This window comes from Sciurus vulgaris, assembly GCF_902686455.1.
Source record: "Sciurus vulgaris genome assembly, chromosome: 3".
In the NCBI taxonomy this organism is placed as follows: domain Eukaryota; kingdom Metazoa; phylum Chordata; class Mammalia; order Rodentia; family Sciuridae; genus Sciurus; species Sciurus vulgaris.
Genome location: NC_136463.1, coordinates 41,191,691 through 41,263,779, shown reverse-complemented (window position 1 = coordinate 41,263,779; position 72,089 = coordinate 41,191,691).

Sequence of the window (72,089 nt, the reverse complement as noted above, 5' to 3'; positions counted from 1 at the left end):
ATGAAGTGTTATATAGATATTTGGAATCTAGTCCACAGTTACCTAATCTTTTCACTTGATATTCTCTTGGTATATATTATTACTGAATGTTAAATATACTCATGGTGACTTATATCCCTGAATTATCATGTCATACCTCAAGATATTTCCTTTATAAAATTATCATATTTTTTTGTAAAAAGATATACCATTCAGTGTTACCAAATATATGCATAATAATTATACACATTTTGTCTTAAATTTTGTGGATTGGTTTTATTGCCTTTGTTGCTGCAGAAACAAATTTGCATTATTCTTCTTATAAAATCATCAGTAATTTTAATTTAGAAAATTACCATCAATGAATTAACCATAATCATTTTAACCCTCTGTCACCTACAAATAGTTTTTGTTTTACTCTAAAACTTGCCTGAAGACTCCACAATCAGCAATAGACATGTTTGTGTCTTCAATGAATGAGGACTGTCTCAGAGCTTTGTGGAAATGGATGCCACACAAAGGCAGGTTGACATATTTGGTCACTAAAGAAACAAAATCTTCTTTTGGATTCAGAGAGTGCATTACTTTTATAGACATTAAAAGGATAAGTAGACAGGGTTGAAGATGTAGCTCAGTGGTAGGGTGCTTGCCTAGCATGTAAAAGACCCTGGGTTCAATCCCAAGTACTGTCATAAAAATACAAAAATAGAAATAAAAATAAAAGGATAACTAGCTGAAGGTAATAAATGATACCCTTTAGCTCAAATGCTAAATACTCTTGTCCCTTTCATTGGGCAAAACAAAACAGGCCAAATAACAGCAACATGGATGATAGTATATTCTGTTTTGGATGACTCTAATTTGTCCCACACTAAAAGAGTTTTATAGTTTGGCTGCAGGCAGCCTCTGGGACCAGGGCAGGGCAGCCAGAGACTTCTCCAGGCAGCCCTGCTCCCTCCAGCCACAGGCTCTTTCCACGGGGTGATCCAAATTGGCAGACTAGAGGGTGACTGCATCTCCTGTCACTCCAGAACCAAGGATTCAAGAAGGGGAGGCATTGAGAGACTCGGACTAAAATAGAGCCATGGGGTGAGTCTCCCCAACTGGGTGAAGCTTGGCCCAGGTGACAGGCCCAGATAGGGGCAGCGTCTCAGAGCAGGGCAAGGCAGCTACAGTCTTCCCTGGGTAGCCCTGCTCCCTCTGGCAGTGGGCTCCTCCTACACGGCCAGCTTCTTGGAGCAGGCCCCCCAGTGAGAGCCTTTCTGCACAGAACCAGCTCCAAGTCCCAGAGCCAGCGGTGAGCTCTGGCCTGCAGGCAGCTTCAGGGACCAGAACAGGGCAGCCAGGAACTTCCCCAAGCAGCCCTACTTCCTCCAGGAACTGGAGCCTTTCAAGGCTAGATTCTGAGAGCATACCGCCCAGTGAGAGCCTTTCTACACAGAGCCAGCCACAAGTCCCGGAGCCAGTGGTGAGCTCTGGCCCATGGGCAGCTACAGGGACCAGGAAATGGCAGCCAGGGACTTCCCCAAGCAGCCCTACTCCCTCCAGCAGCAGGCTCCTTTCACAGCCAGCTTCTTGGAGCAGACCACCCAGTGAGAGCCTTTCTGCACAGAGCTAGCTCCAAGCCCTGGATCCAGTAATGGGCTAGGGGCAGCTTTCTTCAGAAGCACTGCATTATCAAGTTCCTCCAGGACTTCAGGCTACTGAAGGCTGGAAGGTGACATACTGGAAATCTACAGGGACACTATAAGCCAATAGAGGAAATCTGCAATATCTCAGATCCCACTGATATCTGACCAATATGAGAAAACGAGGGAAGAAAATGTCCCAAAAAAACCTAGATACTATATCAATAAAACCCAATGACAGCACAGCAGAAGAAATGTCAGAAAGGGAGTTGAGAATGTACATACTTAAAACAATCAGGGAAGCAAACGAGGAGATGAAAGAGCAAATGCAGGCGTTAAATGATCACACCAATCAACAGTTAAAAGAGCAAATACAGGAAGCAAGAGATCATTTCAATAAAGAGTTAGAGATACTGAAAAAAAAAGAAAAAATCCTTGAAATGAAGGAAACAGTAAACCAAGTTAAAAACTCCCTAGAAAGCATAACCAATAGGATAGAACACCTGGAAGACAGAACCTCAAACACTGAAGACAAAATATTTAATCTTGAAAACAAAGTTGACCAAACAGAGAAGATGATAAGAAATCATGAACAGAATCTACAAGAATTATGGGATATCATGAAAAGGTCAAATTTAAGAATTATTGGGATTGAGGAAGGCTTAGAGAAACAAACCAAAGGAATGAACAATCTATTCAATGAAATAATATCAGAAAATTTCCCAAATCTGAAGTATTAAATGGAAAATCAAGTTCAAGAGGCTTATAGGACTCCAAATACACAAAATTACAGCAGACCCACACCAAGGCACATTATAATGAAAATACCTAACATACTAAATAAAGACAGAATTTTAAAGGCTGTGAGAGAAAAGAATCAAATTATATTCAGAGGGAAACCAGTAAGAATATCAGCAGATTTTTCAATCCAGACCCTAAAAGCTAGCAGGGCCTGGAACAACATTTACCAAGTCCTGAAAGAAAACAGATGCCAACCAAGAATCTTATACCCAGCTAAACTTACTTTCAGATTGAATGACAAAATAAGATTCTTCCATGATAAACAAAAGCTAAAGGAATGTACAAGAAGAAAGCTGGCATTACAGAGCATTCTCAGAAAAATATTCCATGAGGAAGAGATGGAAAACAATGATGCAAATCAGCAATGGGAGGAACTAGCCTAAAGGAATAGCCAAATAAAGGAGAAACCAAATGATGTCAAAAAACAAAAATGAAACAAAACAAAACAAAAATGAGTCAAATGACTGGGAATACAAATCATATCACAACAGTAACCTTGAATGTTAATGGCCTGAACTCATCAATCAAAAGACATAGACTGGCAGATTGAATTAAAAAGAAAAATCCAACAATATGCTGCCTGCAAGAGACTCATCTCATAGAAAGAGATATCCATAGACTAAAGGTGAAAGGATGGGAAAAAACATACCATGCACATGGACACAGCAAAAAAACTGGAGTATCCATCCTCATTTCAGATAATGTGGACTTCAAGCCAAAGTTAGTCAGAAGGGATAAAGAAGGACATTTCATACTGCTTAAAGGAAGCATAAATGAGCAAGATATAACAATCATAAATATCTATGCCCCGAACATTGGCTCATCCATGTGCATCAAACAAATCCTTCTTAATTCCAGAAATCAAATAGACCACAACACAATAATACTAGGCGATTTTAACACACCTCTCTCACCACTGGACAGATCCTTCAAACAAAAATTGAATAAAGAAATCATAGATCTCAATAACACAATCAACAATTTAGACTTAACAGACATTTATAGAATATACCATCCAACAAAGAACGAATACACGTTGTACTCAGCAACACATGGATCCTTCTCTAAAATAGACCATATTATATGCCACAAAGCTACTGTTAGCAAATCCAAGAAGATAGAGATACTACCTTGTATTCTATCAGATCATAATGAATTGAAGTTAGAAATAAATAACAGAATAAAAAACAGAAACTTCTCCAATACCTGGAGATTAAATAATATGCTATTATATGATGAATGGATAACAGAAGACATCAGGAGGGAAATAAAAAAATTCTTAGAAGAAAATGAGAACAAAGACACATCATATCAAAATCTCTGGGACACTATGAAAGCAGTACTTAGAGGAAGATGTATTTCATGGGGCACATTCAACAAAAGAAGTAGAAATCAACAAATAAAGGACTTAACACTACAGCTCAAAGCCCTAGAAAAAGAAGAGCAGACCAACACCAAAAGTAGTAGAAGACAGGAAATAGTTAAAATCAAAGCCAAAATCAACGAAATTATAACAAAAGAAACAATCAGAAAAATTAACAAAATAAAGAATTGGTTCTTTGAAAAAATAAACAAAATTGATAAACCCTTAGCCACACTAACAGAGGGAGAAAACTCAAATTACTAAAATTTGGAATGAACAAGGAAGTATCACAACAGACACGAGTGAAATACAAAACATAATTAGAAGCTATTTTGAAAACCTATACTCCAACAAAACAGAAAACCTCGAAGACATCAACAAGTTTCTAGAGACATATGAATTACCTAAACTGAACAAGAAGGATATACACAACTTAAATAAATCAATTTCAACCAATGAAATAGAAGAGGTCATCAAAAGCCTACCAACAAATAAAAGCCCAGGACCAGATGGGTTCTTCAGACGAGTTCTACAAAACCTTTAAAAAAGAGCTCATTCCAATACTCCTCAAAGTATTCCATGAAATAGAAGAGGAGGGAACCCTCCCAAACTCATTCTATGAAGCCAATATCACACTGATACCTAAACCAGACAGACACACATCGAGGAAAGAAAATTTCAGACCAATATCCTTAATGAACATCGATGCAAAAATTCTCAACAAAATTTTAGCCAATCACACACAAAAATATATTAAAAAGATAGTGCACCACAATCAAGTGGGTTTTATCCCAGGGATGCAAGGTTAGTTCAACATCCAGAAATCAATAAATGTCATTCACCATATCAATAGACTTAAAGTCAAGAAACACATGATTATTTCAATAGATGCAGAAAAAGCATTCGATAATATACAGCATCCCTTCATGCTCAAAACACTAGAAAAAATAGGGGTAGTGGGAACATTCCTTAACATTGTTAAGGCCATCTATGCTAAGCCCATGGCTAATATCATTCTAAATGGTGAAAAACTGAAAGCATTCCCCCTAAAAACTGGAACAAGGCAGGGATGCCCTCTTTCACTCACTTCTATTCAATATCGTCCTTGAAACTTTAGCCAGAGTAATTAGACAAACCAAAGAAATTAAAGGGATATGAATAGGAAAAGAAAACTCAAACTATCCCTGTTGGCTGATGACATGATTGTATGTTTAGAGGAACCTTGAAATTCCACCAGAAAACTTTTAGAACTCATAAGTGAATTCAGTAAGGTAGCAGGTTACAAGATCAATGCTCATAAATACAATGCCTTTTTATACATAAGTGATGAATCTTCAGGAAGAGAAATTAGGAAAACTACCCCATTCACAATAGCCTCGAAAAAAATAAAATACATCGAAATCAATCTCACAAAAGAGGTGAAAGACCTCTACAATGAGAACTACAGAACACTAAAGAAAGAAATGAAAGAAAACCTTAGAAGATGGAAAGATTTCCCATGTTCTTGGATAGGAAGAATTAATATTGTCAAAATGGCCATACTACCTAAAGTGCTATACAGATTCAATGCAATTCCAATTGAAATCCCAATGATGTACCTTGCAGAAATAGAGCAAGCAATTATGAAATTCATCTGGAAGAATAAAAAACCCAGAATAGCTAAAGCAATCCTCAGTAGGAAGAGTGAAGCAGAGGCATCACAATACCAGATCTTCAACTCTATTACAAAGCTATAGTAACAAAAATGGCATGGTATTGGGACCAAAATAGACAGTAGATCAATGGTACAGAATAGACAACATGGACACAAACCCAAATAAATACAATTTTCTCACACTAGACAAAGGGGCCAAAAATATGCAATGGAGAAAAGATGGCCTCCTCAACAAATGGTGCTGGGAAAACTGGAAAACCATATGCAACAGAATGAAATTAAAACCCTATCTCTCACTCTGCACAAAACTCAAAATGGATCAAGGACCTTGGAATATGACCAGAGACCCTTCATCTTATAGAAAAAAAAGTAGGTCCAAATCTTCAACATGTCGGCTTAGGATTAGACTTCCTTAACAGGACTCCCATTGCACAAGAAATAAAAGCAAGAATCAACAACTGGGATAGATTCAAACTAAAAATCTTTCTCTCAGCACACAAAGCTATCAGTAATGTGAAGAGAGAGCCTAGAGAGTGGGAGAATATCTTTGCTACTCATACTTCAGATAGAGTGCTAATTTCCAGAATATATAAAGAACTCAAAAAATTCTACACCAAGAATACAAATAATCCAATCAACAAATGGACTAAGGAAATGAACAGACACTTCACAGAAGAAGATGTACAAGCAATCAACGGATATATAAAAAAATGTTCAACATCTCTAGTAATAAGAGAAATGCAAATCAAAACTACACAAGGATTCCATCTCACCCCAATTAGAATGGCGATTATCAAGAACACAAGCAACAATAGGTGTTGGTGAGGATGTGGGGAAAAAGGTACACTCATACATTGCTGGTGGGGTTGCAAATTAGTGCAGCCACTCTGGAAAGCAGTATGGAGATTCCTTAGAAAACTTGGAATGGAACCACCATTTGACCCAGCTATCCCACTCCTTGGCCTGTACCCAAAGGACTTAAAATCAGCATACTACAGAGATACAGCCACATCAATGTTCATAGCTGCTCAATTCACCATAGCCAGATTGTGGAACCAACCTAGATGTCCTTCAATTGATGAATAGATAAAGAAACGGTGGCATATATATATACAATGGAATATTACTACCATAAAGAATGATAAAATTATGGCATTTGCAGGCAAATGGATGAAATTGGAGAATATCATGCTAAGTGAGATAAGTCAATCTCAAAAAACTAAAGGACAAATGATTCACTGATAAGCGGATGGTGACATATAATGGGGGGTGGGAGGGGTTAGCGTTAGGGTTAGGGTTAGGGTTAGGTTTAGGGTTAGGGATAAGGAGGGTGGTAAGAATGGAGGAAGGAAGGACTGTATAGAGGGTAAGAGGGGTGGGAGGGGTGGGGGGAAGGGAAAATAAAAGAAAAAAAAAAGAGTTTTATAGTTTGAAGTTGGACCCAACAGGAGTGAGGCAGAAAGAATCACACCTCATCATAACACAGAAGGCAATTGGAAACTCTCATGAGTGAAGCAAGTGGAAAACACTGTGGTGATAGCTGCACAGAAGACTGCCATGCTTTCATGCTCTAGAAGGACTAAGAGGCATTCTACCAAGATCTGAATGAGCAGTGGTTCAAGCTTTGCCTGCATGGCCTATACTGATACATGTGAAGTTGTTAGAATGCTGAAAAGCAGATGTTTCCCCCAAAGGAACTATGCTCTGTATTTCAGGCCACAGACACTTGAAAGTATACATTCATGGACACTGGTTTCTGAAGTCACTAATGGACTACAGATTTATAAAATTCTATTAGTTCAGAAGTAGATGCACTTGTGAAACTACCAATCCCAAATCTAGCAAAGCAAGAGTGAACTACACAGAACTGAATAACTTGATGGTGTTTGAGGAATATTGTTGATGTTTTAATGTTCTATAATGCATTTAATGGATATTAAATGCAGCCCTGTCTTTCTTATACTATATTGAGCCCATAACACTTTAGTACACTTGGTATTTGAAAACTGAAATGAAATTTTTTTTTCATTGCCTTTCCACCCTCTGTAAAATTCACAAAATGGAATTGGGTAATTTTATTTTCCATAGAAATATAATTACCTATACAGATTCCATAATAATCTATCCTCATTTTTACCAGGATTAATTGACAAAGTTTTTATGCAACTAAGGTCTTCCCAGCAATGTCCTGTTTGAGAATGACACCCATTAAAACAGGTATAGTCAGTCAGAGAGAATTAAGGTTGATGATAGAGGGCCCCCTGAGGAAAACTGGCTTGGTTTACAGGGTCCCAGTGTGTAGGTGAGAAAGTATGGTCATTGCTGTCAGACTAGGAAGGCTGAGAGTTTGAAAACCTTAAGAACAATTGGCCCAAATTACACATATTGCTGGTGAATTATGGTGGGACAGTTTATTGGCTTTCCTTCCTAGCCATGAGATAAGCAAATGATAAGAGGTTTTCAAAAATCCAATGTGGAAAAACCCACAGATAACATCATAATCAATAGAGAAAATCTGATTTTTTCCCTTTAAGATCAGAAAGAAGACATTACCATTCAAATTTGTTTTGGAAGTTACATCAAGAACAATTAAACAAGAGACAGAAATTAAAATGCATCAAAACTAGAAAGGAAGATGTAAACTTATTTCTGTTTTCAGGCAAAATGAATCTAATGTTTAGAAAAATCTAAGGATTCCATTAAAAGGGGGCTGGGAGTGTAGCTCAGTGGCAGGACACAAGCTTAGCATGTGTCCTCAAGCACACACACACACACACACACACACACACACACACACACACAACACATTTTGGATGAACAAGGTGGAGTACACCTGTAATTTGAGCTATTTGGGAGGCTGAGACAGGAGGATGACCAGGTTTGAGACCAGCCTAGGCAACTAAACAAGACCCCATCTCAAAATAAAAAAATAAAATGGGTTTGGAAAGTGACTTATTAGGACATTGCCCATGGGTTCAATCTGCAATACCTGACACCCCACCCCAAAATAACCTGTTGTGATTAATAAATTAAAGAAATCAACATAAAAAACATGAGTTGCATTTATATACACTAACAATACACAATTTGAAAAGCATATTAAGAACACATTTCTACTTATAATAGCATCAGAAAGAATAAAATAGTTAAAAATACACTTAACCAAGGTGGCAAAATATATCTACACTAAAAACTACAAAGTGTTTTTGGAAGAAACTAAAGACAGAAATAAATGGAAGGTATTCCTTGCTCACATATTCAAAGACAATATTAAGACAATATTAAGACCCAGGGCCTTCACATGCTACATAAACACTCGACCACTGAGTTATATACCCAACCCAATTTTTGTGTTTTTATTGCTCCAAATATTCCTGGTTTTACTTCACAATGTGTATGTCTTTGGGGCATGCAAAAAAGCCTGATGCTTCACACCTGAGAAATGTGACCAAAGAATTAAACATCACATCAACTTTATTCATATAAAATTGACTGGAAATGTGACTTCAATTTGCTTGCACAGGAGCTTCCTAATAAAGATCCCAAGAATTGTGCAGACTTATCCACCCAGCAGTGCTGTTTTGGGACAGTCATGATGGCCAAGGACTACAAGGTATCCCTACTAACTGTCTAGTGAAGGAGTCCTAGTTGTGTGTACCTAATGAAAGTGACTTTCTTGCTAAAGGTTACCCCTGTAGCAGGAGACAGTGCTTCAGAAAAACACTTCTTAAGGTGAATAAAAGACCCTTGTCATTATTGTACACTCATCACACAACCAGAAGACTCAGGATTGTTATGATACCTATTATTCCCAATCTGATCTATAGATTCAATATAAACTGAATAAAAATTATCTCAATATTTTTAAAAAGAAATTGATAGACTGATTCTAAAATTCATATGGAAATTCAAATGTCCTAATCTATAAAAAATAGGTTTGAAAAAGTACAAAGCATTGGACAAACTAAACATGATTTCAGTGCTCACTATAAAACAACAGCAATCAAGTCAGTGTGCTTTTGGCATCAAGCAGAAAAGCAGATAAAAAAAAAATAGGATCCAGAAACACATCCTCAGGTATGTAAAAGGACAACTAATTTTGAGAAAGGTACAGAGGCAGTTTAGTTGAGAAATGATACTCTTTTTAAAAATTATGGTGGAAATTTTGTATATCTGGATGAGAAATATAAACTCTGATTCATATATCACACTACACATTAAAGTAACTCAAAATGAATTATAGACCTAAATATAAAACAAACAGCTATAAATCTTCAAGAATAAAACTCAGGAGAAAATCCTTTTGCCTTCTGCCTAAAATATCATTAATGAGACACCAGAAACACAACCTATTAGTGAATAAATCAACAAAGTAGGTTTCCTCGAAATTGAAAATGTCTACTCTTCCAAAGATGCTGTTAAAAAAATTAACAGAGAAGCCACTGACTTGCAGAAAGTGTTTGAAATTTATATATCTGATAGAAGACTTATCTAGATGATAAAAATATCTTTCAAAAGTCACTGAAATAGACACTGTAATAAATGTGCAGGCAAATATTTAGAAAGACATTATCTGAAGAAGATATGCAGGTGTCAAATAAGCACATGAACAGAAATCATTAGAATTAGCAGAATGTGAACAAAAAATAAAATGAGATAATACTACTCTGTTCTGTACCCTCATGATCTCATCTAAACCTAATTTCCTCTTAAAGGTCATGAATCCAAATAATATTCCACTGGGCAGTAGTTCTTCAACCAACCAATTCAGGAGGTGGGGACAAATTCATTCTGTAGATAGAGCATCCTATTTTGGGCCAACTTTAATAACTCTGAATTGTTATATTCATTTGTATAATATTTATTATATTCTTACATTTGAAGATAAACCTATTAAGCATTTTTCCTTCAGCATATGTTCAAGGATATTTTGGTGCTTCACAAAAGAAATGATAATCTTGGTTCCCATACACAAGTCTTTCTCCAGTGGATTCAATGTACTGAATACTCAAGCAAGTCTTTCCCAAATATTTAGAAATAATGAATGCTTCTGTTGTTTCATAGATTCATGGCTAAGATAATTTTGAAAACTAAAGCTGTAAGCTCCACTGGTCTCAGCGGCAGGACCAAATGTAAGCTCAGGTGGGCACAGTTAGCGGCCAAATAAAATCAGACAGAAAGTGGCCAAAGCAAGTTTTATTGGAATTTAGTTCTCAGGCAAAATTCCCAGACCCCCTGGGGTATAGGGACCTGGAGAAAATTGCACATGTCCCTGGCTGCCCAGGGTTTTTATAGACTGGGATGGGAGGGGGTCCTGTTAAGTGACAGGTGGGTGTGAAGGGTCAGTGGAACTTTCCAGCCACCTTGCTGTGAACTTTCTGGTCACCTTTTGGTGGGCTGGTCTTTGTTCCAGCTGCTCAGCCTCTTTGTTCCAGCTGCTCAGCTGTGCCCCCTACAGTCGCCTAATTTCCGACCTAACAAAAGCCAATATGTAACTTTAATAAAACAAGTCAGTTCAAAAAAGTACAAGCCATCTGATTACATTTAAATAAAAGCATAAGAAATCAAACTAATATGTTAACAAAACATAAATGAATGCCAGGGACAGAGGATGATAATGGGAGAATGCTCTTAAAATGTGATGTTCTGGGAAAATAACCATAATGGTACTTAAGAGCACCTGGTCTTTTGAAAGCTGTTACTAGCTATCACATTAGAAAAATACACAAGTGATTGTTATTTTAAATATTCTAAATTCCTATAAGTGACATTTTAAGCTAACAGAACATTTCTGGCTTAAAAATAATCATTAGACCCTGTCATTGTCCATATGTAAAAACCAAATAAAAAATAAAATAATCATTAGACATTGATTTCATGTAGCTACTCAGGAAAATTCATGTTACAATTTCATATTGCTAGAAGGACTTTTCTTAAAATTGACTACATATCTCCATGCCTAACATGAGATTTGTTGATTATTAGTAGTAGTCAGAAAGTGTTTTTATTGCCTATGCATGTTAAACAGTGAGTTCCTTACACAACTATTTATTACTTCATGAAAAAAAAGGAACACTTAAGATGAGCCTCAAGGGCTAATACAAAACATGGTAGCTGATGAAGGTAAATTTACCTGCTAAATCTCTTCAAGGATCAGATCAAAATGGCTTCCCTACTTTCTGGTTATTTTGTGACCTTGTGTGTGCTATTCCACCTATGCTCTTGTTCAGATCTCGGAATTCATTTAAGCCAGCCCTTATATTTTACTAGGGATGCAAGTGTTGGCAATCTCCTAAGCACTGCTGCCCTTCAGATCTGGAGCAGAAGCTTGAGGAGCCTTCATGACCCATGTCCTCAGAAACTGTCTTCTTCAGAAAACTGATATGAGCTCAGTCACCAAAGGAAGAGCTATCCAGGGGGAGGCAGAATCAAGAAATTACTAGGGCTTGTTGTAATAACTATATCCATGGAAACTTGCTAGGCACTGAAGTATTAGTGATCCTGTTGCCAAAAGTTTGATCCTTGTCCCTGATGCCAATTCAATAATGAGGACAAGGTTTTGAGAAAAAGGAAAAAGAAGGTGTAATGTATAAAGCTGCTCCCCCACCCTTTCCATTGCAGTCATTTTCCCTGCCTCCCAACCACTTGTCAATCTGTGAACATCCTAGCTAGCTATTGGCTCATCAGTCAGCTTGCAAGTATCCTTCTCCATTATTGGTCCCCTGTTAGCCCAGCACAATTCAACTGCTTTACTGTAGCTACCCCTGCCATCTTTTCTCATCCTTCTGTCTCTCCTCCTCAATTTCTCTATCCTCCTGGCTTTCACACTCTCTCTAGCATATGCCCTATCTCATTCTCTTTCTTTTCCTCTCATTTTCTCTCTTACCCTGCAGGGGGACACTCTGTTTGCTTAATAAACCCCCTTATGTGATTTCCCATGTCCAGTGTGGTTTCTGTGGGATTCCTTACAGAAGGTCTATTGCTTTGCTAGCAAAGGAGAAACACAGGGTCCCCTGTCCCAAAGGCTGTGATTATGAAGCCAGAATTAGGGACAGGCAGTTAGTGTAGAAATAGGGGATCAGGTCAAATCAAGGAAATGAAGGCCATGAAAGCCATCTCCTTCTGGAAATTGGAGACTGCCCATAGACAGAAAGGAGAGACAAGGGTGGAGAGAACTGGTGAACAAAAAAGACCTTAACCTATGAAAGATGTAGGGTGTGCTCATTTCTGGGAACTCTATAACATCAGCCATGGCCCACTTCTCCATCCTGAGAGAAGTCTGTATTATAGAAGCCAGAATTGGGGACAGGTAGTTAGTGTAGAAATAGGGAATTGGGTCAGATCTAGGAAATGAAGGTCATGAAAGCCATATGCCTCTGGAAGTTGGAGACTGCCATGGGACAATGGAATGTCAAGGACCTGCAGAACCCATTGATAACCAAATTTACCTGCCCTTGTCAGAGACTACAGGCAGGAAGATGCTGATTAATATCACCTGGGCCCTTATCTGCCTGAATCACCCTGGCCCTCCCCCTGCCCATGGCTTCTCACTTAATGCAAAACCAGACCTACTCATATAGGCAGGAAGAAAAGAGATAAGGGGGAAAGAATGGGAGAATAAAACCCATAAATAGGACAAGATTTGCTCATCCCATGGATTCCGCCTTTGGGTCCCCTTCTTCCACCCGGGAGAGTCTGCTTTTACTTTTCTTTAATAAAGCTGGTGCTCGCTTTGGCAGCACATATACTAAAAAATTGGAACAATACAGAGAACATTCGCATGGCCCCTGCACAAGGATGACACACAAATTCGTGAAGCGTTCCATATTTTTAAACTTACCTTCAAATTTGACGATGAAATAAAATCCTTCCATGATAAACAACAGCTAAAAGAACTTACAAAAAGAAAGCCAGCATTACAGAACATTCCCAGCAAAATATTCCATGAGGAAGAGATGAAAAACAAAGAAGCAAATCAGCAAAGGGAGGAATTATCCTAAAGGAATTGTCAAATAAAGGAGGAACCAAGTCATGTCAAATAAATAAATAAATAAATAAATAAATAAATAAATAAATAAATAAATAAATAAAATTCAAAAAAGTGAACCAAATGACCGGGAAACCAATCATATCTCAATAATAACCCTGAATGTTAATGGCCTGAATTCATCAATCAAAAGACATAGACTGGAAGATTGGATTAAAAAGAAAGATCCAACAATATGTTGCCTGCAAGAGATTCACCTCATAGAAAAAGATAGACCTCATAGACTAAAGGTGAAAGGATGGGGAAAAACATACCATGCACATGCACTCAGCAAAAAAGCTGGAGTATCCATCCTCATTTCAGATGTGGACTTCAAGCCAAACTTAGTCAGAAGGGATAAAGAAGGACATTTCATACTGCTTAAGGGAAGCATAAATCAGCAAGATATAACAATCATAAACATCTATGCCCCAAACAGTGGCTCATCCATGTATGTCAAACAAATCCTTCTCAATTTCAGAAACCAAATAGACCATAACAGAATAATACTAGGTGATTTTAACACACCTCTCTCACCACTGGACAGATCCTTCAAACAAAAATTGAATAAAGAAACCATAGATCTCAATAACACAATCAACAATTTAGACTTAACGGACATTTATAGAATATACCATCCAACCAAGAGCGAATACACTTTCTTCTCAGCAGCACATGGATCCTTCTCTAAAATAGACCATATATTATGCCACAAAGCTAATGTTAGCAAATACAAGAAGATAGAGACACTACCTTGTATTCCATCAGATCATAATGGATTGAAGTTAGAAATAAATGAAAGGGTAAAAAACAGAAAGTATTCCAACACCTGGAGATTAAACAATATGCTATTATATGATGAATGGATAACAGAAGATGTTAGGAAGGAAATTAAAAAATTCTTAGAGGTAAATGAGAACAAAGAAACATCATATCAAAATCTCTGGAACACTATGAAAGCAGTACTTAGAGGGAAATTTATTTCATGGAGCGCATTTAATAAAAGAAGTAAAACTCAAGAAATAAACGACCTAACACTACAGCTCAAAGCCCTTGAAAAAGAAGAACAGACCAGCACCAAAAGTAGTAGAAGACAGGAAATAGTTAAACTCAGAGCTGAAATCAATGAAATTGAAACAAAAGAAACAATACAAAAAATTGACAAAATAAATAGTTGGTTCTTCGAAAAAATAAACAAAATTGATAAACCCTTAGCCACACTAACAAAGAGAAGATGAGAGAAAACCCAAATCACTAAAATTCGGAATGAAGAGAAAATATCTCAACAGACATGATTGAAATACAAAATATAATTAGAAGCTATTTTGAAAATCTATACTCCAACAAAATAGAAAATTTCGAAGACATCAACAGGTTTCTAGAGACATATGAATTGCCTAAACTGAACGAGGAGGATATACACAATTTAAATAGACCAATTTCAAGTAATGAAATAGAAGAGGTCATCAAAAGCCTACCAACAAAGAAAATTCCGGGACCAGATGGGTTCTCAGCTGAGTTCTACAAAACCTTTAAAGAAGAGCTCATTCCAATACTTCTCAAAGTATTCCATAAAATAGAAGAGGAGGGAACCCTCCCAAACTCATTCTATGAAGCCAATATCACACTGATACCTAAACCAGACAGACACACATCGAGGAAAGAAAATTTCAGACCAATATCCTTAATGAACATTGATGCAAAAATTCTCAACAAAATTTTAGCAAATCACATACAAAAACATATTAAAATGATAGTGCACCATGATCAAGTGGGTTTCATCCCAGGGATGCAAGGTTGGTTCAACATCTGGAAATCAATAAATGTCATTCACCATATCAATAGACTTAAAGTCAAGAATCACATGATTATTTCAATAGATGCAGAAAAAGCATTTGATAAAATACAGCACCCCTTCATGCTCTAAACACTAGAAAAAATAGGGATAGTGGGAATATTCCTTAACATTGTAAAGGCCATTTATGCTAAGCCCATGGCTAATATCATTCTAAATGGTGAAAAACTGAAAGCATTCCCCCTAAAAACTGGAACAAGGCAGGGATGCCCTCTTTCACCACTTCTATTCAATATCGTCCTTGAAACTCTAGCCAGAGTAATTAGACAGACCAAAGAAATTAAAGGGATATGAATAGGAAAAGAAGAACTCAAACTATCCCTATTTGCTGATGATATGATTATATACTTAGAGGAACCAGGAAATTCCACCAGAAAACTTTTAGAATTCATAAGTGAATTCAGTAAAGTAGCAGGATATAAGATCAATGCACTAAACCTAATTCATTTTTATACATAAGTATGAATCTTTGGAAAGAATAATCAGGAAAACTACCCCATTCACAATAGCCTCGAAAAAATAAAATACTTGGGAATCAATCTCACAAAAGAGGTGAAAGACCTCTACAATGAGAACTACAGTACACTAAAGAAAGAAATTAAAGAAAACCTTAGAAGATGGAAAGATCTCTCATGTTTTTGGATAGGAAGAATTAATATTGTCAAAATGGCCATACTACCTAAAGTGCTATACAGATTCAATGCAATTCCAATTAAAATCCCAATGATGTACTTTACAGAAATAGAGCAAGCAATTATGAAATTCATCTGGAAGAATAAGAAACCCAGAATAGCTAAAGAAATCCTTAGCAAGAAGAGTGAAACAGGGGGTATCGCAATACCAGATCTTCAACTCTACTACAAAGCGATAGTAACAAAAACAGCATGGTATTGTTACCAAAATAGAAAGGTAGATCAATGGTATAGAATAGAGGACACAGACACAAACCCAAATAAATACAATTTTCTCATACTAGACAAAGGGCCAAAAATATGCAATGGAGAAAAGATGGCCTCTTCAACAAATGGTGCTGGGAAAATTGGAAATCCATATGCAACAGAATGAAACTAAACCCATATCTCTCACCATGCATGAAACTAAACTCAAAAATGGATTAAGGACCTTGGAATCAGACCAGAGACCCTGCAGATTATAGAAGAAAAAGTAGGTCCAGATCTTCAACATGTGGGCTTAGGACCAGACTTCCTCAACAGGACTCCCATAGCACAAGAAATAAAAGCAAGAATCAACCACTGGGATAGATTCAAACTAAAAAGCTTTCTCTCAGCAAAGGAAACTATCAGCAATGCGAAGAAAGAGCCTACAGAGTGGGAGAAAATCTTTGCCAATCATACTTCAGATAGAGCACTTAAAAGATGGAGACGGTTGGCAAGTCACCGGAGAAGTCCGCTTTATTACAAGATGAGGCTTACATATATACTCTTGGGGCTTCCGGGTTAAGGGAGAAAGTGACGTGTGGGTTTCTGATTGGTCTGGCTTGCCGCCGGTGGGAAAATAGGTGGCGGGAAGCCGAGACTTATGGGAAGAAGAAGCCGCTCAGGGGCCATCTTTGGTGTGGATCGGACTGCATATGGAACCTTACATTCCCCCCTCTTTGGTTTATGGGAATTCGGGACGTTGATTTTCAATCTGGCTGCTTCCTGCTGATCAGGGGCATCGTCAAGGGGCCCGGGGCAGGGGGGTTGGTTGTGAGGGGAGAACAAAGCGTTGGCTATTATATTGTATAATAAGCCATGTCAGATCAGAGTAATATATTACTTGCCCCCCGTAAAGTCCATAAAACTCCCTTGGAGCCATAAGTCCTCAATTTGGTCTAGGAATTCATTGTAGTCATTAGTCGGGTGGAGGAGCCATGCATCAGTGTCCAAGGTCCGTAGAAAGGATATTAGCCTTGGAAGAAGTTGGGGGAAGTCCATCATAGCAGGACGTCACCAGGCGTTGTTCCCAGTAGGTAGCAGTTGATAGTTCCTGAGGAGAAGCTGGTTAAAGGCTTGGTTAGAAATTTTTTGTACTTGGTCTCTAACGCACCTTATGAGACAGGGGAGGAAGAAAATGATGCAAAGAACTCCAATAAGAGGACCTAATAGAGGGAGGCAACTACATAATTTTTCCCTGTGGTGGTCACTGCTCCCGGGGTTGAGGCCCCTTTGCAAGTTGCACAGGGTTGTCCATATAGGGTTTTAATGAGTTCCAGTTTGTTGACAGGTGGACCAAATCCAGCTAGGGTCAGGGAAAAGAAGGGGAAAAAAGCAGAAATGTAGGAAGTTATCATTCCTCCTGAATGGGTGAGAGGCGCGAGAGACGGAGTTTCAAAGGATTAGAGGGATCCACGGAACTGGTGTAGATGTTTGGCTTGCCCGTATTTATAGGGTCAGGATCCAGAGGAGTAGGGGTTGAGTCTCCTTGGTCAGCCGGGCAGGGTTTTAACCTGGAAATGTGGATCCAAGGAGTGGTCTCGTTAGAAGGTAGGATGAGTTTAGCTGCGGTGGGGGTACTAAGGATTACTGGGTGTGGTCCCAGCCATTTAGGAGATAAGGGTTCAGGTGTGGTTGGTGGAGTATAATAGGCAAGATCCCCTGGGTTCAAGGAGGGAGGAGGGGAGGTTGCAAGAGGACGGGGAAGTAACCAGTCAGCTCTAAGGTGAGAAAGGAGAGGAAGGCTGAGGGTATTTGGGATGTTTAGGGAGGTAGGAACGATTCCGGGGGGTACAGGAGATCTTCCATACATCACCTCAAAAGGGGACAAATTGGTAGGTTTCTTTGGAAGTAAGCGTACTTTAAAGAGTGCCAGAGGGAGGAGGCGAATCCAGTCTAAGTGGAGTTCTAGGAAAAGTTTGGTGAGAGTCTCCTTTATGGACCGATTTGCTCTTTCAACCTTACCTGAGGCCTGAGGATGATATGGGCAGTGTAGATGCCAGGGTAAGGCTAGAGATTGAGAGAGATTGGATTACTTGAGCTGTGAATTCCGGTCCGTTGTCCGATTTAAGGGAGGTAGGCATCCCAAAGCGTGGGATGATGGAGGTAAGGAGGTGATTGGCAACAGTGGAGGCCCTTTTGTTGGTAGTAGGAAATGCCTCAATCCAGCCACTAAAGGTATCTAGGAAAACTAGGAGGTACCGGTGTCGGCGAACAGGAGGCATGTGTGTGAAATCAACTTGCCAGTCTGCCGCCGGAATGGAACCACGGGCTTGATGTGAGGGATATAGGTAAGGAACTGTAGTGGTGTTAGGGTTGGTTCTTTGGCATATAACACAAGTTTGAGAAAGTTGTTTTAGCATTTCTCTATCTTGGGATGTGAGAGGAAAGAAGGATTGTAAGAAACGAGACAGGCTTTGAGGACTGGAGTGAAACAAGTCATGCAGCGTTTGAAAGAGAAGTTTCTTGTCCGGGATTGGACTGGGAGAGGACAAGTGAAGAATGGGGGGTGGGGGTCTCAGATGACTCGCTAAATGCCGCGTTCTTGGCAGCAGTATCAGCTAATCGGTTTCCTTGTGTAGAAGGAGAGTTGTCCTTCTTATGGGCTTTACAGTGGATAATTCCGAGCCGCGTGGGTAGTTGGGACGCTTGTAATAGCTTGTGAATTAGGTCAGAATTGGTAATGGTGTTCCCACGAGTTGTCATAAATCCTCTCTCTTTCCATATTGCCGAATGGGAGAGGAGTGTGTGGAACACATATTTAGAGTCGGTGTATAAGTTTAGGGTTTTCCCTTCGGCCAGAATGCATGCTCGAGTTGCCGCGATAAGTTCAGCTTGCTGATTGGTGGTACCCGGAGGGAGAGGTTGGGCTTCTATAGTGGCTGTTAGGGAGACTATGGCATAACCAGCTTTGGGGGCTGTTGGACTTCTATATGAGGATCCATCCGTGAACCAATTGTGATCCGCATGGGGTAAGGGGCCCTCGACAATGGTAGAGGGAGAATGAGTTAAAGATTGTAATCTTTCTAGACAGTTGTGAAGTGGAGGCTCTGGGGTAGGGTGAACAGGAAGAAGAGTGGCTGGGTTGAGAGGAGAACAGGATTGAAAGGATATAAAACTCGTGAGGGGGGTAAAGTATGCAGGGACTTGTAAGCTAGGAGATCCTTTAGATGGTGTGGAGAGCATATAGTTAAGGGGGCTCCAAAAGTAAGTTTAAAAGTTTACTGTGGGGTCAAGTTGTTTTGATAAATAGGCTACTGGGGCAAATGTGGGGCCCTGCATTTGTCCCAGTACCCCCAGGGCCTGTCTCTGATTTTCATGAACATAGAGAAGAAAGGACCTTGTTAAATCTGGTAAGTGTAATGCAGGGGCGGATAGGAGTTTGAGACGTAGGTTATTAAAAGGCGTTTTAGGAGAGGAGGGGAGTGGTTCATTTGGGTCTCCTTTAGAGAGATCGTAAAGGGGTTTGGCTAAAAGAGAAAAGTTAGGGATCCAAGCACGGAAATACCCTGCTAAGCCCAAAAAAGAGAGAATTTCAGCCTTGGTTTTAGGTACGGGCCAAGACGAAAGGGCTTGTTTCCTGTCAGTAATGGATTTATGTTGTGGTGTGAGTAAGAACCCTAGGTAAGTGACTTGGGAGGCTGAGATTTGAGCTTTAGAAGGTGTCACTTTGTATCCATGTTGGGCCAAAAAGTTAAGCAAGGCAGCCGTGTCCCATTGAGAGATATCCCAAGAAGGGCTACAGAGAAGGAGATCATCAACATACTGCAAAAGTGTGGAAAGAGGACAAGTGGGGTAGAAATTTTTGAGGTCATGGGAGAGGGTCTGTCCAAATAGATGTGGGCTGTCCCTAAAACCCTGAGGAAGAACTGTCCAAGTGAGCTGTTCGGAGTGTCTTGTGTGGGGGTCAGTCCATGTGAAGGCAAAAAGGTCCTGTGAGGAAGGGTCTAGAGGTACGGAAAAGAAGGCATCCTTCAAGTCCAGAACTGAGAAGTGAGTGGAAGAAGCTGGGATGAGAGAGAGTAGAGTGTAGGGATTGGGAACAAGAGGGTGGATGGGTATGACAGCGGCATTTATGGAGCGGAGGTCCTGTACCAAACGGTAGGAACCATTGGGTTTTTTTATACCCAGAATGGGGGTGTTATAGGGGGACTGAGTGGGACGTAGATATCCTTTGTGAAGAAGGTCAGAAATAATGGGAGAAAGTCCGAGAAGGGTAGAGGTGGTTAAGGGATACTGAGGCTGATGAATAAATTTGGTAGGGTCCCGTAATTGGATGGAGACTGGGGGGCACTGAGCTATGGAGGGATTGTCTGTGTCCCAAACTGAGGGGTTAACAGGGTGGGAGATACGTGGATGTGAGGAGGTAGGATCCTGCAATAGGGCCATAAAAAAGGAAGTAGAGGCATCGAAAAGTGGGAAGGAAATAGACGCCTTGAATTGGGAAAGAATGTCCCGTTCCAACAAGGGAATTGGCCATTGAGGCATGACTAAAAAGGAGTGGATAAAATGTGAAGAGGAATTCTTAAGGCGACACAGAAGTGGGGGAGTTCTGAGTGGATATATGCGTTTCCCTCCTACCCCGACAATAGGAGTGGAACTAGGAGTGGTGGCACCATGGAACTCTGTCAAAAGTGAGAAGGTTGCTCCTGTATCTAATAAAAAGGTGACAGACCGGCCATCCACTACAAGGGTTACCCTAGGCTCGCGAGTGGTGATATTGAGGGTCGGGTGTGGCCCAGGGCTCCGTCAGTCCTCTTCAGCCAATCCCACTATCGGAGGACAAGAGGGGGGCATTCTAGCGATTGGCCCTTCACCCCTTCGGGAGAAGGGGCAATCGGAGCCCCAATGTCCTGTTTGTTTACATTTGGGACAGGGTTTATTGGGGGGCCGTGGCTGAGGACAGGAGCGTGACCAATGACCCTCTTTTCCACATTTAAAGCAAGCTCCAGGAGGGGCCCTTGTAGGGATCGGGAATTTCTGTGAATGGGGAACAGGATGAGGAGTCCCCCTGATCATTTGAGCAACCATTAGTAAATCAGTTTGCCTGGCCTTATGCCTTAGGCGTTCTTTTTCGTCATCTCGTCCATGGAAAACCTTAAAGGCCAGCGACAGAATCTCACTTTGAGGAGTTGCCAGTCCATGTTCCAATTTTTTTTAATTTGGCCTTAATGTCGGGGTAGGACTGAGCTAGGAAACTGGTCATAAGGATATGACGGCCCTCATCTGTGTCCGGGTCCAGTGTGGTATATTGCCTGAGGGCCTGAGTAAGCCTCTCTAGAAACTCAGTGGGGGTTTCATCCTTTTTTTCGATAATTTCCTGGACCTTCTGAAAATTAACTACTTTGCGGGCTGCCTTCTTTAGGCCCACAACGAGACATGAGGCAAACTGATCTCGGGCTTGTATGCCTTGATTTGTATTGTAGTCCCATTGTGGATCGATTTCTGGGACCGCTTCAGGCCCTAGAGGGAAAGTAGGGTCTGTGCGATGTGTTTCATTCGCATGAGTTTGAGCTGCATCCCAAACTCGTCGCCATTCCTCGGTCAGGAGGGTGTTGGCGAGGAGCATAAATATATCTTTAAAAGTTAAGCTGTAGGCTTGTAAAATCCATTGGAATTCCTTTATGTAAGTGGTAGGATCGGAGGAATAGGAGCCCAATTTGCGCTCCATCTGAGATAAATCAGCCAGGGAGAAGGGGACGTGGACATGGACAATACCTTCAGCTCCAGCTACCTCCCTTAATGGGGCCATAAAAGTGTGAGGGGCCGGAGGGGGTCCATGGGAGCGCGTGAGCGGCGGGCTGAAGGAAATAGGTGGAGCGGTGGGTGTAGGAGCTATGGGCGCGGGAGCCAAGGCGGCGGGGGGGGGGGGGAGGTGGCTCCGGGAGTATAGGGTTGAGAGGAGGGGCCCTATAAGGGGGAGGCTCATCAGCCGGGTCAAAAGAATCAAGAGAGGAGGATGGGGGAGGGGAGGACGACATAAGGGATCTCCTTCCACTTGTTCAGGCGCTGGCAATAGTTGAAAAGGTCCCTTAAAAGATTTGGATCTAAAGAGCCTTCAGGGGGCCATTTGTTCTGGTTATCTAGAGGGTAATGGGGCCAATCCTGAGTGCAGAATTTTGTCAATAATTTGGGTTTAAGGGAAAGAGGTCCTAAATTTTTGAGGAGGGGCGTGTCTGCCACCGGGGAAGATGGGGAGGTCCCCATGGTTAGAGGGAAGAAGGGTGTAGGGAGCGGAAGACCTCGGGCGAGGAGGGAGCAGTCTGCGAGGTAAAGGGCGTCCCCAATGCCTCGAGAGAGACCCGGAGGGGGATCAATCTACAAGGTAAAGGGCGTCCCCAATGCCTTGAGAAGGATCCGGAGGTTCCGGAGATGGAACGGAAGGGAAAGCGCAATGGAGATCGTCACCTCGATCGCTATTCCCAAAGGGGTAAGGAACCCGGATGGCCACGAGGTTACCAGTACTGGATTTAGGCAGTTGGAGAGGAAAGGTGACTGGGGTTCCCCGGGGGTAGATTAAGCTCCTCACTCCTCATAAAGTGTCTTCTATTGGCCTCTTTTGTGTTCTGATGGAAGTGCACAGGGGTCCACTGTGACCATGAAGGTCGTGGTGGGAGGTTGTCCCCCCTTAACTCAGCGTCGGGAGGCTACCGGATGGTCACGGCTAGTACTCCCGTGTATAGCTGAGGTAAGGTGTGCTCTTCCAGGGGGAAACTTACGAATTTTCGAAGCCGGTGTTGAGTGTCGAGAGCCAGCGCCGGAGCAAGAGGATGAGGGTGGCCTGCAACAGAGGAACGGTAGTGCCGTTGAAGGCTAACTCCATCCCGGGTTTCGGCACCAATAAAAGATGGAGACGGTTGGCAAGTCACCGGAGAAGTCCGCTTTATTACAAGATGAGGCTTACATATATACTCTTGGGGCTTCCGGGTTAAGGGAGAAAGTGACGTGTGGGTTTCTGATTGGTCCGGCTTGCCGCCGGTGGGAAAATAGGTGGCGGGAAGCCGAGACTTATGGGAAGAAGAAGCCGCTCAGGGGCCATCTTTGGTGTGGATCGGACTGCATATGGAACCTTACAGCACTAATTTCCAGAATCCATAAAGAACTCAAAAAACTCTACACCAAGAATAATCCAATCGACAAATGGGCTAAGGAAATGAATAGACACTTCACAGAAGAAGATGTACAAGCAATCAACAAACATATGGGAAAATGTTCAACATCTCTATTAATAAGAGAAATGCAAATCAAAACCACCCTAAGATTCCATCTCACCCCAATTAGAATGGCGATTATCAAGAATACAAGCAACAACAGGTGTTGGCGAGGATGTGGGGAGAAAGATACACTCATACATTGCTGGTGGGACTGCAAATTAGTGCAGCCACTCTGGAAAGCAGTGTGGAGATTCCTTAGAAAACTTGGAATGGAACCACCATTTGACCCAGCTATCCCACTCCTCAGCCTATACCCAAAGGACTTAAAATCAGCATACTACAGAGATACAGCCACATCAATGTTCATAGCTGCTCAATTCACAATAGCCAGACTGTGGAACCAACCTAGATGTCCTTCAATTGATGAATAGATAAAGAAACCGTGGTATATATATACAATGGAATATTACTCAGCCACAAAGAATGATAAAATTATGGTATTTGCAGGCAAATGGATGAAATTGGAGAATATCATGCTAAGTGAGATAAGCCAATCTCAAAAAACCAAAGGTCGAATGATATCGCTAATAAGTGGATGAATTAGAGTTAACATGTATGGGATTACTCTAATGTGTTTGTAGAGACATCTGATTAATTTACAAAGTTAAAATGCTAATTGTTAAATAACATCGAGTACTTTTAACTCCTTAAATTCCATGGGGTATCATACTTAAACGTTATTAGTGTTTTCATAGGTTGGTAAATAAAAGGGTTTAAACTTGCTTTGTGTCATCACTAAACTAAAAACAAGGTTACTAAGAGTTATGTCCTAACAAGTGCAATTCTATATACAAAGGGTCCCAAAGTTTCAACTGTGTTTCAATTAGAGTACTATAAACAACAGAATATTTAATCTTATTAAAATAGAGTAATTTATCTAAATTCAGAAATTTCATGAGAGTTGTTTCAGAATGTGAACAAAAAGGGGTCAACAAATAGGAAAGAGAAAATAAAAGGTTCTGGGTATGGAAATACATTTAGTAAAGGAAAAAGGAATTGTTTCTGGGTAAGAAAGTGCTTGTGTGATGAATACATGAGGTTCTAAGTAAGTGCTAAGAAAGTCTGTGTAAGTAAAGGGCAAGTTTCAACAAGTTGTGTGTAACTAAGTTGGTTATATGTATGTGAGACAGCTAAAAATATTTAAGGTTTTTCCTAAGGTGAAATACTAACGTTCTGGATATAAACCAAAGTTTAATCTATATGGTAGAATGACATGGTAAAATGACTAGGATTTGAAACACTAATTTATTCTTAACTTTGTGTCTGTTGTTTTATTCTTTAGAACAATTAGTCTTAAAAATTGGGGTATATACAATTATGGTTAAACAACTGTTATAGAGTATTGTACTATGTTACAGAGTCTACATTTTTCTTTAAAAACTAAATTTGGTAAGATAAAAGTGTCAAGGTAATTGTGAAATGGTCACTAGTTGTATATTAATTGTGTTCATATTTTTCAGGACCACAAGTTTTTAAAGCAAGGAATTTATTAAGCTCTGCTATCCTCCCAATTAAACTTGTCTGTAATGGTAATTTTAAACTTATAAAGAGTAAATTTTATTGGGGATTTATTTCTATCATTTAATGTTCTATTATAGGACCTGCTATCAATAGGGTATGTGTAAAATTTGTTACCTTTTACACTGGGATAAAGAATTTCAAATGTAAATGTATTTCTAAACATTAGAGTCTGATTTGTTTAAAGGTTAATATTGTGAAATATGAAAGAAACATGAAAACATTTTGCCACTTAATCACACAGAAGGAAAGTTAAAAGCTCTCTCAGCCTTTCTTTGATTCATGTTTTAGATACTATGTTAAATTGTGTTAATTATAAAGTTTATATAGACTCAGGAAACAGTATATGTAAACTACTTAATGGTATTTAAGGAAGAAGCAAAGATCAACATCAGAATTAGAACACTTAAGATCTGTAAAAAGCCCTGCCTTACCTGAGATAAGGCTCTGCCTCCCACCTTACTGCATGTTAGAGTGACTCCAAAATAAGTCAGACTTCAGCTTATTTAAAGTTATAGTCAAAAGATTGGTTCTTGTTGTAAAAGTACTGTGATCTCAAATAGGGGATACAATGTAGTTCTCAATTGAAATTCGAGATAGCTATTATACAAGCTGAATATATTTTTACTCTTGCTAATTTAATTTTGTAAAACTGTTACCTGTTAATGTTTTGCAGAAGTAGCTGCTCCAAGAACACACAACCTAGGTAACTTATGATACTAAGCCATCACCTATAGAATAGATAGTGGTAACTTCCAGTACTAATGCAGACTCCAGTTAGACTTTATGACTGGTGAGACTGGCTTGCTGGATAATTAAGATCAAACTTAGAGATTGGAGTTAAATACAGAGGTCAAGAAAAGTCCATATTTGGGTCTTGCCCTCAACGTCAGCCTGAACCCAGGGAATAAGAGGACTTCTCTAAGGAGCATTGCAACTCTGGGTCACACAACCTCCTGATCAAGGAGATTGTTGAGACTAGAGGATGAAAAATCATCCAGTGCATCTGCTGCAGAGGAGGGCCATGGAAAGGGGAAACATCCCTTGATGCTTCTAAAGGAAGTCACCTCATCAAGAGACCCTGCCTAATCAAAGTCACTGGTGGAGCTAAGGAGCCGCTCTTAAGTTCTGTATGAGTGACCCCTGTGGGAACTCAGCTGACTCTTTAACAAGACAGGAAACAGGTCAATTTGACCAACTTGATCTTAGATGACCAGCAAAACAGTTAAAACCAAAATATAGCCATTCTTGGGCATTTAAAGGAAATAATAGTTAAATGTAACTTAAGAAGTACACTTGTAGCCCACTAGAATAGACTGGAAGCTACAAATGAGAGAAAGATTCTTCAGCAAATGTGCCTGATAACTACCAAGAGAAACTGCCAGAGTCAGAAGTTTTTAGTCAGTTTAAGGCCTGCAGACCTTCCTAAGCTACACAGGTAGACTTAATCTATGTTTGCTAGTATGATTATCTATTCCTAAGTAACAGAAGTATAGAGATCTCTAGTAAACACAGGTTATACCAATAAAGGGATATTTTACAAAATCAGATGACATGAAGTAGCTTAACTATATTTCCTGGTGACATCAATGACATTAAGAGTTAAATGTTGTGTTTACATTCCTGATAACCTGGACAATGTTAAAGTCCCCAAATAAAGGCCTTGTCCTCTCCAGCCTTTCCTAGGCCTAGTTATGGGAACAATTTCTCAGTTCTTTCACCTCCTGGTGAGAGATTAACTTCTGTCATTTTTATGATACTCAGTGGCATGTTTCAGATGCTGCAACATTTACTTTGTACTAATCTCATTTCAGTACTCATGTCTTTTTGTTCTTCTATCATAGAAGCACCCACCCCCAGATGACTTTACAACCTGCTCTTCCCCAACCAGGCTTTTTCCTGGGACACGTCGATTGACCCAATTTTTTAAAAAGAAGGAACTCCAAACTGCTTGCCCCTCGCTGCCCCCATTCAGCTTCGAAGCAGCCAGAACAACCGACACCCCTTTTCATTTCCTTAACAAGCAGTTATGGGTTCCTAAAGCTAAAGGGGGGAATAAAGCCAGAATTGGGAACAGGTAGTTAGTGTAGAAATAGGGGATCGGGTCAATTCGAGCAAATGAAGCCATGAAGCCATCTGCCTCTGCAAGTTGGAGACTGCCCCTGGAAGAATGGAATGTCAAGGATCTCCAGAGGCGATTGATTACCAAATTTACCTGCCTTTATCAAGGACTGTTTATCAAGGACTGCAAAGAAGGGGCTGCTAATTGGTGGCCCGCCTCCTGGGCTCTTGCCTGCCTGAAATCGCCTAGTCACCTTCATCAGGGAAAGAATAAGTGCTGTACAGGTACTAATGCTCAGGCAATAATACCGGTCCCTCCGCTAAGGAAATAGCTTTGGAGAAGAGTATATAGAGACAGAAGTTCCATGATTAGAACTTACCAGAAAAGAAAATGGGGAAATGAAAGAATGGACAGTTTTTTAAGCTGTCTGAGGTCTCCCTCCCATTGTCTCAACTCCCTAAGGTCATCCTCCCAGTAATGGGAAAAACGCCCTTAAAGCTGTTCCAGGAAACAGCCCCAAACAGAGAGTAAAAGGGTAAATTGAGCCAGATAGCCAGATAGTGCTCAAACAGTAGGATTACCAGAAACTATTGGCCAGAATCTACGCCCTGTTGTAAAACATTGTGAAACATGTTATATGTTATCAGCAAACCCAGACCCCCTTTGAAATTTCCCGGCAGCTTTGTTCCCCTTTTCCCTGTATTATTACCTTTAAATAAAACCTGCTTAATATGCTTGCCTTGGCGTGCTTCTCTAGTGCTCAATCTTAAACATTAGAAGGAGCAGAACTTGTCACCAGTAAATGGCGGTATCAGAAGGAGGATTGGCCACCCCCATTTGGTGGGACACAGGTCCCCATTTGAGTTTGGTTGAGAATTCTCATTCAGTGGAAGGAAAGGGTTGTGAGCAACCCTGGAGGTTCCACTGTTGGAAGTTGTGGGAGTCGTCCCTGACAAACAGGAGTTGCACTGACGTCCCCAGGGGATGCCATTTGGGTGACTTTCTGGTAAGGATCCTTCATCTGATTTCAGAAGTGTGAATGAGAAGGGCATTGCACCTGTGAGAGTGGTGTGGTTGACAGGCCAGTGAATGTTGGAGAGTCCTGTGAAAATTTGTTTTACTGTGTGTATTGCCTCCCTCATTCTTTTCAGTGAGCTTGGTCCTTTTCTTCTCATTATTATGGGACAGGCTCAGGTAACTCCTAAGGCTTTCCTCCTGAGTAACTTCTCAGAAGTTTGCACCAGAGGATGGAACTTTGGTGTGGACCACCTAAAGAAGGGTAAGTTTACTATACTCTGCTCTGTGGAGTGGCCAACCTTCACTGAATTCCATGCCAAGCAAGGTAGGTAAGCTTCTCTCTCCATGCACCCCACATCTGTTTGAGGTGTAGCTTTCTGTCTCTTTATTTTTGGAGGGTAAAATGGGCACCCATTGGCTACTTAAAGGCAACTAGTGCAGCCGCCATCGTTCAAGACTCAGGTTAGAGGTTCCCAGCCTAGGCAAGTTCCAATCACCTGCTCTGTGCAGACCAGGCATGTTGGAATCTGCCAAAGCCATTTCCTACTTTTCTGTCCAGGCCTGGAGCACAATTGCCTCCAATACACAGTGTCCCTAGTCCTAACCTACCCAGGATGCATGGAGGCAGAGGAAAGGTTGGAACAACTGCGGGGTTCTCTGGTCTGGGCTACTCTCAGGCCCAGAGAAGGTTCCTCCTCCGGACTCCCCCTCCTGACCGCCGTAAGGGGTATCCAGGGTGATTGGTTGACGAATGTCACTCCCCAGCATATCCACTCCCTCCTGGATGTTCCCCTTCCCTTGCTGGTCAGACATTAGGAACTTAAACTGCAGGATTAAGATCTGGGGCAATTAGCATGAAAATGCCCAGGTTCCCTTTGTTCACATAGTTAGCCTGTACTAGTCTATCTAGAGTCTCCCTATTACTGTTCCTGTGCTTAAATGTGCTCACTGTGTTCTCTTTAAGCTGCAAGAAGGAGGCATTTAAAAGCAACCCCTCCTGTGGGACCCTCAAAGAAAGAAAAGGGAGCATAAAGACAAGAAAAGGGCTTATTAAAGATCATTCAAAATGACAGAAACTTTTAATGCCTTGCAATAGCCCATGAAACTCACCCATTTTAGAAGTTAAAAAGCAAACTGTCTAGTCCAAAACCTTAGAATAAAGAAGCAGTAATTTCCCCCCACTCTGTAGTTTTTACTCTGTTATCTGAAATTCCAGCTGCTGTGTGGTTTACTAAGTTAGATTTAAAAGACGGCTTTCCTACATACGCTAGACTCTGAATAGCAATTTCTGTTTGCCTTTGAGAGACTAGATAATGTGTCTCAACTAACCCATACAGTGTTGCCTCAGGATTTAGAGATGGCCCTTACCTGTTCAAACAAACCTTAGCTAAGGACTTAACAAAGTTCAGAGATAAAACATCTGTAATTGTTCTCCAGTATGCAAATGACATCCTTTATGTGCCTCACCCAGGAGGAATGTCAAAAGACCTTTGCAGAACTCCTAAACTTCTTAGCTGATAGGAATTATAAGATCTCAAAAAAATAAAGCTTAATTATGCCATCAACAGGTTCAATACTACAGGAAAATAGCCACCATAGAACAATATTCTGCCCCAGAAATATCAAAAAGGGGCCTTACTTCAAGTTCCTGTCCTCAGCTTACCTATGAAGCAAGATTTAACCTGTTTGTCACAAAGGGGAAAATAAATCCTGGATAGGCAGTCATAGGCAGCTCAATAGCCAATGGCATCTCAGTGAGGAGCTTAGCATAATAGCTTCATTCTCAAAAGTAATGGAAAATAAGGTCTCATAATTTTCTTTGACATCCAAGCCTGTCTTGATACAAATGACTAAAATGCCCTAGGCACAATGTTTCTGCTAAAACCTGTTAGCTCAGTTGTTTCCAGATCTCAGTCAAAGTTTACATTGAAATGTAAATAGAGAAAGCCTGAAGGCTCAGTAGGAGACCAGTCTCAACACACACACACACACACACACACACACACACACACACACACACAAGGTAAAAAGAGTACTACCTTAACTCCAGCAAAAGTAAATTTTATGGTACTTTACTAAAGTAATTAATGGCCGTATCATTTTTTCCAGAATTCTTGTTATTTTTTAATTGAATATTTTTTTGAGCTCATGACTTTTTGATCAGTTCTAGTTTTTTTTTTTATTCAACCAGAGTTTTTGAACATCTGTTACATTGCAATGTAAATTCACCTATAAAGTTACAAGGCCTTTGTTTTTTTGTTATTTTTATGTCCTGCTGTCTGATGTCATGTTTCGTCTGAATCAAAATTGAGCTCTCCTAAAATTAAAATCTTAAAAATTTATCCAGATACTTTTAATTCACATGATTTAAAAGGGTTCAATTTAAATTGGGTAAACTAATAAAAAGTAAAAAGTCTTTGAAAATAACTCACAAGTCTCTAGGTGGTCAAACTAATGAAATGCTGATATTAATAAAATGTCTAATATCAATTGTTTCTAGGACTTTCCTTCAACAGGAAAGAGATGGCAAATACTGTTCAGGACACTTGTCTGATATCTTGGATTTTTACAAAATAAGTGAATTAGAGTTAACATGTATGGGATTACTCAAATGTGTTAGAGACATCTGATTAATTTACAAAGTTAAAATGCTAATTGTTAAATAACATTGAGTACTCTTTAACTCCTTAAATTTAACCGGGTAACATACTTAAACATTGTTGGTGTTTTCATAGGTTGGTAAATAAGAAGGGTTTAAAATCACTTTGTGTCATCACTAAACTGAAAACAAGGTTATTAGGAGTTATGTCCTAACAGGTACAATTCTATATACAAAGGGTTCCAAAAGTTTCAACTGTGTTTCAATTAGAGTACTATAAGTACAAAATATTTAATCTTATTAAAATGGAGTAATTTATCTAAATTCAGAAATTTCTTGAGTTGTTTCAGAATGTGAACAAAAAGGGGTCAAAAATAGGAAAGAGAATATAAAATGTTCTAGATATGGAAATTTAGTGAAGAACAAAATCTGGGTAAAAAAAAAGTATGTGATGAAATACATGAGGGTCTATGTCTCGTCCAGCGAATACAATGAAGATTCGGCTCTCAGATGGAGTTTTAAGGTCTTTATTTTTATGGGAGAGCTTCTGAGCAGAGTGCCTGGTTCTTCTTCCTCCACCGCCGCCATCTTCTTCTTCTTCTTCTTCTCGCTGCGAAGCTCTCTCTCTTCTTCTTCTCTCTCAAGCAGCTGCTGCCCCCTCTTCTTCTTCTCTCATCGCGCAGCTGCTGCCTCTCTCCACTGCGAAAAGTATGCAGCTTTATGGGATGTAACAACCAATCACTTAACGGGTCAGGCGTTTGGCTCGTGGAGACTTAATGGTGGGTAATGAGGACAAGTACTGATCACGAGCTAAGCACGGACGCGGAGGAGATCAGTCAGCCAACAGAAAGCACTTCCTTAAGTTTTTCTTAAGTTGTTTTTCTTTGTGGTTGGGCTTCTTGGCGCCATCTTAGGGCAAGGCCAGCTACCACTGCGGGCCCTACAGGGCAGTGACCTCCAGCATCTCCCCCTTTCTGTTTTATTAATGGGCTTAGGATCAGGTCATCATGATAGCTCAAGTGGAGAGCACCATCCTTACCCGTCATCGGAATTCTGACCTCCAGGGGTCAGAACCCTGTCTTAGGTTGGTTTGGGCTCCCATGAGCCTATCTGTGACTCTGGATCCCCAGGATTATGCCTGTCTTAGGTTGCATAACAGCAGAACATGTTCTTACCCATCATTGGTATCTCACCCATCTTGGGATGAGGGCTTGTCTTAGGTTGATATATGTCTCTGTTTGCTTACCCGTCATTGGCTACTGATCCAGCATATTTAGCCACACCTCAGGAGATGTGCCAGTTTCAAGTGCCATAAGTGCCATTTTGATGGTCTGACATTCTCCCTGTTGTTGGCGTCTTATGTGCATAAGGCATTGGATCATTAGTCCAAATCCCAGTACCATAAATATTCCAAGAGCCATGATGTCTGCCCGTGTTTTAGTAAAACTGAAGACGTTTTTGAGTGATTTGAAGATTGCTGAAATAGGTTCAATGTGGACTCTAGTGGAGTTCAGTTTAATAATCTCTAATCCTAATTGAGTGGTAAGGTTATCAAGAGTATAAGACCAGTTTGAGGTTAGGTATATACCAAGCTGTCTTGTGAGATTAGAAATATGTGTCTGATTTTTCCACTCAACAGTAGTAACACATAGTCCTGGGGTAGTATAAATACATCCTAATCCCATAACTTGTTGTAACATGTTTACCTGTTGGTACAATATTGAATCTAGACTTTTTTCTTTTTTCCTGTTCCTCTTTTTTGACTATCCTCTCTAGTTCCTCTTCTGAAAGTTCTTCCTCATCCGAGGAACTTCGTCTTTTTGATAATCTTTCAGAGGTTCTGGATTGTTCCTCTTTTATCTCCTCTAAAATGTCTTCTCCTTTTTCTAGTGTATCTTTAAATGTTTGCCTCGGGTTAGTTAAGCACCCGCAAATCAATGTCCAAATTGTGCTTGTGCCCACTGGCAATGGTTCTACTTTTTCCCTCTTTCTTAGATCCTCTCCTAAGTGATCCCACTGTGGTATATTTAAGAGTCCCTCATCTAAAAACCAAGGCACAGCTTCCACTATTGTTCTGAGGAAAAGCCTCGCAGTCTTTGTTTTTAGAGGTGTTCCATTTGCTTTTAATATGTCTCTAAGTGGACCCTCCATTCTGATCTGTGATGTTTCGCTGCCCATTTTCTAAGGCAGCGAATTTTCTAAATTCTAACCACACTAAAATGCTAAGCCACACTAAAATAACTAAAAACAATAATGCTCTGCGACAATACAATGTAACCAAAGACATGAACTCTTGACAAACAACAAACACACAAAATCTTATTATTGTAATATCTCGCCAGTCCACTGGGAGTTACTTTACCCAGCTCCATGTACCTGGGCCCTCTTCAACACAGCTCCACTGGGGGTTACTTTACCCAGCTCCCTGTATACTGCTTTAACCTTTCTTGACTTATTTTACTTGACTTGTTTTAGTTTTAACAGCTGTTTTACCTGGATATTACTTACCTCTTTTTGTGGCGGTGCGAGGGGTCCCGGGTTTTGGCACCACTTGTCTCATCCAGTGAGTACAATGAAGACTCGGCTCTCAGATGGAGTTTTAAGGTCTTTATTTTTATGGGAGAGCTTCAGAGCTGAGTGCCTGTTTTTTCTTCCTCCACCACCACCGTCGTTGTCGTCCTCTTCTTCTTCTTCTTCTTCTTCTTCTTCTTCTTCTTCTCACTGCACAGCTCTCTCTCTTCTTCTTCTCTCTCAAGCAGCTGCTGCCCCCTCTTCTTCTTCTCTCATCGTGCAGCTGCTGCCCCTCTCTGCCATGAAAAGTATGCAGCTTTATGGGATGTAACAACCAATCACCTAACGGGTCAGGCATTTGGCTCGTGGAGACTTAATGGTGGGTAATGAGGACATGTACTGATCACGAGCTAAGCACGGACGCGAAGGAGATCAGTCAGCCAATAGAAAGCACTTCCTTAAAGTTGTTTTTCTTTGTGGTTGGGCTTCTTGGCGCCATCTTAGGGCGAGGCCAGCTACCACTGCGGGCCCTACAGGGCAGCAGCCTCCAGCAGGTCTAAGTAAGGGCTAAGAAAGTCTGTGTAAGTAAAGGGCAAATTTCAGCAAGTTTGCATGTAATTAAGTTGATTGTATGTATGTGAGACAGTTAAAATTATTTAAGGTTTTCCCTAAGGTGAAATACTAATGTTCTGATTGTAATACAAAGCCGATCTCCCACCCCTTCCATTGCACCACAACCTAACTTAACCTAACTTGCCAGTCTGAAAGTTGCTCTGCCTGCCCCTTACATTGCAGGAATTTCCGGCCTATGCTACAGCCATTTCCTGCCTCCCACTTTACATCCTAGCTTGTCAGTCTGAACATGCTAGCTAGCTATTGGTTCATCAGTCAGTTTGCAAATATTCTCCTCCGCTATTGGTTCCTTCCAGCCCAGGAGATTCCAATATCTGGGAGAAGCGTCCACACCATCTTTCTCTTTCCCTTCTTTTCCAACCCTGGAGCAGACACGCTACTCATAATAAAGTTTCTTGCATGAGGTCCTGTGTCCATCATGGATTTCTGGGAGCTATTGTTGGACCACAACTCAGACTGGGTGTACGGAGCACCAGTTCCGTCGGAAGGGCTGGAGCCACCGCAGGTCCCGAGCTGAGCTGCATTTTTCCTTACACTGATATAAACAAAAGTTTATATGGTAAAATGACAAGGATTTCTTAGAAACACTAATTTACTCTTAACTTTGTGTCTTTTAAGTTTTATTCTTTAGAACAATTAGTCTTAAAAATTGGGGTTTATACAATTATGGTTAAACAACTGTTACAGTATTGTACTATGTTACAGTCTAAATTTTCTTTAAAAACTAAATTTTGGTAATATAAAAGTGTCAAGGTCATTGTGAAATGGTCACTAGTTGTATATTAAATGTGTTCATATTTTCCAGGTATACAAGTTTTTAAAGCAGGGAATTTATCAAGCTGCTATTCTCCAGATTAAACTTGTCTGTAATGGTAATTTTAAACTTATAAAGAGTAAATTTTATTGGGGATTTATTTCTATCATTTAATGTTCTATTATAGGATCTGTTATTAATACAGTATATGTAAAATTTGTTACTTTTTACACTGAGATAAAGAATTTCAAATGTAAATGTATTTTTAAAAGTTAGAGCCTGATTTGTTTAAAGGTTAATATCGTGAAACACGAAAACATTTTGCCACACAAAAGGAAAGTTAAAAGATCTCTAAGGTTTCTTTAATTCATGTTTTAGATATAATGTTAAATTGTGTTAACTAATGTTCATATAGACCCAGGAGTCAATATATGTAAACTTCTTAAAATGATATTTAAGAAAGAAGCAAATAGCAGCATCAGAATTAGAACACTTCACTTAAGATTTGTAAAGAGCCACGCCTTACCTGAGATAAGGCTCTGCCTCCCACCTTACTGCATGTTAGAGTGACTCCAAAGTAAGTCAGACTTCAGCTTATTTAAAGTTATAGTCAAGAGATTGGTTTTTGTTTTAAAATTACTGTGATCTCAAACAGGGGATATAATGTATAGCTCAGCCAAAGTTTAAGATAGCTATTATACAAGCTGAATGTATTTTTACTCTTGCTAATTTCATTTTGTAAAATTGTTACCTGTTACTGTTTTGAATAAGTACCTGCTTCAAGAACACACAACCTAGGTAACTTGTGATGATAAGCCATCACATATAGAACAGATAGTGGTAACTTCCAGTACTAATACAGACTCCAGTTAAATAAAAGGGTAAATAACTGTTAAGTTATAGACATTGAAGTTAAAGCCCAGTACTCTTACTTTATGACTGGCGAGACTGGCTTGCTGGGTGGTTAAGATCAAAATTAGAGATTTAGATTAAATGCAAAGGCCAAGAAAACAAAACAAAACAAAACAAAACAAAAACAGTATCTTGCCCTCAAATTCAGCCTGAACCCAGGGAACAAGAGGACTTCTCTAAGGAGCTTTGCAACTCTGGGTGAGTCACACAACCTCCTGATCAAGATTGATGAGGCCACTAGAGAATGAAAAGTCAATCAGTGCACCTGCTGCAGAAGAGGGTCATGGAAAAAGGGAGACACCCCTAATCCTTCCAAGGGAAGCCACCTCATCGAGGAGACCCTGCCTGACCAAGGGCAATAATGGACTAAGAAACTGCTCTTAAGTTCTCTATGAGTGACCCCTGTGGGAACTCAGCTGACTCTTTAACAAGACAGGAACAGGTCAATTTGACCAGCTTGATCTTAGACACCTAGCAAAACAGTTAAAACCAAAATACAGCCATTCTTGGGCATTTAAAAGAAATAATAGTTTAATGTATCTTAAGATATACACTTTTGTGTTAGCCCACTAGAATAAAGACTGGAAGCTACAAATGAAAGATTCTTAGGCAAATGTGCCTGATAACTATCAAGAGAAACTGCCAGAGTCAGAAATTTTTAGTCAGTTTAAGGCCTACGCACCTTCCTAAACTACACAGGTAGGCTTGCTAGTATGATTAGCCCTAAGTAACAGAAGTATAGAGATCTTTACTAAACACAGGCTATACCAATAAAGGGATATTTTACAAAAATCAGATGACATTAATTAGCTTAACTATATTTTCTGGGGACATCGATGACATTAAGAGTTAAATGTTGTATTTACGTTCCTGATAACCTGGACAATGTTAAAGTCCCCAAATTTGTCCTCAACAGCCTTTTTTCGGCCTTGTTATGGGAACAATTTCTCAGTTCTTCCACCTCCTGGTGAGAGATTGACTTCTGTCATCTTCACGATATTCATTGGCATGTTCCAGATGCTGCAAAATTTACTTTGTACTAATCTCATTTCAGTACTCATGTCTTGACGCTGTCCAGCGGAGTCAATTTGGCGTGAGGGACAAAAGAGTAGCGAGGCTTCTGAATTCAGAACAGTTTATTGTAGATTCAGGAAACCCGGGGACTGGAACCTCAAACCTGTAACCTCCAACCTCAAACCTGGGGCCTCGAACTTCGAACCCCGGCGCTCGAGGAGAGCTGGCTTATATCCCTTCCAGGAGGTGAAGGGTAAGGGTGATGCCAATTATGCAAAGATTAGGAGAGGAGCTAGCTGCCCAAACATGGTAAAGGTCAAAATGAGCACCTGTGCACGCTTTGTGTGCATGGACTTACTTGGATATGACCAATGACAAATCACCTGGGTGTGCTTATGTTAATCAACCTCCTCACCGACGATGTGATCAAAGCAACCTCTGGCTATCTGCCAGGTGCCATCCCAGCACCATCCACATGGCATAGCCCCCAACAATGTCTTTTTGTTCTTCTATTATAGAAGCCCCCACCCCCAGATGACTTTACAACCTGCTCTTCCTCGACCAGGCTTCTACCTTGGATCCCTTGATTGACCCAATTTTAAAAGGGAACTCCAAACACCTTGCCCCTTGCTTCCCCCTTTCAGTTTCAAAGCAGCCAGAACAATCGGTGCCCCCTTTCCTCACAGCAGGAAGGAGTTCCTAAAGCAAAGGGGGGGGTGAATCCAGAATTGGGGATAGGCAGTTAGTGTAGAAATAGGGGATTGGGTCAAATCAAGGAAATAAAGGTCATAAAAGCCATCTGCCTCTGGAAGTTGGAATACTTTTGTTAAGAACCATGTAAGCATGGTCCAACTGATGGTGCTAAGGCCCCAGAGGATGAGTATGCATGATGCCCGAATGAACATGACTCCTCATTATGAACAACTGAAGGGGGGAATGTTGAGAACAAGGTGACATCTGTGCAGCCATGTTGTATGAACAAGCCATTTCAGGAACTGGCCCATAACCCCCCCCCCCAGGAAAGGGCATGCAGGTGCTACACTCAAGAGCCAGTACAGGACAAACAGGATGTACTGGCCCCTGGGGTTTATCAAGGCCATTAAGAGATATCTGTCCAAGAAATGGGCAGCTGCCTGGGAACCTTACCTATCAAGGACAAGAGGGCCTAGCCCCAACACATCTCCTGCATAGTTCACCCCTTCCTTCCTCCCTTCTTCCTCCAGGACTGTTCAGTTCTGGTGGGACCCAACCAAAGAGGACAAATGTTTAGCTGTTCAAATGTTAACCAATAATATACAGGTCTTTGTGTGTGAAAATCTCTTAAATAGAGTGCTTTCTCACCCCTCAGGGCCACTCCTCACTCAGCCATTGTAGTGGTCTGAGAGGCTGGTTGCAGTCCAAGCTTGAGCTTGCAATAAAACCTCATTGTATGTCTTGCATTATTGTGTGTGCACTTCGACTCTCTGGGAATCGGTAGATATTGAACCCCAATAATGTTTGCTCTGAAGGTGACACTAGGGGTGTAGTACTAGCACAGACCCAATAATACCTCCTAAGAGATGGGCTAGCACACTCTAGGTGAGCAGGTAAAATACTGCATTCTAAGAAGATACCCGTATCTTAGAAAACTAAGAGACTCTCCTTCATTACTGAACTCTGTTATCTGCAACGACAAAAAATAGTCCTCTGGGAAATGTGTATTATTTCAGGGAGGCAGAAGTAGAATAATATTGCCATTTAGTAGGCAGAAACCTCATCAACTCATCCATACATCAATTCTGAGGAATTCTTAATCACTATCCCTGGTATTTTCTTCAATGTGAAAAGACATGACAAAAACACATTTACCTCTCTATATATACATTTCTTCTCCATCACAGAAATGACTTAGTTTGGGAGGATAAATAGGGGTTGCACACTCTTGGTAGTAACCTAACTTTTAGGAGCACTTGTTCTGCTCTACCTTCTCAGGAGAATCTTAAAATGAGCCCATGGCTCTTCTCTTGTCTCTTTCTATTCTTTTCTTTTCTCTCCTTTCCTTCCTTCCTTCCTTCCTTCCTTCCTTCCTTCCTTCCTTCCTTCCTTTCTTTCTTTTTTCTTTCTTTCTTTCTTTCTTTCTTTCTTTCTTTCTTTCTTTCTTTCTTTCTTTCTTTCTTTCTTTCTTTCTTTCTTTCTTCTTCTTCTTTCTTTTTCTTCACTTTTGTGTGTTGGGGATTAAGCACAGGGCCTTGTGCATGCTAGGCAAACATTCTACCACAGAGGTATATGCCCAGCCCACTTTTTGTACATTTATTGCTTCCAAATATTTCTATGTTTTTACTTCAAAATGTTTGTATCTTTCTTTTTCTTTGTGAGGGGTACTGGGGATTGACCTCAGGTGCTCTCAATCACTGTGCCACATCCCCAGCTCTGTTTTGTATTTTATTTAGAGACAGGACCTCACTGAGTTGCTTAGTGCTTCACCAATGCTGAGGCTGAATTTGAACTCACATCCTCCTGCCTTGGCCTCCCAAGTTGCTGGTATTACAGGCATGTACAGCCATGCCTGGCCACAATATTTGTATCTTTAAGGGGAACCCCAGAGTCCAATCATCCAAATCTGAGATATGTGACTAAAGAATAAGACATCACATCAACTTTATTTCTATGAAGGTGATATTGGAGAATGTGACTTAGGTTTTCTTACATATGAGTTTCCAACAAATGATCTCCAGAACTGGGCAGACTTATCCACCTAGCAGTGCTGTGTTGAGATAGTAACAAAGGCCAAGGAGTACAGTGCCTCCCAACCCACTGTCTACTGAAGGAGTCCTGTCTGTGTGTGCCTCAAGAAAGTAACTTTCTTGCAAGGAGCTAGCCCTGTAGCAGGAGAGAGTGGTTCATTACACCATTTCTTAGGGTGAACTAAAGCCTCTTGTCATTATTGTAAACTCATCACACAACTTGCTGAAGATATAGTTTTTCATTTGGCTCAGAAAATAATTTATACTAAAGTTCTCTCTATTCCAAAACATGCATACTATAGTCAAAATGATAACAAAGCATGATCCTTAAGTTTTAAGGATAAGAGAATACCCTTGTTATCCAATGGTAGCAGGCTTCAGAGAAAGAGGGGACCATCCAGTATCTTAGTAACAGCAACCTAAAGGTGACTAACAAAGATGACTCCTACAACCTGAGCACCTACAAATGTAAAATGAAGAGCAACTTAATGGGAACAGTAAAACAAACTTTAAACTTAACCCATAAAAAGACAACAAAGTAACTTATAACTCGAGGATTTGACTTTAACCAATCAAATATATTGCCTTTTCTTGCTTCTTTGAGCAACTCACTCAAAATACACATAAATATTCATATTATTAGACATGTTTTGTGTAAAATTATGTTAGGTATAGTGGTAAGTTAGTGTTCATACTAAATTTGGGGTTGGGATAAGTTGTGGTTAGGGAATGAATATGAATATCAGAACAAAAGGATATTCATAAAAATTTTCCATCAAAATGAGTATAATAACAAACGTTCTGAAACAAGGGGAGTTTCATGTGAGTCATTGGAATACACTTGTTTGAATTTAGAAATGTTATATATAACCAACAAATGAAATTATAATAATACATGCTAATGCTCCTTTGATATTTTAAAATATAAGTAAAATGTCCATATACATGCATATTAGTATAAGCACTTTATGTAAAATTAAGTTTAGATATTGGAAAAGTTTAGGGTTAGAACTCAATTTTGTGTTGGGATATGGTTAGTGTAAGGTTCCATATGCAGTCCGATCCACACCAAAGATGGCCCCTGAGCGGCTTCTTCTTCCCATAAGTCTCGGCTTCCCGCCACCTATTTTCCCGCCGGCGGCAAGCCGGACCAATCAGAAACCCACACGCCACTTTCTCCCTTAACCCGGAAGCCCCAAGAGTATATATGTAAGCCTCATCTTGTAATAAAGCGGACTTCTCCGGTGACTTGCCAACCGTCTCCATCTTTAGTTAGAAAACAATTTTATGTTGGGTTAGGGTTATGATTAGGGAATTAATATGCATATTAGTAAATGTGAATTTTCAAAAGAATGTATGTTTGAAAATAAGAAAATATATATGAATATATCTTTTCTGATAAAGGAATATTTATAATGTGAGTCATATGAAGATCCTTTTTCAATATTGCAGATGTATGGCTATGTCATAAAATTAATCAATAATGATATATATGCAAAAATACCAGTTAATAATTAATATGTAAATCAATGTAACATAAATATTCATATCACTGCACAAACTTTTATATAAAATTAGGTTTAGGTATAGAGGTACGGTTAGAGTTATTTATAAATTTTGAGTGTTTTAGGGAACAAATATGCATATCTTTTCATATGTACATTAATAAGAATTTGCAATGAAAATATATATAAAATCATACAAATAAAGTTGTGAAATAGAGAAGAGTTTAATGTAAATTTTATAAATGCACTTTTTAAATTTAAGGAATACACTCATAAATTATATACATGAATGTATAATTGAACATATCAATCAAAACACATATCAATATTCAACTTATCACATGTGCTTTCATGTAAAATTAGGTTTAGTTGTCCACACAATATTAGGATTAGTATTAAATATTTGAATGTTTTCCCTATATGGTTAGGAATTGTACATATATATGGTGAAACATGAATATTAATAAGCATCTATGTGTAAAAATATGTATGACAAAATATATGTTTTGAAATAGTAAATGGTTAAACTGAGACATATAAATACCTATTTTTTAAAATTGGAGTTGCATGCATAAATGTATATGGGAATATACAACTATATGTATGCAAATATACCATTGATAATTGAAGGAATAAGCCAAAATACACCTAACTATTCTTATTACTATATGTGAATTTCTCTACCAATTTGGATATCATTCATAAACTGTGGTTAATTTATACACTAAAAAGTGCATAGAAAATCTGCAGAGGAGGAGGGTCAGCAAACAGCTTCAACATGAAGGTACTCACTCTGTTCTCAATGAGATGGTTTGCATTTGGATGAATAAGCACAAAACATAAGTGCTTTCCAAAAAGAGAAGAAACTGTTTCTATTCAAACAGAATCACTGAAATTGGGAACACAGCCCCAGAAGAAAACTGCAGGGGAAGAGTTTTATTTAAAAGTTTCACAAGTGAATTTCAATGAGACTTGGTGAATTTCATCATGCTTACAGTACCAGTTGTCTCCCAGACATCAGTGCTCTTATATAAATGAGCTCTCTTGTTAGACTAGTTTGTGTAATAGGACTGAACTGATGTTTGGTTGTGTTGGCTGAAAACACATTAGAGGTGCTGAGGAGCATCAGAACCAGTAAAGAGGTTCAATATAGAGGCACTCACTGTCTCAATGAGTACCTTGTGCTCTGCATTTGAATCAATTAACTCCAAGCTTTATTCCCTACCAGCAAGTAAAGAAATGGTTTCCTTTCAAAGCTTCTGTACCATTGTTAACTGGAAGGATATTCCAAAGTGGCAGATGCAGTTGAAAAGTGATTGCTGAAAATGTTTCCCTAATGGATTTCAATGATTCCTTGGGAAAACTGTTCCCTGCCTGGCCTCACATTTATTGCAGTGGCTGGTGCTTGTAATTTCAAGAGCTTTCTTGTTCTACCAGTTTGTGTATTGGTAATGAGCAGTGGTTTAAATGTGTAGTCTAAAAAGGGCTTAGAAGGCATGCAGATGAGCAGGGCCGGCAAACAGATTTAACTTCGAGGCACTAATTCTGTTCTCAATGAGAATATGTTGGTTTGCATTTGGATGAATAAGCATGAAGCCTAAGTGCATTTCAGCAACAAAAGAAACATCTTCAATACAAAATGTGTCTTTCAGAACCAGGAGCACATTCTCAGCAGACAACTATGTTGAAGCTTTTTCTGAAAGTGTGTCACAAAAGGGTTTCAATGAGCCTATGTGAATTTCATCAGCCATACAGTACCACTTGACTAAGACATTAGCGTTCCTATCTACAAAAGCTCCCTTGATAGACTAGTTTTTTGTAAAAGGACTGAACTGGTGTTTGAATGTGCTGGTTGAAAACAGCTTACAAGTGCTTAGGGTGAGCAGATCCTGCAAGTAGCTTCAGTGTAGAGGAACTCCCTGTTCTCAATGAGTACCATGTGTTTTGCATTTGGATCCATTAGCTCAAAGTTTAGTTGCTTACCAACAAGTAAAGAAATGGTTTCCTTTAAAGCTGTCTTGCCATTGTTAACCAGGGGTGTGTTCAAAAATGCATCGCATTTCCTTGAAACTACAGGGCTAGTTCACTTGGCCTTCACTCTCACCCTGAAAGCTGAGCTGATGATTTGTCTTGAATCTTTTCCAGAAGCCTCTCTGGTTGCCATGGGAAGCATGATTCCGTCAGGCTAAAATTCCACCAATCTGTGACTTCAGGAGGTGTCTGCAGAGTTGCCAGAATGACACAGCAGGCACTCATCCATGCCCATGTAACCCAAAAAAAACCAAGAAACAACCCTGGGGGAGAGACACCACATGGCCTATCCTATGGGATTCTGGAACTCTCTCCCTTCAATCCCAAAGTGCTGGACACCAGCTGGTTCCACTTTGCTTATTGGAGCCATACTCTTTTTTGATCTCATTTCACAGGAACACTGATATCCATGTTAGGCATTGATTTGAGAAGGATGAAAACCAGGGTAGCAGGATTTTCAAAGGAAGTGAAGGATTGAAAGTTGAACAGAAGTGACTTTCTGGAAACTAATCTCACTACAATGATTCCTGAGAGAATTTGCAGCAAATGGAACAACAGACAGTTTGACTATTTTGTGAGGAGATTTTTCTTCCTGCCAGCACATATTGTGCCTGTTTTCACACATCCTTTGAGTCATTTCCCTTCTGTTGGTGCATTCATAATTAGAGAGAGCATTGGCTAAGTTTCTTAGATTTTCCCTAATTTAGGGAGGCTGGTTTGCACTGCACATGCACCTGCCCCAGCTTCCGCTTTGTCCCTGAGATGATGGGAAAGATCCAGCAATTCCACTCATCCATTTACTTGGCCCAGATATCTGCTGGATAGAATTTTTTAAAGGAAATGTCCAGGAGAATGAGGCAGAGTGGCACCAAAATCAATTTATTTTGGTCATAAAGTCTTGGGGTTCATGTGTGAATTAACCCCAAAGTTTTCTGATATAATAATGACCCGAGCATAGATCTTTCCCCGATGTCCCTGTCTCTTCTCTTGCTGCAGGCTCCCATGGATCACTGAGAAATTTGTCTGTTCAGAGTTCAGCTACAAACCTTTCATTCCTTAAAAAGTCAGGGGAAAATCTGTATCTTATTACATCCCCCAAGACTGTGGGAGTTGACATGCAACTAATGTTTCCGGCTTGATTTTTTTCAAATGTGAAATTAAAAGTCACAGATTTGTGTTGGTAGGGTTTTTCTGCAAAACATTTCACAGAGGGAGACCAGAAAATGGCCTATTCACCTGACATACTGATCCTCTTCAGATTATCCATCTCCCTCAATCACAACAGTTTCTTCTGTCTTAAATCAAGTGAATAGAATTGGATTGGAAAAGTAGAAGTAGTAAGTGGAATTCATTTCAATGAGGGTTTTCAGAGAATGGCTGAGGAAAGAGTCAGCAGCACTTCCTTAGTTACCCTGAATATGGAAGAGTAGGTTTTTCTGAAGATGAGGCAACTGTGAGGAACTGATTATTTCATCCTCATGAAAATGTTGATGTGGGGTTTGAATCAGCAAGTTCTTGAAGATGGAAGGATGCTCACCAGGAGCTAATGGCATAAAATTTCAAAGGCCAACAGAAGTAATGGTTAGGAATTTGTAGCACTCAGGGGCACACTCCCAGTCTCTGGGAAAATTAAGTGGACTGAGAACTTGGGTATGTTCCAAGTCTACTTTAATGTCAGCTGAGAAACCTAGAATTGATGGCAAAAGAGAGCTACTTTTCTCACTGCATTTTCTCATTCTGTTCTGCTTTGCTTTGGAAATGTATTATTTTCTCCAAGGAATTGAGTGAATTGATGCTGAGTACTTATCTTAGTTTCTACTGATGTCTGTCACTCAGGAAACACAGTGGGAGTTTAAAAACTGACTTCCTGTATCATTTCTTATCCAGTCTCAACTCTAGTGAAACACTTTTATAGAGTTTTGTTGATTTTGATGGTTGTTCTTAAACTATGATTTGTAGAACTGGCTGTAGGAAGTGATTTTCTCACATTTGCCACATTTCTGTGAAAATTTTGGTTGTCCCTTTTATGGTAAGGCCACACAGAAGTACACCTGATTGAAAGAATTCACATTTAGCACATGAAATCGGAGACATTAGGTATGCCATACCTTTGTAGTCGATATTACAATTTAAAGAAAAAATGTATTGTGTATTTTATGAATTCTTTAGGATCTGTATTTTGTGGCCAATGACTTCCATCACATCTTTAGCTTTTCATCTATTTTGAAATCCAGAAATTGTCCATATTGGGTCATCATGTTTGTATGTAGTACAGAGTATTTTGTTCAAATCTCTGATGAAGTGGTGCACTATTTTTTTTTTTTTCAGGAGCATTCATTCAGTGCTTCGTTTCCAAATTTGTACTTGTGTAAATTCAGGTGTTGGGTGCAGGTGCCATGGTGACAGGAAAACCTTTCCTCAAAGGTCATGTGTAAGAAATGCAAAATAAGCATAGGTGTTATCTGATGTCCATTGCAAGCAACAGGGACCAGCCATAAATATTCAAGGACGTTCTAGTCCTTTCAAGGTGAGGTATTTTCAGTAGTTATCTTTGCTTACCAAGTGATCTGTCACTTCATTCTTGCTGTTATGGTATAGCATTTTAACACTGAAGGATGTCCTGGTATATTTGGGGAGATAAATAACAATGACAAGTTTTACTTTAGTGTCTGTTCACTGAAGTTAGCTTTTCATTTCCAACACCCTTACAATTTTAGTTCCCTCAGAAAGTCCTTAGCTCTTGACTTCTTTAATATTTAACTTTGAAACTTTGTGCCATTCCTCTCTTTCAGCATCATGCATGTGTCAATGTGATATTATGGTCTGGAATACTGCTCATCACATCTCTATCAGGCACTAGTTTGATCCATCACAATCACTGTTTTGGAACATGTTTGTGCCAGGTTCTATGACCATGGGCTGTAGCCTGTATCCTCCCTTCAGGGGCTGAAAAAGGACCCTTGGCATTGTCACAGTGGGCCTCTTGTCAGATAGGCAGTAGTCGAGTGAAGAGGAAGAACCTCATTTCAAGACAAATTGGCCATTATTCCTGCAACAAAATGTGAGTCCAAGGGTCTCTTGGAAACTGAGACCAAGAGAATTTGTGGGGGTAACAAAGTTGTGGACAGCAGCAAAGGAGGTGTCATGTGTGCAGAGAGCACTTGGTTTCTAGATTGACCCTTGCCTCTATCACACTTACTCAGTGACCCCCTACCACCTGCTCTCAATAAGAATCACATCAGCAACCCATCATCACTTAAAATTCAAACTTCACATATTTCATGTGTCACCTGTTTGGGCATCTTAGGAAATAAGGGCACCCAGCTCAATCATCACATAACCCACTGAGTAGCACTGAATACACCCCTGCCCTCAGCTGCATTCAGCCATCAATCCATTTGACTGGATGGGCCCTGAGCCAGGTTTCTGAGTGAGCAAAACTGCAGGTAAGCCCAGGCATGGAGGAGCAGGACAGGAGGGTAATGTCAATTGGGAGGGTGTTTTGCTGGGTGATACTGTTACCAAGACAAAACTTCTGTCCTGCCCCGGTCCATCAGACCAGGGGAGGATGTTGTCTGCAGCAGAATAGGGGTGCCCAGAAGGTCACTTTGCCTGTTGTAGCCCAATGAGTATAGTGCCACCTTTTAGGCCTGGAACATAGTGCAGGCTGTCCGGCTTCATCAGGGTGACTTGCCCTGGAAAGTGTTGGATCACCCATAGGCCCACGGGGTTGTGCTCCCAGCACACCCTACTCCACTTCATCTGGGTGAAGAATTTAGGATCACACTTTTGAAAAAGAACAGGTTCCTGGGCTGCACACCCTTGGTCCTGCCTCATACCTTCACAGTTGAGCCAGTGCTTGTCTTGAAACTTTGATGCGGCCAAGACCAGAAACCTCTCTGGTTGCCATGGGGACTGTGATGTCTTCATACTGTCATTCCACTTTTCTGTGACATCAGGACATATCTGCAGAGCAGCCAGGATATGACAGCAGACACTCACCCATGCCCATGTTAACCAAGGCACATACAACATCTGTGTTGAGCTACGAACTGCACACTTCTACTGGGGCATGGACCCTCCATGCCCTTCAATACCAATATGCTGGGTGCCAGTTTGTTGCACTTTGTATATCATAGATGTCCCATGGTTTGCTCTCATATCATAGGAGCACTCTTCACTAAGATAGGCACTTCTTTGAGAAGGATGAAAACAAGGCTAGCAAGATATTGAATGGAAGTGAAAGATTGAAAGTTCATGGAAGTGATGTTCTGGAAGCTAGTCTCAGTGCAATCATTCTTGAGAGGTTTTGTAGCAAGGAGAACAGCAGGAGGTTTGATGATTAGGTGAGGTTTTATTTCTTTTCTGCCAGAAGATATTTTGCCTGGGTTCACCTATCCTATGAGTCAGCCCCTCTTCACTTTGTATATTTATATTACAGACCATGTCTGTTTAAGTTGCTTAGGGTTTTCCTAATTGAGGGAGCCTGGCTTTGTGATGGGGAACTTCCATGCTTGGCCTCTCATGTTGTAGAGATGATAGGCAAAATCCAGAACCTCAAATGTGCCATTCATTTTGTCCAGATATCTGCTGATTAGAATTTTTAAAGGAAAATTCAGGAGGAGGAGGCAGAGTGGGACAAAAATTAATTGATTTTGGCAGTAAATACTTGGAGTTCAGGTTGGAATTCACCCCCAAATCTTTTTACATTATAACTACCTGAGCATGTAATTTTTCCCAGGCATCCCAGCCTCTCCTCCTGCTCCAGGCCAACATGGATGACTGAGAAAGTTTTCTGCTCAGAGTTTAGCTACAACCACTTTCCTACTGAAAATGGCAGTGGTAAAACTTTCTCAGATACACCTGCCATGATTGGTAATCCAATATATAAATCAAAATGCAGATCAATACACATATCACTATATATGCTTACATGTAAGATTAGGTTTAGTTATCAGGGTAAGTTAAGGGTTAGTATCATATTCTAGGTTGATGTTAGTTTAGTGTGAGGGACCGATTATGTATATCAGGAAACACAGCTATTCATGAAGATGTACTTGAGAAAATAGGTAGAAAAACATGTATAAACCTATAGGATCTGGTACATTGAAGGTTATATTTGAGTCATATAAACACACTTTTATTTTCTTTGTGGATGCATGAATGTATCATATAAATGAATATATCCAAATGTACAATGGAAAATTGAACATATATTAAAATACAGATAAATAAACATGAATATATATGCTTTTTATAAAATTAGGTTTTGGTATAGACATAATATTTGATTCAGCATTAAATTTTTAATTGGGTTAAATTTAGGTTTGGGGTGTGTATATCAGAAAACATGAAGGGTCATGTGAACATATGTGTGAAAATATAAATAAAACACATATAACATATATGTTCTGAAAAAGCAAAGGGCATAAGATGACACATGAATTTACGTACTTTTCATTAGGGGATGCATGGATATGTCATATATATGAATATAAAATAATACATATGCAAATATACTATTGGTAATTGAATACACATCAAAATACATATAAATATTAAAATTAATATACAGGCTTTTAGGTAAAGTTAGGTTTAGTTATAGCGATGATAGGGTTAGTATTAAATATTGAGATGGTTTAGGATTAGAGTTATGGAATGAATATGTATATTGGCAAGCATAAATATTCATAAGGATCAAAATAAGACACATTTTTAAAGTTGAGGCTGCAAGATATAACAAATAACTGGATATATAATATTAAATAGGCAAATATGGCATTGATAATTTGATATTGAAGACAAAATACTCATAAACCTTCACATTAGCATACATGCTTTTATGTAAAATGAAGTTTATTTATGGGGTTAATATTACAGTTAGTGTGAAATTTTGATGCCAGGTGCAATGGCACACACCTGCAATCCCAGCAGCTTCAGAGGCTGAAGCAGGAGCATCAAGAATTCAAAGCCAGCCTCAGCAACAGTGAGGCACTAAGCAATTCAGTGAGACTCTGTCTCTAAACAAAATAAAAAATGGCCCTGGGGATGTATGCAGCTTGGAGGTTCAGTGTCCCTAAGATTGATCCCCAGTACCAAAAAAAAAAAAAAAGCGTTAGTGTTAAATTTTGAGTTGTATACGGAATAAATATGTATATAATGTAAATATGAATACTTATAAAAATGTACATGTTAAAATGTCTACAACCATGTATAAACACATATAATCTGAAACTTGAAGTGTATGCTGAGCATCATATTATACACATATTTTAAATTGTGGTATGCCTGGTTAAGTTATATGAATAACTATGAAAATTTATAAGTGTAAAAATACCATTGATAATTGAATATACACCAAATAAAAAGTACACATTAGTATTAGTATACCTGTTTTATGTAAAATTAGATTTAGATATTGCTATTTAATTGTAAGCTGGTGTAGCCTATGAATATGTGTATCAGGAAACATGAATATTCATAAGTATGTGTGAAAATATGTGCAAAAGCCTTAAAAGACATGCTCTGAAACAGGGGATGGTATTATGAGTTGTTTGAATAGAGTTTTTAAAAAATTTTGGGTCAGGGTACATGCATATATATCATATAATGAATATGTAATTTTGTGAATGCAAATATACCAAAGATAACTGACCTCAAAGTCAAAATACACATGAATGTTTATAGTGTTATACATGCTTTTATATAAAATTATGTTAGGTATATGGATAAGTTAATGTTCATATTATATTTGGGTTTGTGTAAGTTTAGGTGTAGGGAATAGTTATGGATATCAGAACACAGGAGATTCATAAGAATTTTTGCATGAAAATGTGTATGAGAACATATATAAACACATGTTCTTAAACAAGGGGGCTTTAATGTGAGTCATAGGAATACACTATTTAAAATTTAAGGATGTTATATGTAACATGTAAATGAACAAAATATTTTATGCTAATACACATTTGACATTTTAATATGTCAAAATACACATAAGTATCCATATTAGTGTAAGGGTTTTTATGTAAAATTAGGTTTAGATATTGGGTTGGGTTAGGGTTAGAATTCAGTTTGGGGTTGGGTTAGGGTACGGTTAGGGAATTGATATGTATATCAGTAAATGTGAATTTTTTTAAGAATGTATGTGTAAAAATATGTTTGAAAACATTTACGAACATGTTATTTTGATACAGAAAAGTTTATAATGTGTCATAAGAATATATATTTTCAAAATTGCAGATGAATGGACATATTATATAAATTGATCTATAATAAAATATATGCAAATATACCTTTAATAATGGAGCGTGTAAATCAAAGTAACATAAATATTCATATCACTGTTATGGGGTGCAACTTAAGAACAGACTGATCAGTACTGAGAAGTCCAAATTTGAGAGTCTTTATTAAGCTGGCCGGGTGACTGTCTCACACAATGCCCCCAAAAATGGCTACTGGGAGAACAGCCCCAACCACAGGGTTGTAGGAGTTCTTAACCAAAAATTACATAAATCATAAATGTCTGTCGCTATGATTCAGAATTACACATTAACATCATGGGATCATCAACAAAGGAGGGAATGGGGGGTGGGTCACCTAGGGACAACCTTAAGAATGATTACTAATAACCACACAATTGCTGCTTACATGGTACATTGGTTAGGAGCAATAGAGTTCATGAGAGAGCAATTTTCATTACATAGGAATTGTCACTTTATATTATTAAACATGTCATACCAAGTAACTGAGGATGGGCACAGAGGCGGGGTGTTCTGAGGTGTTCCATGGGAGAAACTTATTTCCTATATACCATGGAGTCTCAGAGCAAAATGGAGTCTGTGTAGTCAATTCCCCTACAGTCTGGCCTATAACTTTCTCATGGAGCCAGATCTATCTGCCCATCACAATCACTGTACTCAATTTTACATAAAACCATATTTAGGTAAAGGGGTCAGGTTAGAGTTAGTTATGCATTTTCAGTTGTTTGGGGAACAAATATGTGTAAGTGGGAATATGAATATTAATAAGAATATACAAGCAAATATATGTATAAAATCATATATACAAAAGTTTGAAATAGGGAAGGGTTTAATGTGAATTTTATAAATACACTTTTCAAATTTAGGGATACAGTCATAAATTATATACCCGGATGTATAATATATATACAAAGAGTTTTATAATTGAACATTTCAATCAAAATACACATCAATATTCACATTATCACATGGGCTTTTTTGTAAAAATTGGTTCAGATTCCTGTTGGAATTTCAGGTTAGTCAATGTACGGGGGAGCAAAAGTACTTGAATCCAGAAAACTTCTCAGGACACAATAGATGCCCTGTTTGAATGGCTTAGAAATGCTCTGCAACTCCTCGGCCCTTGAGGCCTGGAGACGTTATCTTATTATAACAACACTTGGTATTAGTGGACTCTGAGAAGCATACAACGTATGTGATCTGCACATGTACAAAGATAACTGTACTATGTAACCTAGTGTACCTTGATATGACCCTGGAATAGACAATATACTGGACTTGCTTTCCCATGGGAGCTACTTCGTGCTCTTCACTGTCCTGTGTGCTTGCCTGTTTATTAGCTCTCCCCATAACCTTTATAGCTGGACCCCAATTAACCTTTGCAGATGGCAGGGACCCTTTTGGACGTGTTGATGGGAGAAGGGGATAGCTTACTGCCTGGAACAGTCTTTGACAAGCATCATACATTGGCTGGTACCAATCCCACTGGTAAGTTATGAGGAGTTTCCTGTCAGAAATTCAATGTTGTCATCAGGCTGAACCTTCTTATTTGAGTCTAAGGCCAAATATACTGTAAGTAATGTGATCTTGTTGCTTTCCTGTTGGAAATAGAATCTTGCTGTTCATGGTATCTGGAGCGCGGGACCTTAAGATCCAAAGATTGGGAAGACATAGGTAAAAAATTGTATGAGGAGCTCCTATAATGGGTTTATGTGCTTGGTATTTGTGTCAAGATGTTAACTCAAAAATAGCCTTGATGGAGCCACGGACTTTTCTGGTAGTTTCTAAGACTGAAGTTTTTCTCAGACCTCTCCTTGCATTCTAACTCCTCCCCCTTCTCCTTTTCCTCTTCCACTTCAGTCTCATTTATCTAAATGTCTCAGGCAGGGAGCTGCAGAGGAAGAAACTCATATATTGACTGTCTGCCACATTAGATAAAACAATGCTAATCAGTCAGAATGTGAACAATTGCCTTTTGCTGTATGTAAAGAATTAAAAAGAACAGTGTTGGAGAGTGGATTAGTAATCACTCTTAATATGATAGAGGGCCTGAAAATGGGTCATGCCTTGGTTCCCAATAATTGGAAAGCATTGGTGAAAATGATAATTTCTCCTGCCCCCAATACAGTGGTTTTACAAGAATACTCTGATTTAGCCCATGTTCCAGCAGAGGATAATGCTCAAGGAAATATTAATATTGATTATGATGACTTATTTGGTATGGGGTAAGGAGGGACATTACAACAACAATCTCAGTTGCCCACAATTGCCAATGCCCTGATTAGAACTTTAGTTTGTAAAGCATGGAGGAGAATCCCAGACACTCAAGATCCTTCCAAGTCCTTTGCTGTAATTTTACAAGCCACACATGAGACTTTCATTAATGTTAACTGATTGACTAAAGCCATTGAAAGTCTAGTAGACAATTTGGAGGCTGCCAATATTCTGACCAAACAACTGGCTTATGAAAATGCCAACCAACATTGTTAGGGAAGTAAATGAAATCTATTTACCATAAAATGGATACTACACTTTCTGATTTAATAAAGACATTTTGAAAGTTGTAACTGACACTCATAAAGCGACTTTACTGGCTGCTGCTCTAAAGTTCCCTGATAAACTTTGTTACAATTGTAAAGAACCTGGCCATATTCAAAAGGACTGTAAGATAACAAAAGGGCCACAAATGTAACCCAATCAGAAATGCCCAATCTGTCACAAAGGATGTCTTTGGGCTAATCAATGCAGATCTAAAACACACATGTCAGGAAATGCAATTATGGGTCACCTCCTGACCCAGGGCCAAAGGAGAAGGAACCCTTTTTATCTGCAGATACAGATGTCTCCTTCACAAATGTTTTCAATTCAAATAGAAGTTCCTTCCACAAATCCTTTCCTGCCACTAGAGGGAGTGCAGGAATAGATTCAATTACTACTGAGGATGCTCAAATATGTCTGCCTGGGGAAGTTTGTAAAATTGCTACCCAAATTCAAGGACCTCCACCTGAACGTACCTTTGGTTTAATATTGCCCCACTCCCCAGTGCTAAAGAAGAAAAATTTATAATTTCTGGAGTGATTGATTCTGATTATACTGGTTAAATATATATTCAAGTGTGGTCACATATGTGCTTAAATCTCCCCAAAGGATTCTCCATGGCTCAATTAATTGCCATTATTTATATTACTGCCCCCAAACCCGTAAATCAAAGAGGGAATACAAGATTTGGGCCCACTATTAGTGGAGTGTGTTTATCTCTAACTGAAAATAGAGCAAATTAACCCTTTGTTTGAATGAACAGTCAATCACAGGGCAATTGGACACAGTTGCTGATGTTACTGTTATACCTGTCTCAATGTGGTCTCTTGCATGGCCCTTACAGAAAGTCACCCCAGTTTGGGGCATTGGAGAAAATAATAGACAGGTGTTTACAAGCTCTCTATGATTGTGATGCTCTACCCCTTCCAACCCACAAGTTATCACTCACATTCGACCATATAGTATGGCAATTCCCATTCCTATATGAGGAAGAGACAACTTACAAAAAGTTACAAATATCTATGGAGTCACTTTTTTTACAGGGGCCTCTGGGGAATTGACCTCCTTACCATTAAAATGGAAGGTCACCACTCCTGTCTGGGTAGAACAATGGCCACCCTCTAAGGAGAAGGTGGCAACCGCAAAGCCCATTAGTCAAGAACACTTACAATTGGTACATATTGAACCTTCTACCAGTCCATGGAACACACCAATTTTTATCATAAAGAAGAAATCAGAGAAATGGAGATTATTACTGGATTTATGAGAAATTAATAAATGTATACAACCTATGGATCCACTTCAGTGTGGATTTCCTAATCCTATTTTAATCCTTAAATTGTTCTTTATATGTAATGGGCTTAAAAGACATTTTTTTTTCCTTTCTTTCCTGATGATGGAAAAAGTTTGCATTCACAATTCCTGTTTTCAATCACATAACCTTGCTGATATCAGTGGAAAGTTCTTCCTCAAAGTATGTTGAATAGCCCTACATTATGTCAACACTTTGTAAATAAGCCTCTTCAGCCTTTCTGAAAATTACTCCCAAATATTCTTGTTCATTGTTACATGGATGATATTTTGATTGGTGAGTAAATATTTACAGATGATACGTTAACTAAATTGCAACATATTCTATTACACTCTGGCCTCCATGTGACCACAAAAGCAATTCAATGACAACTCCCTATTAACTATGCAGGATGTAAGATACTCCAACTTCGTTCCATTCCTCATATTCCAAAATTGACTCTACTTTGCTAATTTTCCTTATTTACAGCAATTTTTAGGACATTTAAATGGGGTTCCACCATATACTTCTTTAACTACTGATATGTTGTTGCCTTTTCTCCAGCTGTTAGCAAGGGAACATAGCCCACCAGTTTTTTCCAGTTAACTCCTCCACTGACTGTAGCTCTTCAGTGTGTTAATGAGAAATTATCTAACGTTCTTATACATACACTGCCAACGATCCATGTTCCTTTATCTCTAATAATCTGTACAGGAAAGCCTTATGCCTTTGCTGCAGTTGCTGCCATTTATAATCAAAATTTGCATGTAATAGAGTGGTTACATTCTCCTCAATTTTCAGGAAGAAATTTTCTCCCTTATGCTGATATGAATGCTCAATTGATCTCCGATGTTGGAAATTATATTTTATCTCTTACAGAAACTTTATCTTACTTATGGAAAAACTTTCCATTTATAGTATTTACAACTTTCTTCATATTATCAAGCTGTGTTAAGTGATTTTTTAGCTCCTGTTGCTTTCCATACACCCCTGAATGAATGCATTTTCTTGTTGCATCAACTTTCTCATGCTCCTTCTTCTATAATCTCCTCCATTCCATTTCACAGAGGGATTACTGTCTACACTGATGGGGAAAAACAATGGGGTGTGGTGTCTATATTCAATGATTAAAAAAATGGACCATTACACATTGCCTAAACTTTCTCCTCAGTATGCAGAATTAGCTGCAATTATTTTGGCACTTTGTATATCTCCCACTACCTTAGACATTATTACAGATTCTCAGTATGTAGCCAAACTGATGCCTTATATTTCCTCTGCAATTTTGTCACATCATTTGGACTCTAATTTGTTATCCCTGTTTATCTCTCTTTAATCTCTTTTACAGGATTGTACAGCTCCAGTATTTCTTGCTCACATATGTAGCCACACTAAGATTCCTGGACCAATCACTAAAGGAAATATTCTTGCTGTTGCTGCTATAAAATCACTGTATCCTCTCGTATTGAATGCCATGGAATCACAAACACTTTTATCAAAATGCTCACTCTTTAATGAAGACCATTTCTATTTCCTCTCAAAAGTTCTGTATCATCATTAATAATTGCTCTCATTGCACACCTTTTGTTCCCTTACTTGGGAAACTGTAAACCCTCAAGGTTTACATTTGAATGCCCTTTGTCAGATGGATATGACTCATTTTCCTTCTTTTCATCCCTGTCCCTTTTTATATGTTACCATAGATGCATCCTCCGGCCTTCTATGGGCCAGTGCACATCATTCAGAGAAGGTCTCAGCCTGTATCTCTCATGTGCTCCTTTACATTTCCACCATGGGTATATTTCATCATTTAAAAAATGACAATCCCTCTGCTTATACTTCTAGTGTCTTTGCTCAGTTTTGAAAACATGCCTTTTAAAACAAAAACTAAAAAGGGGACCTAGACTTGCTCATGTTAATAAATGCTCTCAATATTGCCTTCTTCACAATAAATGATCTTAAGGTACAGTATGAAGGTAATACACATCGCTTGTCTTCTGCCTTGGATAGGCATGTTACACCTAAGGAATTTAACAGATTTATATAAAATACCCAGTTCCACAAGATCCAATTTGGCAGGACCCTGTCCCTTTGATTACATGGAAGAAGGGATGTGCTGTTGCTTTTAGTCCTTCAGGACCTGTCTGGATTTCTGCCAGGTGTGTGAATCCCATCAATCATCATGAGTCGGCATTGAGGAATTCACACTTCAATTCCCAAATTCTATTTGATCCTAGATAAAGAGGACCCTGATTCAAAGAAGGAACCTCCAACGAGAATGACAGGCCCATAAGACCCTTGGTCTTCTAATCATTTTGTGACTTGTGGTGATATCAAGTGTTCAACATCTGCTCAACAATTGCTAGCCCAGGTGGGGTTAGAATGCACCCCAGAACACTTGGTTAGGACTCTGTTTGCCAAACTTATCCCAAATTCCACAACTATGATGGCTATTATTTCATTATTTCTCTGATGCTCTATCCCTGTTGGTGGTACCCCTACACAAAAAACTGTTTCATCTTTCGATCTGCTAAGTGGAAATTGCTAATTCTTCAGAGATTTGCATTCATTAAGATGTAGACATAGGAAGCATACCGAGATCTTGCCTCATTCTTGTGTGCCCTCCTGCTTATGAAATTGCTCATATGACAATGTTTTCCCCTAGTCAAGGCATTCAAAAACCTGTGTCTTATAAAGATTTCTATAATTGGGGAAATCCTCAGTATACCAAGGCTTCCCATGCTATGATGCTACTACACCTGTGATCTCTTTAAATATGACTGATACCTGTGCTGAAATTCAAAATTGTACTTGTAAATGTGTGTCAATGGAATATCCTTCCTTCAATTGCTCTAATGTTGAACCCATTTTGTATGGAAATGTACATATCCCTTTGCCTCCTGGATGGTTCTTTTCCTGTGCTTCTTATACTTCTAACTCCATTCTGACTAATATGTCTCATTGAACTCATTGATTTTGAAGTACATTAACAGTGTTTCTCCCCTCTCCTCAGGATTTAATAGATCATCATCCAGCTCAATGGTTACATAAAAAGCTGTATACTTAGATAATGATATTGTTGATTCAATTTATCTGTTGTCTAAAATAGAATTTGAGGCTTTCACTTTCTTTTTAGCTGGTATTCCTGCCCTAGTGTTAGGAGCTTAAAACAGACAATGAAACTCGCTTGTGCTATGGTAAAAAATATAAATTACACATCAATGGCAATTACTATGCTAAGTGAAGAACAAAAAAATCATCAAACTATTCTTGATAATAGGACTTGTATTGATTATTGGCTATTGTTACATCATAAGGGATGCCAGAAATTTAATAATATGTGTTGTTTCAATTTAACTGATAACAGGAGCCCAAATTCAAAGGGAATTGGATCATCTTAAGAACCTTATAAAGAAGTTGCACAAGATGATGGAGGTTGGGATTCATTAGATCATATTACATATGCCTACCAAATTTTAAATTAATCAAATAACTTTTCATTGGAGGATGTTTATCGATTCTTGCCTTATTATACTGTGCTTGTTTTTGCCAATGTCTGCCTTGCTTTCTCCCTCCACCTTCCTTAAACCAAAGACAAGTCATGTCTATTCAAAATGTCTAAACAAAAATGGGGATTTGTAGGGATTTTATTCAGGTCAGTCAATGTATAAGGCAACAAAAGTCCATGAGTTGAGAAAAGTGTTCAGGACACAATAGGCGGCCAGTTTGAATGGCTTAGAGGTGATCTCTGCAACTCCTGTGTCCTTGAGGCCTGGAGACATTATCTTATTATAATAACCTTTGGTACTAGTGGACTCTGAGAAGCAAGCAAGTTTTGCAATCTGCACATGAAGAAAGCTAACTGCACTATATAACCTAGTGTAAGTTGATATGACCCTGGAATCAATGATAAATGGATGGAGATCCAAGATGGCGGAGTAGAGGGAGGCTGTGTTCCTTGTCGCTCTGTAACCCCTGATTCAAGCTGAGTATATCTGTTTCTCAGTGAGGCAGTTTTTGCTGCTTATCGATTCCCTGGTGTTTACCACATTTGTCTGCTGTGATGACCAGCAGTCTGCCAGCATATTGACGCCTTTTTTGAGATCAGATTGCTCGCTTTCAGGCGTCTATCATCTGCCATTTGCCTGCCTCTCGCCTGTCCATCGCCTGCCTTACTCCCATCCATCACCCAAGGCTCCAGGTTCACCTCCTGATCCTCCGACAACAGTCAGCAAACTGATCGCCAACCATCAGTGTAGCACCAGCTGCCTGCTGTTGCCTGGAACTTCACTGTTACAGTTCCTGCAGGTTTGATTACACATGGCTGCCACCATTTTGAGACAACAGCCGGGCCTGTAGGACCTGGCTGACTGACTGAGCCCCATCTGCAGGATCCCTCAGCCCGATCGATCACTCCCTGCCTCTGGGGCCCTCACATTGACTGACTGCTCCCTGCTGCCAGGACCCCCAGACCAACTGACTGCGCCCTATCACTGGGACCCCAGATGGACTGATTGTACCCAGCCTCCAGGATTCCACAACCACACCAAACACACCGGACCTCCAGGACCCCTGCTGGACCAACTGCATCCCATCTCCAGGACCTCCAGCTGACCATGTCCAACCCTGAGCTGCAGCTCCCCATTTGCCAACACATTTCGAAGCCAGAGTGGCCATCTTGGATAATCCTGGAAGCCTAGCTCCTATCTTCGGGTGGGGCAAATTCCATCCGGAGATGCCTGCTGGATGCTTGAAGCTCATTGTCAAGTACTTCTCATGCATCAGGCTACTGAACACTGGAAGGTTTCATTAGTATATGACTGCTATACAGTAGATTTTCTTTTTTCTCCTTTTTAAGAAAAATACGTTTTAATTTCTTTACTTTTCTTGCTCTCTTATCTTTTTGTTTATCTGTTCCCTCAGAGTCTCTTTCTCCCTTTTTTGCATACGAACATCTGATGTCTTTTGATTACACTCTCACCCTTTCTATTTTCTAGAACTTCTGTATATTCTTTTCATATCCCATTAACAGCCACATTCTACATCCCTCAGCATCCTCTTTGTCCTCCATTAGTAACTGCAGACCTTATTGCAAACCTGTTTGGTTTACCGAAGATAATATTTGAACTCACTTTGTTTATTATGACAATTTTGGTATTGTCCCTGTAGGGGCAATTTGGTCTAGGATTCCATAGTGTCTGATTTGGGCACTGCTAATACTGATCTCCCCTTAAAGAAAAGGTTTTGGAAACCTATAGGGCAACTATAAGCCTATAGGGGGAAATCTGCAATACCCCAGATCTGCACTGCTAGAGGGGAAGATACATGAACAACATAAAAAACAAGGGAAGAAAATGATCCAAACAAATCTAGATTCTATAGTAATAGAATCCAATGACAGAATGTTAGAAGAAATGTCAGAAAAGGACTTCAGATTATACATGATTAAGATGATTCGTGAAGCAAAGGATGAGATAAGAGAGCAAATGCAGGCAATGAATGATAATACCAATAAACTGAAAGAGCACCTGCAGGAAGCAAAAGATCATTTCAACAAAGATATAGAGATTCTCAAAAAAACCCAAATAGATGATAAATGGACCTGGTTTCCCACTGGAGATACTTCCTCCATTTTACCATCCTGCCTTTTTGCCTCTTCTTTGCTCTCTCCTTAACCCTTATGCCTGGACCCCAATTAACTTTTACAGTTATACACAAAATGTTAGGATGAGTATTAAAATTTTGATTGGTTTCCATAGATGGTTTGGGATTGAATATATATATATATATATACATATATATATATATCTTATGAAACATGAAATATATGCACATCTACATGTGAAAATAAGTATGACAATATACATATGTTTTGAAATAGGGAATGGTTTAATGGGGACATATAAATACATATTTTTTAAAATTTCGGAATGCATGGATATACATGAATGTACAATTATAGGTACGCAAATAAACCATATATAACTGAAGGTGTAAGTCAAAAGACACATAACTATTTGTATTACTATATATGCATTTATGTAAATTTAAGTTTTTAGGGGTAAATTTCAGGTTAGTATTCAATTTTGGTTCTCCTAGAGTTATCGTTAGGGAATGAATGTAGTATCAGGAAACATTAGTTTACCCAGAAAGTTTTGCTTGAAAATGCATTAAAATAGCAAATGTTTTAGGGTGAGTCATAAAAATACACATTTTAAAATATGAAAGCATAGATATGTTACATATATTAATATACAATACATAAACAGATATTCCATTTTTGATTGAATATAGAAGTCAAGAGCACAGGATCCAATCTCTTGACACATCAGGCCCCTGGCGATCTCTCCCTTCGTCTCTCCTCTTAACATCACCGCGGAGCTGGCGCATGACTTGAATTTCTCTGGGATTCGGCCAGGCCCGGAAGCATCTCTGGGTGCCATGGGAAAAGTGACGCCTCCTCCCAGTCATGCCGCCCCTCTGTGACCTCAGGCGCTGTCTGCAGTGCCGACAGGAGGACACGGTTGGCACTCCTCAACATCCGGGTGGCCCCAGGCCCTGAGACAGCCCCTGGGGAGAGGGAGAAACTGCTGTCCTCCTTCAGGAGCCCGGAACCTCCGCACCCTGCACACACGCCAAGCCCCAAGCATGCCCCTTCCACGGAGAATACAGTCGCTCTCGCATCTTTTGCTCTCACGGGCACGGGAACACTGCAATCCATAAAGAAGGCCATTTTCAGAGGGGAACGGATTGCATTCGAAGCACTGACAGATGCCGGGTATGACTCTCAGCCACATGTCTCACCCCATTGAATCTGGAGAGAAACCACTGCAAAACTAACTAGGGGCAAATGGACATTGGATGAGGAAGTTTTCTTTTTCCTGAAAACTCATACCAGTCCTGGGAGTCTAGACCCCATGAGCCCTCAGCAATTCCCTGTGCCTGCTGTTACTGATTTACTGACACCGACCTGCTGAGTTGCAGAGGCATTTCCTCATTTACGGAAATAACCTTGGCCCGGGTAAACACCTTCGTTGACCTCCCCCAGGAGAGAGATGGCAGGCAAGTTCCAGCACCTCCACTGGGTTGTGACTTTGGCACACATAGCTCCTGGTTACAACTATTCCAAGGAGAGTGCCACGAGGGAAAAGAGCAGTGGGGGAGGAATGAGCAGATGGTGATTGGAATGGCTAGGGATCCAGATGTAAACGATGCCATCAATCAACCTTCAAACGCACAACCCGAGTCTATTCTAATTACTCTATATGCATATCTCACCTCCAGCCCCTGTCCCCAGCCTCCATGCCCTGTGACATCATTTTGGGCTCAGGGTTCAGCTACAAGTGTTTTCCTCCTCCACTGGACATGCATAAACATTTCCCCTCACGACGCACCGCTAGATTGTGGGTTTTGAGGTGCACACAAGTTTCCTTGCAGGTTTGCTGTGAAAAGGAAGTTGAAGTATTCCTTCGAATTTCCTTGGCTCTCTCTGGGGCTTTATTTCGGCAGAGAATGGAACAGAATCAGAAGGAGAGAGGATCTAGAGGTTGCCTAAAAGAGCCTTGTCCAGAGCTGACGATACAGCCTCTTTTGGAGAGCGTTCGCCTTTCATGCGAAAGGACCGCGGTTCGAATCCCAGGCCGCTCAAACGAGAACGGAAAACAAAAAAAAAAAAAAAAAACCGCCGAAAGTCTTTTGAATATGCAAACCCTTCCTCTTCTCAATGTTTTCTCCTCTTTTCATCAACTGTGTCGGCACACTTGAAAGCGTACCTGTTGGACACTCAAGCCTTTTCAAATCGCAATTTCAGCAAGGAGCTGTGCTGAGACTTAGCGGGGCAGCACGGTCACCTGCATTTCTTAGGAGCAGCTGTTCACTGAGATGAGTCAACTCTCAGGAACCCATAAGTCAGACTCTTCTCAAGCGTGTGCTCATGGGGTTATATCCTCTGCAAGTCCTTCAAGAAGAACATGCTCACCGGGTTGCAAAGGCTGCAAATTGAAACTGACACCTGCACTAGCCTTTGGCAATGACCAGGCTTCTCGGGCAAACTCCATAATTCTGTGCAAGTGCCGTGGATATTCAGCCCTCAACCCTTTCCATGTGAACCTCAATGTCACCTGGAAAAGCAAGACGTGAGGACCCGTGTCAGGCAATCTTGGCCCTGGCTCATCTCACGCAGTTTGTATGGGGTTGCATGTCTTAGGATGTGGGCATGAATACAAGTTAGCTCCAGCAGAGAGCTTTCAGGATCAACAAAGGCAGTTGGCAACCCAGTGTCCCAATATCATTGGAGGTGCAGTGCCAAGAGGAGTGAAACCCTTCTATAGACTGTTGTTAATGGGGATGGAGATTCTGAAGAGATGCAGCGTAGAAAGGGTGAAGGATATGGTGTTGTCATGTGCACCATGGTTCTGGGAGGGTGTGGATTGTTCTTTGCAGAGATAGGGATGTCACATGTAGCCGTATTTGAAAGATGTCCCGCTGAAAGATGGAAAGCAGGCACAGTAGGCCTATGGCCTGTTGGGGGTGGATATCAGCAAGTCGAAGAAATAGAAAGGATGCTAACATTTGGAAGTGCTTGAGCATACACTCTTCCTGCTCACAGAGGCCTACCACACATTTGGATGTTGTCTAACGTATCCTCTCTTGATATACAGCCTTTGCTCATGTTGGGGCTCACTTTTGCTTATGAGGAGGATGGTTTTGACTAAATGTCGGATATAGAGTTGCACACTTGATTTCAGAGTCATGCTTCTGAGCTGCATGTCCCAACGTGAAGTCATGTCCAAAGAATATCAGTGGAGGAGGGGGAGTGGTGAGGAAAGGTGTGCCTTTCCTCAGAGGTCTTGTGTTGAAAAAAAATGAAAGCCTGCATATGTGTCGTCAGCTGTCCCTTGCAAGGAACAGGAAAGGGCCAGGAATTGGCAAGGGCATTGATGTCCCTGCAAGGGCAAACAGGCTCAGTCAGGATGGTTGCTTACACAATGATCTGGCACTGCCTACCACCTGCATGTGTAAACTATGTTGAAGCTGAGAAGTTGTCCTGGAATTTGGGCACAGACCTCGTACAAGGACCAAGTGGTTAGTGTCTCTTCACTGAATTGGATACCAGCATCCAAATCCTTCTGCTCTTCATGGCCCTCAAATGTGCTTACCCTTCCTTATGGAGTATTCAGCCTTGAAGTTTTGTGCCATTTCTCTTTCAGCACCATGCATGTTCACATCTAGTATCCTGTGCTCTGAAAATGTGTTCATCATTTCCATCAACAGCAGGCTCTTGTTTCATCCACTGGTTGTGGTCTGCATCTTTCAGGCGATGGTGATAGGACTCTTGGCCATTTCCCTTTGGACCTTGTGCCACAGAGGCGCTAGTCTGGTCAAGGAAATGAACCCTTGGGTGAACAAAGATTGGCCAGATATTTCTGCATCTGAAGGTGAGTTGAAAGATCTGTGGTAAAATCAGGGCAGGACAATTTCTGAGTATAGCCCAGTTTCAAGGCTGCAGCCAATGTGGTTGACCCTGAGCCCAGAACACCTGTCCATGCTGGAAAGCTCCTTCCTGTGCTGTATGCAACATGCTGAGTGAATGGCTCCCTGCTGTCCTCATGAGCCATCCCAGCAGCCACCCTCCTCCACTTGGAAGACATACTCCCCAGGTTCCAGGTGTCTCCTGTTAGGGCTTTCTCAGAAAGGAGGGCCAACGGAGCAGACTGGGTGTGCTGTTTCCCAATTCAAGTTGCACCTAAGCCAAGGAGCTGCGCTGCCCGCTCCCCTGCCCTGAGCTGTCAGCGGCCATGATGCCGTGTGGCTGCTAGGGCCCTAGACCGGTTGGCGGCGTCCGGCGAATCCCGCGGTGGGGGGGTGGGGTGCCCAGACCTGGAGGAGTGGTTTTGGAGGGCAATGCCGGCGGGACCGCTGCTAAGCTGGGTGACCCTCGTGCCCTCATGCCGCCCTCCGTCCCTGCCTGGTCCCCTAGGCCTCGTGGTGCCTCACTGCCCGCGGCACGACCTAGGAGACCGGGCTGTCATGATGCCCGTTGCCGCCAAACCAGCGCAGCGCCACCTAGCAGGCCTGGAGGGTAGTGCGAGCTGTCAGCCTTCGGCTGGGGGCGGGTCCCCTGTCCTGCCTGGATCCGGAGCGATCCAAGGCCCCTCGGCTGAGTCCCGCACACCCCATAGCCCCTCTTCAACTGGGCCAAGAGTTCAGGATCCCATCTCTTGAAAAACATCAGGCCCTGGCTATCTCTCCCTTCGTCTCTCCTCTTAACATCACCGCGGAGCCGGCGCTTGATTTGAATCTCCCTGGGAAGCCACCAGGCCCGGAAGCGTCTCTGGTTGCCATGGGAACCACGACGCCTCCGCGCTGTCATGCCGCCCCTCTGTGACCTCAGGCACTGTCTGCAGTGCCGACAGGAGGACACGGTTGGCACTCCTCAACATCCGGGTGGCCCCAGGCCCTGAGACAGCCCCTGGGGAGAGGGAGAAACTGCTGTCCTCCTTCAGGAGCCCGGAACCTCCGCACCCTGCATACACGCCAAGCCCCAAGCATGCCCCTTCCACGGAGAATACAGTCGCTCTCGCATCTTTTGCTCTCACGGGCACGGGAACACTGCAATCCATAAAGAAGGCCATTTTCAGAGGGGAACGGATTGCATTCGAAGCACTGACAGATGCCGGGTATGACTCTCAGCCACATGTCTCACCCCATTGAATCTGGAGAGAAACCACTGCAAAACTAACTAGGGGCAAATGGACATTGGATGAGGAAGTTTTCTTTTTCCTGAAAACTCATACCAGTCCTGGGAGTCTAGACCCCATGAGCCCTCAGCAATTCCCTGTGCCTGCTGTTACTGATTTACTGACACCGACCTGCTGAGTTGCAGAGGCATTTCCTCATTTACGGAAATAACCTTGGCCCGGGTAAACACCTTCGTTGACCTCCCCCAGGAGAGAGATGGCAGGCAAGTTCCAGCACCTCCACTGGGTTGTGACTTTGGCACACATAGCTCCTGGTTACAACTATTCCAAGGAGAGTGCCACGAGGGAAAAGAGCAGTGGGGGAGGAATGAGCAGATGGTGATTGGAATGGCTAGGGATCCAGATGTAAACGATGCCATCAATCAACCTTCAAACGCACAACCCGAGTCTATTCTAATTACTCTATATGCATATCTCACCTCCAGCCCCTGTCCCCAGCCTCCATGCCCTGTGACATCATTTTGGGCTCAGGGTTCAGCTACAAGTGTTTTCCTCCTCCACTGGACATGCATAAACATTTCCCCTCACGACGCACCGCTAGATTGTGGGTTTTGAGGTGCACACAAGTTTCCTTGCAGGTTTGCTGTGAAAAGGAAGTTGAAGTATTCCTTCGAATTTCCTTGGCTCTCTCTGGGGCTTTATTTCGGCAGAGAATGGAACAGAATCAGAAGGAGAGAGGATCTAGAGGTTGCCTAAAAGAGCCTTGTCCAGAGCTGACGATACAGCCTCTTTTGGAGAGCGTTCGCCTTTCATGCGAAAGGACCGCGGTTCGAATCCCAGGCCGCTCAAACGAGAACGGAAAACAAAAAACAAAAAAAAAAAAACCGCCGAAAGTCTTTTGAATATGCAAACCCTTCCTCTTCTCAATGTTTTCTCCTCTTTTCATCAACTGTGTCGGCACACTTGAAAGCGTACCTGTTGGACACTCAAGCCTTTTCAAATCGCAATTTCAGCAAGGAGCTGTGCTGAGACTTAGCGGGGCAGCACGGTCACCTGCATTTCTTAGGAGCAGCTGTTCACTGAGATGAGTCAACTCTCAGGAACCCATAAGTCAGACTCTTCTCAAGCGTGTGCTCATGGGGTTATATCCTCTGCAAGTCCTTCAAGAAGAACATGCTCACCGGGTTGCAAAGGCTGCAAATTGAAACTGACACCTGCACTAGCCTTTGGCAATGACCAGGCTTCTCGGGCAAACTCCATAATTCTGTGCAAGTGCCGTGGATATTCAGCCCTCAACCCTTTCCATGTGAACCTCAATGTCACCTGGAAAAGCAAGACGTGAGGACCCGTGTCAGGCAATCTTGGCCCTGGCTCATCTCACGCAGTTTGTATGGGGTTGCATGTCTTAGGATGTGGGCATGAATACAAGTTAGCTCCAGCAGAGAGCTTTCAGGATCAACAAAGGCAGTTGGCAACCCAGTGTCCCAATATCATTGGAGGTGCAGTGCCAAGAGGAGTGAAACCCTTCTATAGACTGTTGTTAATGGGGATGGAGATTCTGAAGAGATGCAGCGTAGAAAGGGTGAAGGATATGGTGTTGTCATGTGCACCATGGTTCTGGGAGGGTGTGGATTGTTCTTTGCAGAGATAGGGATGTCACATGTAGCCGTATTTGAAAGATGTCCCGCTGAAAGATGGAAAGCAGGCACAGTAGGCCTATGGCCTGTTGGGGGTGGATATCAGCAAGTCGAAGAAATAGAAAGGATGCTAACATTTGGAAGTGCTTGAGCATACACTCTTCCTGCTCACAGAGGCCTACCACACATTTGGATGTTGTCTAACGTATCCTCTCTTGATATACAGCCTTTGCTCATGTTGGGGCTCACTTTTGCTTATGAGGAGGATGGTTTTGACTAAATGTCGGATATAGAGTTGCACACTTGATTTCAGAGTCATGCTTCTGAGCTGCATGTCCCAACGTGAAGTCATGTCCAAAGAATATCAGTGGAGGAGGGGGAGTGGTGAGGAAAGGTGTGCCTTTCCTCAGAGGTCTTGTGTTGAAAAAAAATGAAAGCCTGCATATGTGTCGTCAGCTGTCCCTTGCAAGGAACAGGAAAGGGCCAGGAATTGGCAAGGGCATTGATGTCCCTGCAAGGGCAAACAGGCTCAGTCAGGATGGTTGCTTACACAATGATCTGGCACTGCCTACCACCTGCATGTGTAAACTATGTTGAAGCTGAGAAGTTGTCCTGGAATTTGGGCACAGACCTCGTACAAGGACCAAGTGGTTAGTGTCTCTTCACTGAATTGGATACCAGCATCCAAATCCTTCTGCTCTTCATGGCCCTCAAATGTGCTTACCCTTCCTTATGGAGTATTCAGCCTTGAAGTTTTGTGCCATTTCTCTTTCAGCACCATGCATGTTCACATCTAGTATCCTGTGCTCTGAAAATGTGTTCATCATTTCCATCAACAGCAGGCTCTTGTTTCATCCACTGGTTGTGGTCTGCATCTTTCAGGCGATGGTGATAGGACTCTTGGCCATTTCCCTTTGGACCTTGTGCCACAGAGGCGCTAGTCTGGTCAAGGAAATGAACCCTTGGGTGAACAAAGATTGGCCAGATATTTCTGCATCTGAAGGTGAGTTGAAAGATCTGTGGTAAAATCAGGGCAGGACAATTTCTGAGTATAGCCCAGTTTCAAGGCTGCAGCCAATGTGGTTGACCCTGAGCCCAGAACACCTGTCCATGCTGGAAAGCTCCTTCCTGTGCTGTATGCAACATGCTGAGTGAATGGCTCCCTGCTGTCCTCATGAGCCATCCCAGCAGCCACCCTCCTCCACTTGGAAGACATACTCCCCAGGTTCCAGGTGTCTCCTGTTAGGGCTTTCTCAGAAAGGAGGGCCAACGGAGCAGACTGGGTGTGCTGTTTCCCAATTCAAGTTGCACCTAAGCCAAGGAGCTGCGCTGCCCGCTCCCCTGCCCTGAGCTGTCAGCGGCCATGATGCCGTGTGGCTGCTAGGGCCCTAGACCGGTTGGCGGCGTCCGGCGAATCCCGCGGTGGGGGGGTGGGGTGCCCAGACCTGGAGGAGTGGTTTTGGAGGGCAATGCCGGCGGGACCGCTGCTAAGCTGGGTGACCCTCGTGCCCTCATGCCGCCCTCCGTCCCTGCCTGGTCCCCTAGGCCTCGTGGTGCCTCACTGCCCGCGGCACGACCTAGGAGACCGGGCTGTCATGATGCCCGTTGCCGCCAAACCAGCGCAGCGCCACCTAGCAGGCCTGGAGGGTAGTGCGAGCTGTCAGCCTTCGGCTGGGGGCGGGTCCCCTGTCCTGCCTGGATCCGGAGCGATCCAAGGCCCCTCGGCTGAGTCCCGCACACCCCATAGCCCCTCTTCAACTGGGCCAAGAGTTCAGGATCCCATCTCTTGAAAAACATCAGGCCCTGGCTATCTCTCCCTTCGTCTCTCCTCTTAACATCACCGCGGAGCCGGCGCTTGATTTGAATCTCCCTGGGAAGCCACCAGGCCCGGAAGCGTCTCTGGTTGCCATGGGAACCACGACGCCTCCGCGCTGTCATGCCGCCCCTCTGTGACCTCAGGCACTGTCTGCAGTGCCGACAGGAGGACACGGTTGGCACTCCTCAACATCCGGGTGGCCCCAGGCCCTGAGACAGCCCCTGGGGAGAGGGAGAAACTGCTGTCCTCCTTCAGGAGCCCGGAACCTCCGCACCCTGCATACACGCCAAGCCCCAAGCATGCCCCTTCCACGGAGAATACAGTCGCTCTCGCATCTTTTGCTCTCACGGGCACGGGAACACTGCAATCCATAAAGAAGGCCATTTTCAGAGGGGAACGGATTGCATTCGAAGCACTGACAGATGCCGGGTATGACTCTCAGCCACATGTCTCACCCCATTGAATCTGGAGAGAAACCACTGCAAAACTAACTAGGGGCAAATGGACATTGGATGAGGAAGTTTTCTTTTTCCTGAAAACTCATACCAGTCCTGGGAGTCTAGACCCCATGAGCCCTCAGCAATTCCCTGTGCCTGCTGTTACTGATTTACTGACACCGACCTGCTGAGTTGCAGAGGCATTTCCTCATTTACGGAAATAACCTTGGCCCGGGTAAACACCTTCGTTGACCTCCCCCAGGAGAGAGATGGCAGGCAAGTTCCAGCACCTCCACTGGGTTGTGACTTTGGCACACATAGCTCCTGGTTACAACTATTCCAAGGAGAGTGCCACGAGGGAAAAGAGCAGTGGGGGAGGAATGAGCAGATGGTGATTGGAATGGCTAGGGATCCAGATGTAAACGATGCCATCAATCAACCTTCAAACGCACAACCCGAGTCTATTCTAATTACTCTATATGCATATCTCACCTCCAGCCCCTGTCCCCAGCCTCCATGCCCTGTGACATCATTTTGGGCTCAGGGTTCAGCTACAAGTGTTTTCCTCCTCCACTGGACATGCATAAACATTTCCCCTCACGACGCACCGCTAGATTGTGGGTTTTGAGGTGCACACAAGTTTCCTTGCAGGTTTGCTGTGAAAAGGAAGTTGAAGTATTCCTTCGAATTTCCTTGGCTCTCTCTGGGGCTTTATTTCGGCAGAGAATGGAACAGAATCAGAAGGAGAGAGGATCTAGAGGTTGCCTAAAAGAGCCTTGTCCAGAGCTGACGATACAGCCTCTTTTGGAGAGCGTTCGCCTTTCATGCGAAAGGACCGCGGTTCGAATCCCAGGCCGCTCAAACGAGAACGGAAAACAAAACAAAAAAAAAAAAAAACCGCCGAAAGTCTTTTGAATATGCAAACCCTTCCTCTTCTCAATGTTTTCTCCTCTTTTCATCAACTGTGTCGGCACACTTGAAAGCGTACCTGTTGGACACTCAAGCCTTTTCAAATCGCAATTTCAGCAAGGAGCTGTGCTGAGACTTAGCGGGGCAGCACGGTCACCTGCATTTCTTAGGAGCAGCTGTTCACTGAGATGAGTCAACTCTCAGGAACCCATAAGTCAGACTCTTCTCAAGCGTGTGCTCATGGGGTTATATCCTCTGCAAGTCCTTCAAGAAGAACATGCTCACCGGGTTGCAAAGGCTGCAAATTGAAACTGACACCTGCACTAGCCTTTGGCAATGACCAGGCTTCTCGGGCAAACTCCATAATTCTGTGCAAGTGCCGTGGATATTCAGCCCTCAACCCTTTCCATGTGAACCTCAATGTCACCTGGAAAAGCAAGACGTGAGGACCCGTGTCAGGCAATCTTGGCCCTGGCTCATCTCACGCAGTTTGTATGGGGTTGCATGTCTTAGGATGTGGGCATGAATACAAGTTAGCTCCAGCAGAGAGCTTTCAGGATCAACAAAGGCAGTTGGCAACCCAGTGTCCCAATATCATTGGAGGTGCAGTGCCAAGAGGAGTGAAACCCTTCTATAGACTGTTGTTAATGGGGATGGAGATTCTGAAGAGATGCAGCGTAGAAAGGGTGAAGGATATGGTGTTGTCATGTGCACCATGGTTCTGGGAGGGTGTGGATTGTTCTTTGCAGAGATAGGGATGTCACATGTAGCCGTATTTGAAAGATGTCCCGCTGAAAGATGGAAAGCAGGCACAGTAGGCCTATGGCCTGTTGGGGGTGGATATCAGCAAGTCGAAGAAATAGAAAGGATGCTAACATTTGGAAGTGCTTGAGCATACACTCTTCCTGCTCACAGAGGCCTACCACACATTTGGATGTTGTCTAACGTATCCTCTCTTGATATACAGCCTTTGCTCATGTTGGGGCTCACTTTTGCTTATGAGGAGGATGGTTTTGACTAAATGTCGGATATAGAGTTGCACACTTGATTTCAGAGTCATGCTTCTGAGCTGCATGTCCCAACGTGAAGTCATGTCCAAAGAATATCAGTGGAGGAGGGGGAGTGGTGAGGAAAGGTGTGCCTTTCCTCAGAGGTCTTGTGTTGAAAAAAAATGAAAGCCTGCATATGTGTCGTCAGCTGTCCCTTGCAAGGAACAGGAAAGGGCCAGGAATTGGCAAGGGCATTGATGTCCCTGCAAGGGCAAACAGGCTCAGTCAGGATGGTTGCTTACACAATGATCTGGCACTGCCTACCACCTGCATGTGTAAACTATGTTGAAGCTGAGAAGTTGTCCTGGAATTTGGGCACAGACCTCGTACAAGGACCAAGTGGTTAGTGTCTCTTCACTGAATTGGATACCAGCATCCAAATCCTTCTGCTCTTCATGGCCCTCAAATGTGCTTACCCTTCCTTATGGAGTATTCAGCCTTGAAGTTTTGTGCCATTTCTCTTTCAGCACCATGCATGTTCACATCTAGTATCCTGTGCTCTGAAAATGTGTTCATCATTTCCATCAACAGCAGGCTCTTGTTTCATCCACTGGTTGTGGTCTGCATCTTTCAGGCGATGGTGATAGGACTCTTGGCCATTTCCCTTTGGACCTTGTGCCACAGAGGCGCTAGTCTGGTCAAGGAAATGAACCCTTGGGTGAACAAAGATTGGCCAGATATTTCTGCATCTGAAGGTGAGTTGAAAGATCTGTGGTAAAATCAGGGCAGGACAATTTCTGAGTATAGCCCAGTTTCAAGGCTGCAGCCAATGTGGTTGACCCTGAGCCCAGAACACCTGTCCATGCTGGAAAGCTCCTTCCTGTGCTGTATGCAACATGCTGAGTGAATGGCTCCCTGCTGTCCTCATGAGCCATCCCAGCAGCCACCCTCCTCCACTTGGAAGACATACTCCCCAGGTTCCAGGTGTCTCCTGTTAGGGCTTTCTCAGAAAGGAGGGCCAACGGAGCAGACTGGGTGTGCTGTTTCCCAATTCAAGTTGCACCTAAGCCAAGGAGCTGCGCTGCCCGCTCCCCTGCCCTGAGCTGTCAGCGGCCATGATGCCGTGTGGCTGCTAGGGCCCTAGACCGGTTGGCGGCGTCCGGCGAATCCCGCGGTGGGGGGGTGGGGTGCCCAGACCTGGAGGAGTGGTTTTGGAGGGCAATGCCGGCGGGACCGCTGCTAAGCTGGGTGACCCTCGTGCCCTCATGCCGCCCTCCGTCCCTGCCTGGTCCCCTAGGCCTCGTGGTGCCTCACTGCCCGCGGCACGACCTAGGAGACCGGGCTGTCATGATGCCCGTTGCCGCCAAACCAGCGCAGCGCCACCTAGCAGGCCTGGAGGGTAGTGCGAGCTGTCAGCCTTCGGCTGGGGGCGGGTCCCCTGTCCTGCCTGGATCCGGAGCGATCCAAGGCCCCTCGGCTGAGTCCCGCACACCCCATAGCCCCTCTTCAACTGGGCCAAGAGTTCAGGATCCCATCTCTTGAAAAACATCAGGCCCTGGCTATCTCTCCCTTCGTCTCTCCTCTTAACATCACCGCGGAGCCGGCGCTTGATTTGAATCTCCCTGGGAAGCCACCAGGCCCGGAAGCGTCTCTGGTTGCCATGGGAACCACGACGCCTCCGCGCTGTCATGCCGCCCCTCTGTGACCTCAGGCACTGTCTGCAGTGCCGACAGGAGGACACGGTTGGCACTCCTCAACATCCGGGTGGCCCCAGGC